At 36.0% G+C, this 72,089-nt stretch overlaps 1 long non-coding RNA gene across 1 annotated transcript; it reads right to left on the reverse strand.

The window, feature by feature from the left end:
• Positions 1-32,824: 32,824 nt before the first annotated feature.
• Positions 32,825-34,621, reverse strand: LOC143676443 (uncharacterized). The gene is made up of 3 exons (XR_013172087.1): positions 34,398-34,621; positions 33,482-33,635; positions 32,825-33,145 (listed from the first exon to the last, which is right to left on the reverse strand). It is a non-coding gene; the product is annotated as an uncharacterized LOC143676443 (long non-coding RNA).
• Between the last annotated feature and the right edge of the window lie 37,468 nt (positions 34,622-72,089).

Consider the following 72,089-nt stretch of genomic DNA (forward strand, 5'->3'; position numbering starts at 1 on the left):
GCTGTTTCTGTGCCCTTTCTGTGCTATGTGTGAGACAAAGGGAAGGAGAGGGGAGAGGACTGGCAGATAAGGTGTGGAGGTCTCTTACCATATATGATCCTCTCTCTTCAATTCAGCATTTGCAGGGTCCTTCTCCAGGATATACCATCTTTCCACAGTTCTGAAAAATTCAGGATTATCTTCTTTTTTTTCCTTGAATATCCAGGAAAGATTTTCAGTAGCTGTTTATTTGCTATGTTGATGACATCATTCTATCAGTGTCATCTTTATTGTTGGAAATAGAATCATTGGTACCTTTGAATCTAATCACATTAAAAAACAATTCCAAAAATGCTAGAATCAATTTAGAGATCTAATTCTTAAAATTCTATTGGAACTGTCATTTGCATTGTATGGTGTTTAGCAGCAAACCTGGTCTCTACACACTAGATACCCATAGCAGCCTTCCAGTTGTGAAAGTCAAAAATATCTCCAGACTGCCAACTATTCTCTGGAGAGCAAAATCACCTGGTTAAGAACCAAACCATTGATCTAGTGGAAGAGGCTTGAAAAGATAAAGCTCATAGGGCAGAATGATAATTGTATATCTTTGGAAAAGATGAGCTCAAGAATTTAATGTGACATAAGAATAGAGAGACAGTGGAAGTCCGAGGCCTTGCAGAGTTGGAAAGGCAACTACTGAAAAAATTCAAACATTGATCTATATGTGCAACATTGCATCCAGAGTTGTTTATGAGACGTATTTGTCATATTCTTTGCATTCCAGTCTTATTGTCCCCAGCCATAGAATTATTACTTTTAGTTTTAAATAGACCTTATTTTTCAGAGCAGTTTAGATTTAAAGAAAAATTGAGATGATATTACAGAATTCTGACATAACTGTACTCAGCTTCCCTATTAATAACATCTTACATTAGTATGGTACATTTGTTACAATTAATGTACCAACAGGCATGCATTATTGTTCAGTAAATGCCATTCCTTATTCAGGTTTTCTTAGTTTTTATCTAAGTCCTTCTTCTGTTCCAGGATCCCATCCAGTATACCACATTATATTTAGTAATCATGTTCTCTTAGGCTCCTCCTACCTGTGACAATTTCTCAGACTTTACTTGTTTTAATGACAATTTTAAGGAATAGTGTCATTAGGTATTTTGTAGAATTCCTCCCTACAGAGATTTATCTGGTATATTTATTATGATTAGACTAGGGTTATCATTTTGGGGGGAGGAAGACCACAGAGGTAAAATGCCCTTTTCATCTCATCTTATCAAGGGTGCATATTATCAACATAACTTATCACAGTTGATGTTGACCTTAATCACTGGAATAAGGTAGTGTTTGGCAAGTTTAACTACCATAAAGTTATTTTCCTTTACTCCCTTTCCATTCTGTACTCTTGGGAATGAACTCAGTTATGCTCCACTTCTTTGAAGACAGAGTATCTACATAAACTATTTGGAATTATTCTCCATAAGAGATTTGGTTTTATTTTCCCCCTACTTACTTATAATTTAATTTATGTATATCAGTATGGACTCATGGGTGGCTATTTTATACTTTTGGCTATAATCCAATGCTATTTTATTTTCTTGCTCAAATTATTTCAGCTTTAGCCACTCAAGCACTCTCATTTGGTTCCTATGTCCCTGTGGCATACACTCATCAGTATAGTTGCTTTCCTTGGTTATATATATATTTTTTATGAACACTTCCTTACTTTCAGGTACTACTATATACTCCAGGCTTATTTTTAAGTTTCCTTTCCCAGTCCTAGGATCAGCTATTTCTCCAAGAAACCTGGTTCACTTTATTGGAGAATGGTATTAGAAACCAAGATCTGAGCTGTACTTATATGAAATCCAGAAAAGCTATGTTCTTTTAATCAAATCTGTGGGGACAGCCCTATTCTTGGGTGGAACCTCTTGATTAATTTTGAACGCACAGAAGAGCAAAAGACCAAAAAAAAAAAAAAAGAAAAAAATTGAATTGGATCTCAGGGAAATGATAGACAAAACAAAGTGCACAAATATAAAAATAATTGGTGTCCCAGAAGGATAAGAGAAGAGTAAAGGACTAGGAAGATTAGTGGAGCATATAATGGGGAAAACTTCACAACCTTTATAGAAAACACAAGTATGCAAGTCAAAGAAGCCCAATGAACTCCAAATAGAATAAATTCAAACAGGCCTACCCTTAAGACACATACTAATCAGACTGTCATATGTTGAAGAGAGAAGCAGAAAATGCTGAAAATGGCAAGAGAACAACAATCTACTACATATGAGAGAAATCACATAAGACTGAGTTCAGACTACTCAAATGGCACTATGGAGGCAAGAAGGCAGTGGAATGATATATGTAAGACCCTGAAAGAGAAAAACTTCCAGCCAAGAATTCTGTATCAAGCCAAATTGTCCTTCAAAACTGAAGGAGAGATTAAAATTTTCACAGACAAATAAAGCCTAAGAGAATATCTTAACAAGAGACCAGCTCTGCAAGAAATAGTAGAGGGAATTCTGCTGGCTGAAAATAGAGACAGGAGAGTGAGGTCTGAATGAGGACACAGAATTGAAGAGTACCTGTAAGGTAACCTAAAGGATAAAAAGAGAAAGAAGGAAAAGAACATATAGAGCTGACAAATAAAATCCAAAGTATGGGATGGTGGAGTCAAAAAAGGACTTTACAGTAATAACTTTGAATGTTAATGGACCAAATTTACCAATTAAAAGATACAGATTGGCAGAATAGATTAAGAAATATAATCCAGTTATATGCTGCTTAGAAGAGATCAATCTTAGGCATAAGGATACAAATAAATTGGAAGTAAAAGGATGGAAAAAGATGTTCTATTCAAGCTATAACCAAAACAAAACAGAAGTAGATATACTAATATCAGATGAAATAGACTTTAAATGTAAAGACATTAAAGAGACAAAGAAGGACATTGTATATTAATAAAAGGGACAATTAAACAAGAAAATAACAATTATAAATGTCTATGCTCCCAGTCAAAGAGCTCCAAAGTACATGAGATAGACATTGGCAAAACTGGAGTGAGTAATAGATATTTTAACAAGATGGATGAGTCCTGAGGATATAATGCTGAGTGAAATAAGGCAGACACAAAAGGATCACACATAAAAGCGTGTGATTCCACTTTTATGACCATGGTAAAGGTAAAATCAGAGACTTATAATACAGAATATAGGGGACCTAGAGATACACAGAAGCTTGAGATGGGTGAATAGTTAACTAACAAGGTTGAACTTAATTGTAAGGAACTAGATGGAAGTGAAGGCAGTTCACTAGTGTGTTGATAAGGAACATTACCATATTGAAGGTGAACATGACTGAAAGGGGTTGTCTAGACTCATGTGTCCCACCAATTAACACTACAAATATAAATAAATTCTTGCATGAACTACTACAAAGATATGAATCTTGTATAAAGAGTGTATAATTTCAGAATATAGGGGAGAAAATGCTATTGCATACTATGGGCTACATCAACAGTACCACTGTAATACCAGGAGTATGTAATGGGGGAAGTGACAATAGTTAGTGGGAGGTTGGATTTTCTATTTGATAAGGGTGTGCTTATTGACTATTATTTTTTTTTAACATGGGCAGGCACTGGGAATTGAACCCAGGTCTCCAGCATGGTAGGTGATAACTCTACCACTGAGCCACCATGGCCCACCCTATTGGCTATCTTTCTCTTAAGAACAATGAAATTATCTAAAATTAAGAGTGTCGATGGACTGTTGACTTTGGACATTATACATGAGACCCAGTAGATGGAGGTAGTTGAAAGATCCCTGACTGAGAAGTAGATTAGCAAATGATGGTGTTAACATATAATTGAACATGGTGCTGCTACAAAAAGGAAGGAACTTGTGAGGCATGCAACATGAGGATGAACCTGTGGGATATTTGGTGAGGCAAAATCAGCCAGAAACAAAAGAGCGAATATTGTATGATCTCATTTAGAAAAAACTTATAAGAAAACTGGGGCCTACATTGTAAGCTCTAGTAGCAGTCGCATTTATGGATTTTGAGGGGCTGTTTTATAGATGCATAACCTGGTATTTAGAGATAAGAATGAAACTGATCAGGTCAGGATTAATGTAATTCATAATACGGGGACAAGGAAGACATTGCCTGCATTTTAGGACTTCACCTACTCCTTGAGACCAAAAGAAGGAAATGTTACGATATCCAGAACCTAAATTATCTGTTGCACATAATCTAACTCAATCTATCTGGACAGATCATTTAAACAATTCAAACACAGGGAACCCAGAATAAGAATGAGAGCCTTTAATCTTGTATAGCTAAATGTAATGCCTGGATGCATCCCAGAATATATTAAGCAGATAATCAAAAAGTATTGGCAAAGTCCCTTGAGGGATGAGAGAAAAATATGAAACTATTAAACTTTACCAGCGGGGAAACCCCAGCTACTGTGCCAAACATTAAGAGCACACAAATCATTAAGGCAAGCCCTTAATATTGAGGCTTGTTTTTTTGTGAATGCAGCGAAGAAGCTTAGTTTACCTTAAGTATGTCTAAGAGTCACCCCCAGAGGACCTCTCTTGTTGCTCAGATGTTGCCTCTTTCTCTCTAAGTCTAACGCTGCAAGTGAAACCATTGCCCTTTCCTCTATATGGGACATGACATCCAAAGATGAGTCTCTCTGGCAGTCTGGGAGATGACCCCCAGGGAGTGAGCCTGGCCCTGGCACTGTGGAATCAACAATGCCATCCTGATCAAAAGGGGGAAAAGAAGTGTAACAAAGTATCAGTGGCTGTGAGAGTTCAAATAGAGTGGAGAGGCTACACTGGAGGTCACACGTATGTATGCTTCAGTTAGACATTGCTACCTATCGTAACTTGCCAAACCCCAACCAAAACCATCCCTTCCAATCCTAAAGAATACCTAGGTCATTATATAAGATTCTACAAAGTTTCCATGCACTAGGGTAACTTTCCAAAACCTACAACCTCCAGATGGGTCTCTGGACGCAGTAAGTCCCAAAATGCAGAGAGGCCAGCCTTTCCAGAACGTCAGCTCATTTCATTCCCCTATCCCCTATTATCAACAGTCCCTTCCAACATGACAAAGTTAGAATGGGCATAGCCAAATACCCCCAAAGAGTGGGAGAAAGATCAAAGGTGATGGTGGGGTTATGCAGAAAAAGTCAGGCTTAACAAATGCTGAATCATTATACTGATATTTATTTTAGCCTCCAGTACCTTGGAGCAGCTAGAAATGAAAACCTAAAATTGTGGAATTATAACCTATACCAAATTCTGAAATCTGTTCTGCAGCTAATTGTCGTGACATACTTTGAAATTTATTGCTTTTATATATGTACGTTATTTAAAGAGAATAAGGAGTATAACAGAGAAAATAAGATTTAAAAAATAAGTATGACTGATGAATCATTATACTGATATTTCTGTTAGTCTCTAGTGTCTTGGAGCAGCTAGAAAAAAAAATGAAAAATCATGGAACTATAACCCATACCAAACTTTAAAATCTTTTCTATAAATCCTTATTAAAATGTACTTGGAAATTTATTGCTTTTTTGTATATATGTTATATTTCACAATTTAAAAAGGTTAAAATAAAAAAAAGATTGTCTAAACACTGTCCTCAGTCACAAGATTGAATATTCTACTTTTTCAATAAACTTAAGTATTGCTCTTCCTATTCAAGGCAATTACAACTTCAGAACATCAGTATTCCCTAGATCACTCCTCTCTAGTTATAGACGAACTCAGTGTAAGGAGATAGTCATTTCCCATTATTATTTCCATGATATATATATCTACTGGTTGAATCTCATGATTTACATGCTTTGGAAAAATACACATTTTACTTCAAAATTCTGTGTCCCACCCTGTATTGTACCTTCCAAAGCTGTCTCCCTGGTCTCAGATTTGTATTTTGCATTGAACCCTGAAAATAAATAAGCACTGCAGAAAATCTGAGCATATGACACAATTGAGTCTTAGGAGAGTTTTTTTATATAAGTTGTTTCCTCCTGAGGTTTATCTTCTGGATAGCTGGCAATCTTGGACTTTCACTCTACTTATAAAGGACTCCAATGATTGGTATTAACACCAGTGCTGGTTTGAGTCTTTACATACCTCAGGAAAGAATATGTTCTTTTAATCGATTCTTGTGGGGGTAGACTTATTGTTGGGTAAGACCTTTTGATTAGGTTGTTTCCATAGAAATGTGACCCAGCCCATTTGAAAATGTTTTTTCAATAAATAAAATGTTATTATAATATGCTACCTTTATTTGACTTCTAGTATTCATTCTTTTTCATATTTGCAATTAAGGAAGAGTCATTGTTGAGTTTTACATATTCTACCTACAACTTCTTTCAATATTTATAGTTCTTTAGAAGTTGAACAAAACACTTCAACATTAAGAAAAGTAAATAAAAAACAAACATCCAGATTCAAGAAATCTAGTTATAAAAAGATTTAGGAGTGTTAGATAAGAATGTAGTTTCTCCTAGTGCTATAGATAGAAATATTAAGTAAAAGTATTATGAAATATGAGAGGAGAATGGAACTAGAAAACCAAGTAGTAATGTGAAATAAACATTTTAATTGTTCTTGGCAGTGTGCAGCAATGTAAGTTTATTCATTTTACGGTGTATCTTAATGTCATTATGCAATAACCTCCAGGCTAAATCAAACTGATACATTACACAAAGAAAAGTATAATGAGTTATCTTCAGGTGATTGTTTACCAAAAGACATTTAAAATACCAATATAATTAAGATAATCTCAGGTATTATAGAGTAAGAATAAATGCTATGAGAAAAAAGGAAATAAAGATTGTATTTCTATTTATGAAACCTATTTTGTGTTAGCTTGGACCTTTTGAAATTTTCTTATTTATATAAATGAAAGAACATCCCAGTAATATCTATGATATGCAGAGAAAAACTAGGTTACAAAGTGCTTGAGTTTCCTATTTTAAAATCTATTTAATACCAAAATGAGGACTCCTTTAAAAAGAACACCTTATCTGTGTGTTCTTTCTTCTGGATAAACTCAGTGCTTTAGAGATACTGTAAACATTTCTATATACCTTGCATTTGAAACACTTTGGAGAAGTTAAAATTATGCATTTAATAATATATATCCATATATCTGTGCCTCTATTTAGTTAACTATCTACCTATCATCTATCTTAACCTGTACCTATCTTCTGACTGAGACTAGAGAAAACACATACGTTATTTAAATGAAATTTGCAATATACAGAAGAATTTATTTAAAATTTTTAATAATAGCATGAGTTGTTTTTGAAGTTAATAGTACATTAACATTACTTGTATTTCAATAACAGGAAGAATTTTTTTTTTCTTTTTTTTTTCTTTGCCACTGGCAGGCACTGGGAATCTAACCCGTGTCTCTGGCATGGCAGGCAAGAACTCTGCCACTGTACCACCACTGCTCACCCAGAATTAGTTTTTAAAGATAATTTCACAGTGGATAATTTAATATTCTTCATAATTTATTTCCCATCATGTGAATTTTTAAAAATCCAGTTTTTATTATCTATGAAACCACATTTATAATTTTATTAATACTTAAAATTTCCTGACTTAAGAAATCCACAGTTAAAATTTAAAATCCTAGGGTGCATGGGTAGTTCACTGGTAGAATGCTCACCTTCCAGGTGGGGGACCAAGGTTTGATTCCCAGACCATGCACCAACTCCAAACAAATTTAAATCCCTTGGTATTTTAAAAAAGACATTTCAAAGCTTATAGTAGTTCAAAGATAATGAAATACTTGCATACACATGCACTAATGTTTTGAATACTTATATTAAATGAGTTTTAGCCCACAAAAGATCAGATTATAATTTATCAATTATTTATATACTTTACACTTCTCTTAATCCTAATTGCCAGAATTTTGAAAGTCAGCATAAAATCTGCCATATGTTATGGAAGTAATGAAAAATAAATATGCACTCAAGGATCTTTATTTAAAATTCTGGATCATAGTTTGAAAGACTCATGAAAACTTTAATATAACTATATCATAGAACTGGGTACCCGAAAATTGCAATCCCTTAATAAATGGAATTGAGTCTTACAGAGGTCTTATGATTGGGCTCAAAATGAATGTTTTCAATACAGAACAGTTTCCATAATGTTCAAGAAGTATTTTCTGGTAATTTTTCCTTTAGGCAAAAACTTAAGGTCACCAATTTATTGGTATATATTAAGACTATTTTACATATGTTCTGACATCTATGCCTTCAAATAGTTCCAAATGTTTTTTATAATGAAAGCACTATTACATTTTGCCATTTATTTGAACCAGCCTCATGATCCACCTGAATGATTTGGGAGGGGCACTAAAGGCCAACTTGTCAAACATAATTTTTCCATCTTTTCTACAATTCCCAAACATTTCAAATTAGAAAATAATTAAATGGAATGTGAGTATGTTTGGAAATGCAACAAATTTAGACACCGTGAGGTCAAGTAGAAGAGAGATAAAGATATTAAAAAAAAACTCAACATTTTTCTTATAATTCTGCCTATTTGTATTAAATGTGTATGCTCAAAATTTTTAGTATTACCTTGAAAGTTGTTTTTAAACTATTCCAATTGTAGCATTGATTACAGAGCTCAGACAAGAAAATAATTATATGTACTTATTGCAAAGAATAATTGATAAATTATATTTAGTTAGATAATTTTTATGCTATGGCTCAATCATGTAGATAGTAACCAATAATTCCTAAGCTGAGCATGAATTTTTTATGCCATATAACACTGATATCGAATCCTGAAAAAGTGTTTAATTAAAGAACAGCATTGACGATCACATTTGTGAGTTAGATTTGTGAAAATATTAATTCCAAGGCAAAAATCAATAAATATTAATATATTTCATTCACTAACATATTAAATATTGGTATACAAAACTGAGTGGGACTCATGTTAGAAATGTAAGGATGCTTTAACAGTAATATATCAATTACTATAAATTACTGTGATATGGGTTATTTCTATACATGTTGAAAAGGAAATTGGCAAAATTCACTATTCTTTCCCTCTCCAAATTGGAATCCATGGGTATTTCATGTTTGTGAGTGTGTCTGCATGTGTATGTGTGTTAGGGGTGGAGTTAGGAATGTGTGACTAAAAACTTGGATGATGTTTTCAAAAAAAACATTGAAATAATTTAAACTAAAATCAGGTATAAGACTGGGGGTGTCCTCAATCACCTCTATAATATGTATGAGGTGCTTACTAATACAGCTAAAATAAAACTAAAAAAAGAGTAATAATTATAGGTAAAGGTAACAAAACTTTTATTATTTACAGATGAATATAAATGAAAAACCCATTTCTATTAAAATAATAAGAAATTTTAACACCTTAGTCACTGCAAATTCTCTGCTTTAAGAAAAGCCTCAGTGCCTTTTATTTCTCTCCCATGCTCAAGGCTGGTGTTTGGTTGTTGGTCTTGCAGATGGATTTCCATATGGTGATTCAGAGCCCAAGGGTCAGCCCATGGCAGTGCTCTACTTTGCTTTGAATTTAGAACACCCATCTGATTGGCAGGGAGATTTTGAAGGTGGTTTTCATGGACAAGACCTGAAAATATATCACATCACTTCTGTAGACATTTGTTTGCCAGAACTTCATCACATTGAAAAACCTAACTCCAAGATGAAATATGTGCATGTGCACATGCCCAGGTGTTGTAAGTGGCAATTGTTTCTTGTGTGCCCAGGAGAAAAACAAAACAAATTGTAAATAAATAGTAGATTGGGCCACATTTTGTTGAGGGGAACTTTTAAAATTAATATAAAAATCAATGATTTCTTATTTAAAATTCCAGCACAATTAGAAAATGTACTAGAAGAGTTCATTCAGTTTACAAAATCAGCAAAAATGGGAAAAATTTTATAAGAAATATATTAGATTTATATGAAAAAATCAAAATAGTACTAAGGAATAATTAAGAAGACCTGAGTAATTATATTCACACTGTGATTTTGAAAAGACTCAATAAGTGAAAAGCACTATCTCTCCCAACTTTAATTTAATAAATTTTAACATATTTCCAATAAAATGTCAAAATTAATTTATAAGGAAACTGATTCTAAATTCACATTGAAATAAATAATTCCCAGGATATTGATAAAGTTTAACAAATTAAAAAACAATGAGGAAATACAATTTCCACGAAGTATTAAGACTAATTTAAACTTTACTGTAATGAAAACAGATTTAATTAGTAGTTTCACTTTTATAAAAATTTATCATATAAATAAGCGCAACATATCAACAAAGACATATGTACAGGATGGAATGGTATATAAAATTTTTATGGTCAGCATGGTATTGGAACTGATCCATCAAATTTCATGCCAGAATAAATGGCCACTGTAACCAACTATTACAAATCTATAATGGGCACTTGATATTAGTTCTGTGAACTGCATTTATTACAATATTGTTTACCATGCCAGAAAGTAAGGGGTAAAAAACAAAATATGAATGAGTTTTGGACTGATTAAATGATTGATTTCCAGGTAGCATAGTATAACCTACAAGACAAATTGATTTAATTTTTTTATCAGATGCAAAAACACGCATACATCATGCTATCATTTTTTTTTTTTTGCTTGGGCAGGCACCAGGAACTGAACCCGGGTTTCTAGCATAGCAGTCGAGAACTCTGCCTGCTGAGCCACTGTGGCCCACCCCTACCATTTTCTTTTAAAAGATATCTTATTTTTAGATAATTATAGATTTACAGGAAGCTGCAAAGGTAGTACAGAGAGGTCCTGTGTACCTTCACCCAGTTTCCTCCAGTGGTTATATCCCACATTATCTTACAATATCAGTACCAGAAATTTGACTTTCACATAATGTGTGTGTATAATACAATATCGATACAAGGAATTTGACTTTGGCACACGTGTGTTTATAGCTCTATGGTTTTCACGCAGGTCAATTCAAACAACCACCACCACGAAAGATATTCAGAACTATTCCATCACTTTTAAGATCCTTCTTGTGGTACACTTTTATACTCACCCCTCCACTCACCATAACTAATCCCTGAAAACTACTACTGTTTTCCCAAACTAAAATTTTATCATTTCAAAGTAGTATACAAATGAAATCATGCAATATGATTTCAAAATCATACAGATTTTCAAAATCATATAGTATGATTGGCTTTTTTTCATTCAGCGTAATGTCCTTGAGATCCATCAAATTGTTGTGTGTTTTAATAGTTTGTTCTTATTATCGTGGAATAGTATTCCACAGTATATATTTTTGTTTAATCATTCATCCATTGGGAGACATATGGGTTGTTTCCAGATCGGGCACCAATTTGCAAAAAGATGCCTCTATAAGCAATCATGTACAGGAATTTATTGTATCATAAGTTTGCATATGTCTGGGACAAATGCCCAGGAATACAATTTCTGGCTTTTGTGATGTGTGTGTTGAATCTTTGTAAGAAATTGCCTAAAAATTTTTTAGACAGGTGCTCCATTTATATCTCAACTATAAACATATGAGTAATACAGATTTCTAGAATCCTTGCCAGATTGGTATTATCACTGTTTTTTATTTTATCTGTCTAATAGCTGTGTGATGGTACCTTATCTTAGCATTAATAGCTAATGCTATTATCTTTTCAAGTGTTTATTTGCCATCCATCTATCCTTTTTGGTGAAATGCCTCTTTATAGCTTTTGCCCATCTTCAAATTGGATTGATTTTTATAGTTAAGCTCTGAGAATCCTTTATGTATTCTATGTATAAGTTATTTGTCATATGTATGCTTTGCAAATATCTTCCCCAAATATATTCATCCTATTAAGAGGGTCAGTATTGGTAGAAAAAATGTTTTTAATATTAATTAAGAGCAATTTATCAATTATTTTTTAAGGATTGTGCTTTGGAGTCATGTCTAAAAACTTTTCACCAAGCTACAAGTCCTGGATATTTTCTTTTATATTACTTGTAAAAGTGCTGTGTTTCAGCATTTTAACCCTATATTTGTTTTGTTAGCTATACACATCAGAATCTCATTTATTATAAGCAATTGTAATCATATTGCACTTTTAATTTTGGTTTCCATAAGTTCATTGCTAGTATGTCAGAATATAATTGAGTTTTGTGTTAATTATTTTGCATTCTTCCACCTTGCTGAATTCATTAGTTCAAGGAAATTTTTTGTAAATTTCTTCGGATTTTCTATGCAAAAACACAATGTCATCTGCAAATAGGAGCAATTTTATTTCTCCCTTTACAAACTGAATTCTGTTTATTTCCTCTCCTTGTCTTATTACTCTGGCTAGAAACACTAGTATTATGTTGAATAGTAGAGGAGAGAGTAGACATCTTTACACTGCTCCTGATCTTAGATTGAATTCATTCGCTCTTTCACCATTAGGTATAATGTTAGCTGAACATTTGTTCTTCTGCTTATTATTATTATTATTATTATTTGCATGGGCAGGCACCGGGAATCGAACCCAGGTCTCTGGCATGGTAAGGCATAGCTGTACATTTTTGTAGATGCTCCTTTTCAAGTTAAAAAAGTCTCCTGTATTCTTAGTTTCCAAGAGTTTTTTAAAAAATCATGTATAGATACTGAACTGTGTCAAATGCTTTTTATGCAACAATTGATATGATCATGCGTCTTTTCTTCTTTAAGCTGTTAACATGGTGGATTATATGATTGATTTTTTTTTTTAGCATTGAGCTAGCCTTGCATGCTTAGATTAAACACTGTTTGATTATAATATATAATTCTTATTACATATTGTTGAATTCTATTTGGTCGTATTTGATAACAATGTTTGCACCTATATTCATGAATTATATTTGTCTGTAGTTTCTTCTTTTGGTCTGGCCACTTACGATGTGTTCGGACGTATTCTCTTTTTTTTTTGTATTTTCTGGAAAATATTTTGTAGAACTGGTATTATATCTTTTTTAAACGTTAGTAGAATTCAGTAGTAAACCCATCTGAGACTGGGGGTTTCTTTTTTGAGAGGACTTTATGAATTCAGTATTCCTAAGATTTATAAAATATTTTAAATTCTTTATTTGGGTGAGTTGAGGTAGTTTTTGTAATTTGAAGAATTGGTCAGTTTCACCTATTTTAAAATTTATTTGTGTAGAGTTGTTCATAATATTCCCCATTATCACTTTGATATCAATAAGGTCTGCAGTGATAACCCCTGTTTATCCCTGATATTAGCAATACGTGTCCACTCTATTTTTTTTTTGCTAATCTTCCTAGAGGTTTTTCAATTATTTTGATCTTTTCAAAGAATCATCTCTTTGTTTAATTTCTCTATTATTTTTTGTTTTCAATTTCATTGATATCTGCTCTTATTTTTATATTTCTTTCTTGTATTGTGTTTATTTTGCTCTTCATTTTCTAGGTTCTTGGGGTGGGAGCTAAGATTATTAGCTTGGGAGTTTTCCTCTTTTTAATGCAAGCATTTAGTGCTATAAGTTGTCCTCTAGCACTGGGTTAGGTATTTCCTACAGAGTTTGATATGTTATATCTTCATTTTCTCTCAATTCAATATATATTTTAAATTTCCATTGAAATTTTTTTTGACCCAAGGATTATTAAGAACTTTGTTGTTTAGTGTCAAAGTGTTTGCATAGTTTCTTGTTATCTTTCTGTTATCAAAGTCTTGTTTGACCCCACCAAAGTCAGACTTCAATAATTTTAAATTTGTTTGGGTTTGTTTACTGGCCCAGAATATCATCTTGGTATATGTCCTGCACTGGAACAAAAGTTTCATTCTGCTGTTTTGGGTGGAATTTTCTATAAATGTCCAATATATCCTGTTAGATAAGAGTTTTGAGTTTTTCTATATCCTTGCTGGTTTTCTGTCCAGTAGTAGCTTTATCAGTTGTTGAGACAGAAGTATTGAAGTCTTCAAGTGTAATTGTGCATTTGTCTTTGCTCCTTTTAGATTCTCCAGTTTTTACTTCACCTTATTTGCAGATCTCTTGTTTGGGGAATGCACATTTATGACTTTTTTTAACTTCTTAGTACAATGTTCATTTTCTTATTATATAATGTTATTTTCTGTCTCTGGTAATTTTCTTTGCTCTGAGGTATACTTTTCCTTGTATTAGTATAGTCACTCCCGCTTTCTGTTTTTCCTTTTTTTTTTTATGCAGTATGGCAGGGATCACATTTCATTCTTTTTCTGATTTTTTTTTTTTATTGCAACACCATTTGTTGAATTTTTGTTTGTTTTCTTTCTTCGTTCACTTGTTTTGTTTTGTTTTGTTTTGGGAAGTGCATGGGCCAGAAATCAAACTCAAGTCTCCAGCATGGCAGGTGAGAATTCTGCCACTGAGCTACCCTTGCACCACCCCCTTCTGCTTCGTTTTGAATAATGTTTGTTTGGTGTGACTTCTTCCATCTATTTACTTTCAATCTGTATATATCATTATATTTGAAGTGAATTTTTATATAATTTGGCAATATATATAGTTTTAAGTACACTCTGCAATCTCTGTCTTTTAAATGAGATATTTAGACTGTTAGAACTTGTTCTATTGATATTCAAGGGTCAGTTTGTATGATCACTGTTTGCTTGTACTCACTGATTTTTGCTTCTGTTTTCCTTTTCCTGTCTTCTTATGGGTTACATAAACATTTTGAAGAATTTAATTTCCATTTATCTATAGCATTCTTGAGTGTATTTCTGTGTATAGAATTTATAGGGGCTGCTCTAGGTATTGCATTATATGTGCAAAAGTTTTCAAAGTTTATGAGTATTGACATTTTACCAGATAGAATGAAGTATAGAAGACTTACCACCCATTGCATCCTTCCCCCATTTATAATATAATTGCCTTAAATATTTTTTTCCATATATTTAGGACCAAATTAATAATAGTATAACTTTTGCTTCAACAATCAATTATAATATAGAAAACTCAGGAAGAGAAGGAAAGTCTATTGTATTTCTCTATACTTTTGCTTTTTCCATTTTCTTACAGTTTTTTTTGTTGTTCAGTTTCCTTCTTTTATTATTCTTTTTTGTATGGAGAACTACCTTTATGCATTCTTTTTGTGAGGGGATTGGTATGCTGGTACCAAATTATCTTAGTTGTCATGCATTTGAAAATGTCTTTATTTCCTCTTCATTTATCAAGAATATTTTCTCTTTATATATAAGTCTAGGTTGACAGCACTTTTCCTTTAGCTCTTTAATTGTTGTGTCACTTGCTTCTATCCTTCTTGGTGTCTGATGAAAAATCCATTGTCATTTGAATTATTTTCCCCTATAGGCAATGTGTCAGTTTCTCTGTTTGCCTTCAAGTTTTTCCTGTCTTTAAATTTCAAAAGTTTGACTACAATATGTGTTGGCATAGATTTCTTTAGATATATCCTGTTTGGGGTTCACTTGCATTCTTGAAACTGTAAGTTTATGTTTTGTTTTGTTTTTTCCCAAATTTGGGGTTTTTTCAGCCATAGTTTCCTCAAATTCTTATCAACCCCGTATTCTTTTTTGTTCCCTTCTTGGACACCCATGGCTCCAGTGTTAAGTTTTTTTGTTATAGATCCACATATCCTTGAGGTTCTGCTCTTTTTTTTTTACAGTTTATTTTTCTCTACTGCTCAAACTGGGCAGAATTTTTTGCTCTATCTTCAAGTACATTATTGTATTTCTCCATCTTCTCCTTCTTGCTTCTGAGCCCATATCTGAGTATTTTATTTTAGTTGTCATATTTTTAGTTCCAAAGTTTCTATTTGGTTCTTCTTTATATCTTCTCTTTCTGTGGTAGTTAGGCTCAGGTGTCAACTTGGCCAAGTGAAGATGTCTAGTTCTGTGGCTGTGGACATGAGCCAATGGCATGTGAAGCTTATCTGTCACTGATTACATCTGCAGTCAGCTAGGAGGCATGCCTGCTGCAATGAATGATGTTTGATTTAACTGGCTGGTGCTTAAATGAGAGAGCTCAATGCACAGCCCAAGCAGCTAAGCATACCTCATCTCAGCCCTCACAGCTCAGCCCAGGACTTTGGAGATGCAGAAAGGAATCAACCCGGGGAAAGTTGTTGTAACCCAGAGTCCTGGAGAGAAGTCCAACAGAGATCACCCTCTGCCTTCCCGTTGAAGAAAGAGCCTCAGTTGAAAGTTAGCTGCCTTTCCTTTGAAGAACTATGCATTTTTAACTAAATAAATCCGCTTTTATTAAAAGCCAATCCCATCTCTGGTGTGTTGCATTATGGCAGCTTTGGCAGACTAGAATAGTTTCTTTGCAGATTTTTTTTGTTTCTTTGGTGAGTCTTTCTATTTTTTCACTTGTTTTGATCATTTTGAAAATTGCTCTTTGATGCATTTTTATGATGGCTCTTTCATAATCCTTGTTGAATAATTCTAATATTTATTTTATTTCAATATCAGTATCCTTTGATTGTCTCTTTTCATTTTTTTATCTTCTTAGTTCTTGGTATGATAAGCAGTTTTCCAATGAATCCTGTACATTTTGTGTATTATGTTATAAGACTTTTGGTCTTATTTGAATCTTGTGTTTTATCAAATGTCTTTTGATAAAACACTCTGGCTGAAAGAAATGATGCCTTGTTAATATCTGCAGGGTTGAAAGTCCAGGCTCCCAATCAGTCTTCTCTGACACCACCCCAGGGAAGAGTTTGAGGTGTCTCCTTGCAACCTGGTATGGTGGGTGTCTAGTCTCTCCATTCAGCTTTGCTGATGGTGGGGGATTGAGAATGTGGTCACAGTTATTTTTCGTGTGTGTGTGTGGTATTTGTCTGGAGTACAGTGGTTATCTAAATGTTTTCTGTCTTACCAAATTATTCTTCTCCTGGTCTGACTAGATAAAGCAGACTCTTCTTGGGGATATTTTTGTCTTGTCTATTGGCATTTCTGGGTCACTGGCTTCTCTAGTATTTGGTCTGGGATTTATGAGGCAGAAAGAAACCTCAGGGAAATACTCACCATGTTATTCCTTCGGTCCCAAGTTCCCTACTTGGTCTGCTTTCTTTGCTCTAATTTCCCAGAACTTATGTTTGTTTTATATATAATACCCATGACTTTTTAGTTATGCATAGTAGGAAGACAGGAAAAAGCATGTCTCCACTTTTCTGGAAGCACTAATCTTACCATTTGCTTTGTAAAAAATTATTTTCTCTACACAGGAGCACCTATACATACAAATAAATAAAAATGTGTCATAACTTTATGTTTGCATAGGTTATTTCTGGAAAGTTGCATAAGCTTACAGCAAAAATTACTGCTGAAGAAATGAGTTTGAAAGAATAGTAAGGAATATTTAAAACATACTTCAAATTTAAATACAGTTTTATATTAACATGTTTAAATATGTACTTTTAGCAAAAGACTTGAAAAACACTTTACGAAGGAAATATCCAGATGGACAATAAACATATGAATAGGTGCTAGCTTCATTATTCATCAGGAAAATGAAAATTAAAATAACATTGTGATGGGGCAAGATGGTGGTGCAGAAAGATATGGGATTTAATTCATCCTCTAGGGCAGCTAGTAAATAGCCAGGAACTGTCTAAAACAATTGTTTGGGGGACTTCTGTGACCAGGCACTGTTGTATAGCAGCCTGGAATAGGTGGAGAGGTCAGGCTCCCTGTGCCTTCCCCAAGAGGGAAACAGAAACCCTCTGTTTCTGCTTAAGAACAAGGGAAGGAGAGCTCAACCGAGCTCCAGTTGCAGAATTAATAAACAAAATTTGGATTGCTGAATACAAGGTCTGAGCACAGATAAAACTACAAGGCAAATATAAAAGAAACCAGAAGGTCTCTCTCCAGCAGTGAACAGATGGGGCTTTTGGAATTGGCTGAGCTCAGAATACTGGAAAAGGACTGTGTCTGAAGAAAGGGACATATAGAAAATGGGGTTGGAAACCAGATCTGAAAAGGATATATTTTTTTCTTTCCATTTATTTTTTACTTTTCAGCAGCCCATTAAAGAGAGCAGCAGGCCTTCTCAGTTTTCTGCACTGCCCCAGGCAAGGGCAGAATTAAGTAGTGACTGATAGACAAAGAAACTAATCAGGGGAAGGAGATAGTTCCTTGGAGTGTATCTTCCCCCAAGAAAGGGAGGGGGCAGGGCAAGGCCCAGCACAAGTGGCAACTCTTATTCAGAGAATTTAGACTTCTAAGTCTGGAATACCAGCAGAAGTTTTAACCTACAAAAAGTAGACCTCAACATAACTCAAACACATTCCTGGAAGAAGGCAAAAGGGTGACTGCTGGAGACACCAGTAACTTTCCAGCTTGCAGGGATTGGGAGACTTAAGAGTGGCTCCCCTCCACAAAACAAGGAGATTGAGAAAGGCCCAACATTGGTGGAGACTTATTTAGAGAATTCAGTCCACAGGAGCTGGAAAATAGAAAAGTTTAAGTCCTTCAGCCTCAGCCTGTCTTAACCATGTCCCTGGCAGTATCAGGGACTGATGAGAATTAGAGGATTAGAGGCATAGTACCAGTTTAGGCCTGTGGGAGTGGGCTGAGAAGCACCATGTTCTTGGCAGGACAGGTAAAGCACAGAATTAAGATGCTTCACAGGAAAGATTGGCACCATACCAGGTCTCACCCCCAAAACCTTGATATTGATTACACCCTCTTCATGAGTCCTGTGCCTGTCTTGTATGGGAAAACCTGATAGAGGTCAATTCTATCTGGGGAGACTTTTCACTCAGAGCCAGACCTCTGGGTAAAAGTTGCTGGAGGTAATGAAAGGAGTGTTAAAAATATGTAGAGATAAACAAAACAAAACAAACAGCAGATCAACATTCCCTAAGGAGGAAAAGGTGAAATAACTGTACACACGCACACACACACACCACACACAAAAGGGTAATCTCAAAAAAACTTGCATGTAGGAAGGGAAAGAACCAGAAAAACAAGAGAGGCAAAATTCTGATCATTGAACAGAAGTCATGCTAGAGGTCTAGAATAAGGTGAACTGAATGTCAAAGAAAAGATAGAGCTCAAAGTTAACCTGCAGAAAAGTCCTAGGTAAAAGAGAGGAAATGACCTCCAGAAAAAACTGAGCAAGAAAATCACATGCATAGATACAAGCAAAAATCACAAGTCATCATAGGAAGCTTGAAGATATGGTCCAGGCAAAGGAACAAACTAACATTTCAAGTGAGATAGAGAAGTTGAAAAAAAAACCGAAGAAAACTGATGCAAACAAATTTTCTAAATCAGTTCAATGAGTTGAAGGGAAATGTGGCAAAAAGATAGAGGATATAAAGAAGGCACTGGGTGACAATGCAGAAGAACTCAAGAATTTGCAAACAAATGACAGAATTTATGGGAAGAAAAGACACAATAGAAGTGATGAGAAACACATGGAGACATATAACAGCAAATTTGAAGAGACAGAAGAAAGGAATGGTGAAATAGAGGAGAGGGCATCTGAAATCCTATACACAAAAGAACAGATAGAGAAAAGAATGGAAAAACTTCAACCTTGTTTCAGGGAATTGAATGACAACATGAAGCACATGAATATATGAGTTATGGGTTTCCAAGAACAACATGAAGAGGGAAAAGAGGCAAAAAGACTAAAGGAGGAAATAATCTCTGAACATTTTCTAACATATATGAAAAACAAAATAGCAGGTCTAAGAAATGAGCATACTCAAAACAGAATAGATCCAAACATACCTACTCTAAGACACTTAATCAGATTGACAAATACTAAAGACAGATATAGAATCCTGAAAGCAGCAAGAGAAAAGAGTTCCATCACATAAAAGGGAATCTCTATAAGATTTTGTGCATATTTCTCTGCAGAAATCATGGCAGCAAGAAGGCAGTGAAGTAATATATTAAAGAGACTGAAAGGGAAAAACTGTCAACCAAGAATTCTATATCTAGCAAAGCTGTCCAAAAAAGAGAGTGAGTTTAAAATATTAATGAATAAACAGATACTGGGAGAGTTTGTGAACAAGAGACTTGCTGTACTAGAAATACTAAAGGGAGCAGGCAAATAAGAAACAACAGGAAAAAGAGTTTCAGAGAAGAGTAGAAATGAATATGATCAGTAAGGGTAACTAAAAGTGAAAAAGAAGGAAAAAAATAAGATATGATGTATAAAACCCAAAAGATAAAATGGATGAAGAAAATACTGCCTTTACAGTAATAACACTAAATGTTAATGTAATAATTCCCCAATCAAAAGACATAGATAGACTGGCAGAATGGATAGAAAAACAGGATTGATCTATATGCTATCTACAAAAGACTCACTTTAGACCCAAGGACAAAACTACATTGAAAGTGAATGGCTCAAAAAAGATATTTCATGCAAACAACAACCAGAATAAAGCAGGGGATAGGATACTAATATCAAAAAAAAAGACTTTAAATGTAAAACAATTAGAAGAGATAAAGAAGGACATTATGTATTATCAAGAAGAAATGATAATCATAAATATTTATGCACCAAGCCAGAATGTCCCAAAATACATGAGGCAAACACTGACAACACTGAAAGTAGAAGTAGATGCTTATACAATAATAGTTGGGGACTTCAGAACACCGCTCTCATCAGTGGATAGAACATCTAGAAAGAGGATAAATAAGAGATCTTGAATAATGTGATAAATTAAATAGGATTAATAGATATTTAAAGAACATGGCACTTAAAAAATAGCAGCCATATATTTTTTTCAAGTGCTAATGGAACGTTCTCCAGGATAGACCACATGTTGGGTCACTAAGCATCTCCCAATAAATTTAAAAAGATTAAAATTATACAAAACATTTTTTTGGTCATGGTGGAATGAAGCTGGAAATCAATAACAGGCAGAAGGCTGGAAAATCCACAAATAAGTGGAAGCTAAACAATACACAGTTAAACAACCAGTGGATCAAGGAAGAAATTATAAGAGAAATCAAAGTAAATGCAAATGAGAATACAACATATCAAAATGTATGGGGTGCAACAAAGGTAGTGGTGAAAGAGAAATTTATTGCCCTAAATGCCTATGTTAAAAAAAAAGAAAGAGCAAATACAGAGAACTTGACTTCTCAAATATAACTAGAGAAAATAACTACAAAGCAAACAGAAGAAAATAAATAAATACGATTAGAGCAGGAAAAAAATTAAATTGATAACATGATAACAATAGAAAGAATCAACAAAACCAGAAGTTGATTCTCTGGGAAAATCAATAAAATTGATGGACCTTAGGTAGGCTGACCAAGAAAAAGGAGTGACTGGAAATAAATAAAATTACAAATGGGAGGAGGGAAATAACTACTGACCCCACAGAAATAAAGGAGATAATATGAGTATAGTATAAGCAACTATATGCTAACAAAATAGTAACTTAGATGAAATGGACAACTTCCTAGAAAAGCAAGAATACCAACATTAGTTCAAGAAGAAATAAAAGACCTCACAAGCCAACCACAAGTAAAGAGATTGAATCAGTCAAAAAAACCTCCCAGAAAACTAAAGTCCAAGAATAGATGGTTGCATATGTGAATTCTACCAAGCATTCAGGAATGAATTGTACCAATCCTGCTCGAACTCTTCAAAAAAACTGTAGAGGAGGGAAAGCTACCTAGTTCATTCTATGAAACCAACATCATCCTAATACAAAGCCAGACAAATATACTACAAGAAAACAAAAGTACAAACCAATCTCATGAGATGCAAAAATCCTCAACAAAAAACTTGAAAATTGAATCCAGCAAATATTAAAAGAATTAACTCCAAGACATTTCAAAGGATAGGAATGGAAGGGAACTTCCTCTAAATGATAAAGAGAATATAGGAAAAACCCACATCCAACATCATACTCAATGGGGAAAGACTGAAAAATTTCCCCTAAGAACTGGAACAAGACAAGGATGCTCACTATCATCATGGTTCTACAACACTGCTAGAAGTTCTGACCAGAACAATTAGATAAGAAAAAGAAATAAAAAGCATCAAAATTGGAAAAGAATAAGTAAAATTCTCACTGTTTATAGATAACATGATACTATAAGTCAAGGATCCCAAGAAATTTATAGCAAAGCTACTAGAGCTAATAAATGAGTATTGCAATGTGGCAGGATAGGGGATTAGCACCCCAAAATCAGTAGTGTTTCTGTACACTAGTAATGAGCAATCTGAGGAGGAAAACAATAAGAAAATTCCATTTACAATAGCAGAAAAACAATAAAATATTTAGGAATAAATTTAGCCAAGGAAATAAAGACTTGTACACATAAAACTACCAAATAGTGCTAAAAGAAACCAAAGAAGACCTAAATCAATAGAAAGACATACTATGTTCAAGAGTTGGAAGACAAAATATAGATAAGATGCAATTGCATCCCAATTTATTTATAAATTTAAGGTTATACCAGTTAAATTCCCAACAACTTACTATAAAGAAGTAGAAAAAACAATAATCTAATTTATTTCAAAGGGTAGTGTACCCCAAATAGTTAAAAAAAATATCTTGCAAAAGAAAAATGAAGCAGGACGCCTCAAGTTTCCCGCTTTGAAATCTACAGTGATCAAAATAGCCTGGCATTGTCATGAAGGTACATATACTGACCAATCAAATGAGTTTTCTTAAATAGATGCTCTCATCCATGGACAATTGAATTTTGATAAAGTAGTCAACTTGACTCAACTGGGACAGACATGTCTTCAGCAAATGTTGCTCAGAGAACTGAATATCCATATCCAAAAGAATGAAAAAGTTCCCTTATCTCATACCTTATACAAAAGTTAACTCAAAATGGATTGAAGACCTAAACGTTAGAACTAAGATCATAAAACTTTTAGAATAAAATGTAAGGAAATATCTTAAAGAACTTGTGGTAGATGGTGGTTTCCTAGACCTTTCACCTAAAGCATGAGCAATGAAAGAAAAAATAGATAAGTGGGATCTCCTCAAAATTGAATAATTTTGCACATCAAAGGACTTTGCCAGGGAAATAAAAAGGCTTCCTATGCAATGTAGGATAATATTTGGAAAACACATATCTGTAAAGTGTTTGATATCCAGAATATATAAAGAGATCCTACAACTCAACAACAAAACGACAAAAAAAAAAAAAATTAAAATGTGGGCAAAAGACATAGATAAGCACTTTTCCAAAGAGGAAATACAAATGGCTCAAAAGCATATGAAAAGAAGCTCAACTTCACTAGCTATTAGTGAAAGACAAATTAAAACCTCAATAAGATATCATCTCTCACACCTACTAAAATTGCCATTATGCAAAAACTAAAGACAAAGGGCTGAAGAGGATGTGGTGAAACAGGCACACTTATTAACTGTCAATGTAAATGTAGAATGGTGCAGCTGCTGTGGAAGGCAGTTTAGCAGCTCCTCAGGAAGCTAAGTTTAGAATTACCATATGATCCAGCAATCCCATTACTAGGTATATACTCAGAAGAACTGAAAGCAGAGACATGAATGGATATTTTCAAACTAATGTTCATGATGGTATTATTCATGATTGCCAAGGGATAGAAACAGTCCAAACATCCAAAAACAAACTAATGGATAAACTCTAGTACATACATAACAATGGAATATTACACAGCTGTAAGAGAGAATAAAGCCATGACATGCAACAATATGGATGAACCTTGAGGACATTATGTTGGATGAAATAAGCCAGAAACAAAAGGACAAATACTCAATGGTCTCACTAATATGAAGTGACTATAATGAACAAATTCAGAGTTAAAGCTGAGAATATAGGTCGTCAGGAATTAAAAAGAGGGTAGATATTGGGCATTTGATGCTGAAGGAGTACAGAATGTTCAACAGTATTGAGTGCAAAGAAATAGAAATGGATAGCACAATACTATCTGGTTGTAGCATAATATTGTAAGTATAATGAACAAAGCTGGGTATATTTTTGAAAGTTAGGGACATAAATGACACAGTAAAGAATGATAGAAAATAAAAATAGGACTGTATAACTTAGCAAAACCTTGAATGGACAATGATGATGATTAAATGTACAAATATAAAAAAAGGTTTTACATGAGGGAGAATGAATGAATGTCACCATTTCAAGGTGTTAAAAATGGGATGGTATATGGAAAAATATAATTAATGCAAACTAGGGACCATAGTTAATGGTAACATTGTAATATTCTTTCATTAATTATAATAAAGACAATATACCAAAACTAAATGTCAATAAGGGGGGGATACAGGAAAGGAGTATGGAATTCTTCTTATTGGTTCTCCTTTTCTTTTTACCCTCCTCTTTCTTTGTGGAAGGAATGGAAATATTCTCATATAGATTGTGGTGGTCAACGCAAATATATGTGATTATAACAGGAGCCATTGATGGTACATTTAGAATGGGTTGTATGGTATGTGAATAAAACTTGTTTTTATAAAAAGAAAGATACAAGTCCTGGAGAAGAATAGAAAGACAGATATATCTATTCAGTGCTGGCAGTGAAATAGAACTGTGCAGCCCCTTTGGAGACCGGTGTATGGTTGTTCCAGAAGAAGTTAAGTATAGGGTTGCCAGAGAATCCTGCAACCCCATTATTATGTATATATTTGGAAGAACTTAAGGCAAGGACATGAATAGATATTTGCATGCTGGTGATTATGGTGGCATTATTCCTGATTTTCAATGAATGGAGTTGGCCCAAGGGTGTATCAGCTGAAGAACAGAAGATGACCTGTGGTGTATACATATGACAGAATATTAAGTTGCTGTAGGAAGAAAGGACATTGTGAGACATGCAATTAAGTGAATGAAACTTGAGGGCATTATGTTGAGTGAAATAAGCCAAAAACAAAAGGGTAAATATTGTATAATCTCATTAATATAAACTAATTATGCTATGAGCAAGCTCTGAGACTTGAATTCAAAAGTATAGGTTGCCAGGGTATAGAAAGTGGGCAGAGATTGAGCAATCAATGATTAAGGAGTATAGAATATTCGATAAGGTTTATTGTAAATGGTCCTAGATTGTAAGCTTTTACACAGTCATGTGTACTCCTGAGTTTTAACCATTATATCTAAATTCTGAGATGCGGTACTCTTTGTGTATAACTAGGTCATTCCCTGGAACTTTGGATATCTGTGTAACCCCTGAGACTCAGAATTAGAGTTCTGCAGCCCTCAAAGTCAGCATTATTTCACACCACAACTGTTAATGAAGCTGAAAAAGAGATCAGACTTCAATTAGAGATACGAATGAAATAGATTAGTTTAGGATTAAGGTAAATCTGAATACAGGGTAAAAGATGATATTGTCTTTATTTTAAAACTTCAACTTCTGGAGGAGACCAAAGTAAGAGATGTTTACTTGGTCCAAAATTTAAATTTTCTGTAGCGCAATATCTAATTTAACCTGCCTGGTAAATTTATTTAAACAATATAATCACATGGAACCTAGTACAGGAAATGAGATCTGGTTATCCAGAGCAGGTTAATGTAATATTCTAATACATTCCAGAGTATTTGGGTCAGAATTTCCAAATTCCCTGAAGAACTGGGAAAAATGTGGAACTGTTAAACTTCCCTGCCTGGGGAATTCCTGATATTCTCTCAAGCACTAGGAATTCCCAATTCAATAAGCCAAGCCCTGAATCTTGAGGCTTGCCTTTATGAAACTTATGTCTGCAATGGCAAAAGATAAGCCTACTTATAATTATGCCTAAGCAACAATCTTCTTTTGTTTCTCAGATGTGGACTCTCTCCAAGCCAATTCTGCAAATAAAATCACTACCTTCCCTACTATGTGGGACATGATTTTCCATGATGTAAGTCTCCTGGGAACCATAGGACATGACTCCCAGGGATGAGCTTGACCCTGGCATTGTGAATTGAGAGTAGCTAATTGACCAAAAGAGGAAAGAGAAATGAAACAAAATAGTGTTTCAGTTGCTAAGAGATTTCAATAGAGTCAAGAGGCCATTCTGGAGGTCACTCTTAAACAAGCTTATTCAGGTATTGCACATTGCCACAGTATGCCATGCTCCAAACAAAAGTATTCCTGAAAACCCTAAAGAATATCCTGAGCTCTATCTAAAACCTTATAAATGTTTTACTAACCATAAGTTTGTTTTCTTCAGAAACTTATGGTGTCCAGATTGTTCCTATGCCAGATAAGCCCTGAAACACAAAGGTACCAGTCCCTCGGAGAACATCAACCACTTTCATTCTTCTACCCCACAAGGTCAATCCTCCTTTGCAACACAAAGTAGTTAAAATGTTCATTGCCCAGATATCCCTGAAGACTGAGAGAATGATCAAATGAGAGGGAGGATGTGTAATGGAGAAATTAGGATTTAACAAATGATTATGACTACTGACTCATGATGTAGATATTTCTTTTAGTTTCTGGTATATTAGAATAACTAGAAGGAAATACCTGAAATTGTTGAACTGTAAGTCAGTAGTCTTGATCTTTGATCATGACTGTATAACTACATAGCATTTATAGTGTAACCATGTGATTGTAAAACCTTGTGACTGACACTCTATCCAGTGTATGGATGATGAATAATAAAATAAAGACACAAATAATAATGGGGGCTTAATGTGTTATTTTGGGTTTTTTTATTTTTATTCCTTTTTGTTGGGAGTATATACAGTGAGCTGCTGATTGTCACACTTCAAATGGATTATATGTGGGTATGCAAAGATATCTCAATAAAGTTCCATTAAAAATCATATTGCAATTCTGCTAAACACCACCATAATTGTTAAAACGGAAAAAAAAGAAAAATTGGCAGTGAAATAGAGAAATTGGAAATTCATATATTGCTGGTTTATGGTCATTTGTCCTATGATTTAGGAAAACTATTTTGCAGTACCTACTATAGATGAACACATCCATAATGAATGATGCAGCAATTCTATTTCTGGGTATATACCAAACAAAGAAAATGCATAAATATGTTCATGAAACACATATGAGAATATGAAGTTCTAGTCATAATGGCAGAAAATTGATAAATACCAAAGTTAGAATTTATGAATAAATTGCAGTCTGTTTATTGAGTAAAATTCTTAAGTGTAATGAGGATGAATAAACTACAACCACATACAACATTATGAATTAAACACACAAATATAAGTTCGAATGAAGAAAATCCAAAGTTTGTGTGTATCATTCTGATGATAATTTTTTTTAAATAAGCCAATCTAATATATGATGTTAAAAGTTCTGCCCTTTGAGGCAGTAGTGAGTGGAAAGGCACAAGTAAGGGGTTTCTAGAGGGCTATAAATGCTATGTTTCTTGATCTTGGTGCTGCTTGCATGGGTGAATTCAATCAGCAAAAAGTCATAAACCATACACATTTTATTGGGCAACTCTTCTATATAAATTATTGTTTTAGTTTGCTAATGTTGCTGTAATATAATATACCATAAATGGGGTGGCTTTTATAAAGGGGATTTATTACATTACAAGTTTAAAGTTCTAATGCCAAAAAAAATGTCCAAAGTAAGGCATTCCAAGAAAGATAACTTGACTCAAGAAAGGCTGATGGCATCTGGAACACCTCTGTCAGCTGGAAAGGCACAGCTCTGGCATCTGTTGATCCTTTGGCTTCTGGTTTCAGTTCCCCTGGGGGCATTTTCTTTCTGCATCTCCAAATGTCTCTCTGTGTCAGCTCTGAGCTTTTTTCAAAATAGCTCCCTCTTAAAAGACTCCAGTAAATGGATTAAGACCCACCTTCAATGACAGAGCTACATCTCCATGGAAACCACCTTATCAAAAGATCCCACTCCCAATTGGTCTGCCTTCACAGGTTGGATTAGGAAAAAAGACAAGGCTTTTCTGTTGTACATTACAGTCTCAAACCAGCAGAGTTATATTTCAAAAATTTCAGAAAGAAATATAAATTGGTTTATTGTAGTAAAAATGTGAAAAATGTATTATAGTAGTAGAAAATTGCTTATTTTTACTCTCTCATTTCTAAGGGCAGATAACTGGACAGGCACATTGAAAATCTTCACAACCAATTACTTTTCTTTCTTGCTTTGTTTTATTTTGGTTTTGGTCACCCTCAGAGTTTTCTATATTACAGTTCATCTGACTTACTAGTGTAGATTTACTTCTGGTCTCTTTTGGTATTGCTTTGAGTTCTCTTCTTTGGTATATTACTTAAGTATTTGAGGGAAAATTGTGAGATTATGCACCCAAGATTGCTAAATAATACTATTTTAAATGTATATAAAAGTATCTCAGTATTAATTTTTTTTTTAATTTTTTTATTAATCAAAAAAAAGAAAAGAAATTAACACAACATTTAGAAATCATTCCATTCTACAAATGCACTCAGTAATTCTTAGTATCATCACATAGATGTATGATCATCATTTCTTAGTACATTTGCATCGATTTAGGAAAAGAACTAGCAACACAGCAGAAAAAAATATAGAATGTTAATATAGAGAAGAGAATTAAAATAATAATACTAATAATATATATATATATATATATATAAAGGAAAAAGAAAAAAACAAAAACAAAAGATACAAACACACAAACAAACAAACAAAAAACCATATTTCAGGTGCAGCTTCATTCAGTGTTCCAACATAGTTACATTACACTTAGGTATTATTGTGCTGTCCATTTTTTAGTTTTTGTATCTAGTCCTGTTGCACAGTCTGTATCCCTTCAGCTCCAATTACCCATTATCTTACCCTGTTTCTAACTCCTGCTGGTCTCTGTTACCAATGATATATTCCAAGCTGATTCTCAAATGTCGGTTCACATCAGTGGGACCTTACAGTATTTGTCCTTTAGTTTTGGGCTAGACTCACTCAGCATAATGTTCTCTAGGTCCATCCATGTTATTACATGCTTCATAAGTTTAGTCTGTCTTAAAGCTGCATAATATTCCATCGTAGGTATACGCCACAGTTTGTTTAGCCACTCGTCTGTTGATGAACATTTTGGCTGTTTCCATCTCTTTGCAATTGTAGATAATGCTGCTATAAACACTGGTGTGCAAATGTCCGTCTGTGTCTTTGCCCTTAAGTCCCTTGAGTAGATACTTAGCAGTGGTATTGCTGGGTCGTAATCCATTCTGCCATTCTATGTCTTTTGATTGGGAAATTCAGTTCATTAACTTTTAGTATTATTACTGTTTGGATAATATTTTCCTCTACCATTTTGGCTTTTGTATTATATATATCATATCTGATTTTCCTTCTTTCTACACTTTACTCCATACCTCTCTCTTCTGTCTTTTCGTATCTGACTCTAGTGCTCCCTTTAGTATTTCTTGCAGAGCTGGTCTCTTGGTCACAAATTCTCTCAGTGACTTTTTGTCTATAAATGTTTTAATTTCTCCTTCATTTTTGAAGGACAATTTTGCTGGATATAGGAGTCTTGGTTGGCAGTTTTTCTCTTTTAGTAATTTAAATATATCATCCCACTGTCTTCTAGCTTCCATGGTTTCTGCTGAGAAATCTACACATAGTCTTATTGGGTTTCCCTTGTATGTGACAGATTGTTTTTCTCTTGCTGCTTTCAAGATCCTCTCTTTCTCTTTGACCTCTGACATTCTAACTAGTAAGTGTCTTGGAGAACACCTATTTGGGTCTATTCTCTTTGGGGTGCGCTGCACTTCTTGGATCTGTAAATTTAGGTCTTTCATAAGAGTTGGGAAATTTTCAGTGATAATTTCTTCCATTAGTTTTTCTCCTCCTTTTCCCTTCTCTTCTCCTTCTGGGACACCCACAACACGTATATTTGTGCGCTTCATATTGTCATTCAGTTCCCTGATCTCCTGCTCAAGTTTTTCCATTCTTTTCCCTATAGTTTCTGTTTCTTTTTGGAATTCAGATGTTCCATCCTCCAGTTCACTAATTGTAGCTTCTGCCTCTTTAGATCTACCATTGTAGGTATCCATTGTTTTTTCCATTTTTTCTTCTTTGTCCTTCACTCCCATAAGTTCTGTGATTTGTTTTTTCAGATTTTCTATTTCTTCTTTTTGTTCAGCCCATGTCTTCTTCATGTCCTCCCTCAATTTATTGATTTGGTTTTTGAAGAATTTTTCCATTTCTGTTCGTATATTCAGCATTAGTTGTCTCAGCTCCTGTATCTCATTTGAACTATTGGTTTGTTCCTTTGACTGGGCCATATCTTCAATTTTCCGAGCGTCATCCATTATTTTCTGCTGGTGTCTGGGCATTTGATCAGATTTCCCTGGGTGTGTTACGCAGCTGGTTGAAAGCTTTTTCTGTGAAATCTCTGGGCTCTGTTTTTCTTTTCCTGCCCAGTAGGTGGCGCTCGTGGCGCTCGTCTGTCTGCACCACAGTTGGCCCGGGAAACCGCACGTGGAGGTGGGGGTCGCTGGCCGCCGCGGCTTGGGAGAGTGCCGGTCCTAATTGCCCAGCTGGCCCGAAATGCCAAGCGTGACGGGAGGGCCCCGCTATCCAACGTTCCCAGTCAGGCCGGTGAGCCACGTGCGTGGAGGGGACCCCAGTCACCAGCCGCCCCGGCCGGGAAAACGCGCGCCCCTCGGGTAGCTCACTGCAGCAGATTCTCCCTGCCCGTTCAGCTGTTCCAGAATGGGGTACGCTGTCTTTTTGGTCTCTGTCGTGACTCTGGGAGCTGTTTCGTATTGTTTCTGTTTCTTTAGTTGCTTTTCTGGAGGAGGAACTAAGACCCGCGCGTCTTACTAAGCCGCCATCTTCTCCGGAAGTCAGTATTAATTTTTGATGATAGAAATCCAAAGTTATTAATTTAATGAATAATATGGCCATAGATTTCTGGCATTATTTTAAAGAAATTATTTGTCACCATACATTTATTTTTGACATAGGAAGTATGCATTTAACTGAGATTTTCACCTATAAACCTCATTCAATGGACACATACATAAATGAAACACTTTTTTTTAATTCTTCAATGTTATTTTGTTGTTGATGATGGTAGATGGTAGCACTTTCTTGGTCCCAGTATTTCCTTTTAATTACTAAACACCAAAAGATTAGCCTTCAGCTAATGGAACATAGGTAAGTTTTAAATAATTTGTTTCCTTTTCTGTTAGGTAACAAAAGTAAATAGTAGGAGCTTGCCATCATTTCTATTTCTTGTCAGTTCACCTCAGAGAGAAAAACAAAATTACTTTATGTTATAGACACAAGAAATTGTATTACTAAAAATTAAAACAAGAACAAGGGTTACACAATGATTATCAAACTGTTAAAATTATGTATCATCACTAACAGAGCCGTTCTTCATAGAAGTAATTTATTTTTCTTAAAAATAGTATGTATTGTTCTAATTCTGTTTGCTTAATTGCACTTAAATCATGTTGTCTTTAAGCCAAGAAAAGTTATTTCTAGAGATAGATATGTTTACATGTCAAAGTATAAATCTTGATACATCCTGCATGTTGTTTTCATTATTATAAGCAATTGTATACTCAATGTAGACTGATAACATTCAAATCTGATATGACAGGAAATGTTATTTCTAGAGAAAATGTTAAATATATGTTTTCCAGTGTTCATTCCTTTTTTAATAATAAAACTAATGAATGCTTATTCTTCTCATTTAAATTGTTATCTAACATAACACCCACAGCCTTCTGAAGGTTAGCTACAACATCCAGTATAGTACCTAGAAATAAAATACTCTGCTTTACACATATCTTCAGCCATAATCAACATATGTAAGAAATTCCACATCATTTTCTGAATAGGCAGAGTTAATGTTATGTAAAGATTTGTATTTGAGGCACTATCAGAAAAATTAGTGCTTATTCTGTCGGTTTATTACTTTTGAAAATTACATATTGAATCCTTTTTATATTTGAAGTTAGTTTTAAAGTAGACTCCTTTGAACAGATTAGCCACTCCATGTTATGATTTCCATGTCAGGAATGGTTTTTCTGCCTATGTATTTCATATGCTGACTCCCAGATAGAGCCATGCTTTCTCAAATATTTAGCTACACAGCCAGAATATCTAGATGTACTATATATTTTATGTTTTCATATGTATGCTTTACTTCATATAAAGAAACCATTAAAATCTGAAAATATATGGTAAGTAGTGTTCCAGACTTTCATTCAAGGAGAAAAGAATAAAAGTGTAACATGATTAAGTTTAATATTCAAAAGTATATTACCCAAAAACAGATTATATACAATCTAGTCATCAGGGTAAGATGAATAGGAAGGGTCAAAGAAAACAGAAATGACAAAACAAAATTTGGAAGGAGGGACAATAAGTAAAAAACTAAAATATCAAAATATCACCACAGAAGTAAAATAAATATATCTGTTTTAATAACACATCAGAAGAAGACACATTCAAATGAAAAGCAAACGATGACTATGACATTTATTTGGATTTCCATAACCATTAATTATCATCACCATCACTGTGATAATTATTGAAAAAATCTGAGAACTCATGACCTGAAGTTTTTTTTTTTTTAAATATCAGATAACTTAATCACTTTTCTACATTTTGTAGATTGACTTGCTTGTGATTGGTTTCAATCCCCCTTTCTAAATGAAAGCTATGGGTGGAAAAGTTGAAGACTGCATCCTCATCCCTCACTGTCATGTATACTTGATTATTAAGCAATTTTGGTGTAGCCCACTTAATAGTCATGTTTTTTGACTGATTACTAAATGCTAGGTACTTTTGTCAGAACTTTATTGTATACTCATAACAAACCTATGAGTTCCTATTAATTTTTTTTCTATTTTTTGGGATAAGAAAAGGGGAATAGAGCAGGTAAGCAAAAATGGACTGGCTTTTAACAATAGGATTTATTAGCTTAAAGTTTATAGTTCTAAGTTTGTGAAAATGTCCAAATTAAGACATCAACAGGACAATCCTTTCTCTTCAGGGAAACTCAGCTGTGTGAGCGTGGTCTTCTCTGTTACATAGCAAGGCACATGGTGATGTCTGCCGGTCCTTCTCTCCAAAGTTTCATTGCTCCCAGTTTCTGGTTTCAGTGACTTCCTCTCTGACCTTTGCATGTTTTCTCTTTTAGCTTCTGTCTCTCTTAGCATCTGTGGCTTTTCTCTCTGAACCGCTCTGGGTGTTTTTCTGTCTTTTATCCTCTTATGAAAGGCTCTAATAAAAGGATTAAGACCCACCTTGAATGAGGTGTGTCATATTTCAATTAAAATAACCTAATCAAATGTCCCACCTTCAATAGGTCTACACCCACAGGAATGGAGTATAAGGACATGATCTTCTCTGGAGCACACAGCAGCTTCAAACCATCACAGTATGCTACTAGCAATTGTGCTAAGATATAAGGCATAAGTAGGGACTATAACCAGGAGGTATGTTCATGCTGAGTAAATTTTTAGTAAAAGAGCTATTGCATAAGTATGTAAGAGTGAATGCATAGTTTTTCTCCCTTCCCCTACTAGATATAATGAAAGTAAGAGTTTAAGAACTCACAATTGTTTCTGCATGCTGAGATGACATGGCTGGCTGAAACAAAATGAAGCTAAGGCAGATGGATTAGTTACAGAAAAAGTACAGGACATCCATTCCCAAGGTTAGCAAGTTAAGCAGAGAGCTGGCATTTTGCAGTTCACATTAAAAGTAGACTCTGCAATCAAAATCAACAGTTAAATATTCAGTATTTAAAATGTACTTGCAGCATTGAACACACAAAGGCTAATAACTTTATGGTGAGGGCATCGAAAAAATAATGGAATTCTAATACTGATGAGATGAAGAAATAGTTGGACCCACAAAAGACAATCAGTAAAATGAGAGACCACACCAGGACAGATAATCTTTCCCATGGAAAGGCTAAGCTTGATTTTCAGTTGCTTTGTAACAAAACCTGAAATACTACTATCAGAACTACAGTTTGTATCTTTTGAAATTCTTCTTATTCATTTTTAAACTTTTTTTATTGTATAGCAGAACATATATACAAAGCAAAGAAATAAAAAAAGCAATAGTTTTCAAAAACTCTTCAAAAAGTGGTTACAGGACAGATCCCAGAATTTGTCATAGTCTACCATATGATCCTCTCATATTTTTCCTTCTAGCTGTTCCAGAATATAGGAGGCTAGTGAGCTTAAATACTTATCATCACAATTGACTTTTTTCCCTTCTTTTTTGTGAAAATAACATATATACAAAAAAGCTATAAATTTCCAAGCACAGCATCACAATTAGTTGTAGAACATATTTCAGACTTTGACATGGTTACAATTTCACAATTTTATTTTTTACTTCTACCTGCTCTAAAATACTGGAGACTAAAAGAGATGTCAATTTAATGATTCAGCACTCATATTCATTTGTTAAGTCCTATCTTCTATGGATAATTCCACCATCACCTTTGATCTTTCCATACCTCTCTTTGGGTCCATACCTCTCTTGGATCTTTCCATACCTCTCTTTCCATACCCTCTGTTTGGGCTACAGCAATTCTAAATTTTTTATTTTGGAAGGGTCTGTCACTAATATGGGGTAGGGAGATGGAATTATCTGATGTTCTAGAGAGGCTGGGCTAGGTTTCAGGACTTATCTGGACCAGGGACCCATCTGGAGGTTGTAGGTTTCTGGAAAGTTACTCTAGTGCCTGGAACCCTTTTAGAATCTTGTGAATTGTCCTAGGTGTTCTTTAGAATTGGCTGGAATGGTTCTGATTGGGAGTTGGCAGGTTATGATAGATAGCAAGGTCTATCTGAAGTTTGTGTAAGAGCAACCTCCAGAGTAGCCACTCAGCTCTATCTGAACTCTCTCTGCCTCTCATAGTTTATTAATTATACTTCTTTCCCCCCATTTGGTCAGGATGGAATTGTTGATCCCACAGTGCCAGGCCTGGATTCATCCCTGGGAGTCTTCTCCCATGTCACCAGGGAGACTTTCACCCCTGGATGTCATGTCCCATGTAGGGGGGAGGGCAATGGTTTCACTTGCAGAGCTGAACTTAGACTGAAGCTACATCTGAGTAACAACAGAGGTCCTCCAGAAGTAACTCGTAGGCATACCTATAGGTAGTCTAAGCTTCTGTGCTACCTACATGAGCTTCACAAGAGTAAACCTCAGGATTGAGGGCATGGCCTATTGATTTGGGTGACCCTAAAATTTGACACAGTATCCGGGGATTCCCTGATGGTAAGGTTTAATATTTACATAGTCTTTGTCCCTTACCTCAGGGGACTTTGCCAATACTTTTTGATTATCTGGTTAATATACTCTAGGATGTGTCCAGGCATCACAATAATCTATACAGGATTAAAGAACCTCTTCCTCATTCTGTGCTCTCTGTGTTTCAGTTGTTCAAATGAGCTATACAGATTGGTTGAATTGGATTATGCACTACAGAAACTTTCAGTTCCAGATTAAATAAACCTTTCTTCCATTGGTCTCAAAGAATACGTGTTGTTCTAAAATATAGACACCATTTTTCCTACCCCTATGTCCTGAATTACTTTAACCCCAACCTGTTTGTCTTTGTTCTTATCTCTAAATATCAGGTTATATATCTATAACAGCCTCTCAAAATCCAGAAATAATAGTCACCACTCTGGATTTAATGCATCTGTTCTAAAAGCTTACGATCTCAGCCCCTATTTTCTTATAAGAATTTTCTGAAGGTAACCATACCATTATTGTTTTTTTTTTTGTTTCTGGCTCTTTTTTTGTTTCACCAAATGTTCCACATGTTCATTCACACCATTGCTTGCCTCATAACAATGTTCTTTTTTGCAGCAGCACAGCCTTCGTTCATAAGTATACACCATCGTTTGCCATTCTGCTTCTCCGTCAGTGCATCCGTCAGCCACCTGCATTCATTGGGCATTATGTAGAGGGCCCAAAGTCCACAGCCCATCAACGTTCTCAGTTTTAGATAATTTCCTTGTTACTAAGAGACAGAAAACTAATATGCACACCCTCACCAATAGGAAATCTAAACCTCCTGTTAACTCTTGTCCCTCACCCCATTATTTATCTCTGCTATTGCTGTGCTAGTGCTGATGGCTTCCTTTTGAACATAGCTCATAGCATTCAATAGCAGTTTTCCCCCTGTACCCTGGACTTAAACACTCTTTATACAAGAATCATACCTTTGAAGTAATTTTATAAGAAATAATTCACATTTCCAATGTGAGTCAATGGGACATGTAGGTCTATACAAATCCTTTCAATCTTGTTGATCTTCAATATGGTTATAGTACTTCTTGGCCCACTAGTGAATCATCTTTGCTCCTATCTATTCCCTTACATTGGAGTTCAACCACATTAGCTAATGGTTTAACCATCTCTACCTTCTATGTATCTCTAAGTACCCTGTATCTTATAAGTCTGTATTATAAGTCTATACCTTTATGTTGGTCGTAAAAGTGGAATCAGACAGTATCTGTCCATTTGTGTCTGTCTAATTTCACTCAGCATTAGGTCCTCAAGGCACATCCATTTTGTCATGTGTTTCAGGATGTCATTTTGTCTTACCACTGCATAATATTCCATCATACGTATATACCACATTTTGCTGATCCACTCATCTGTTGGTGGACATTTGGTTTGTTTCCGTCTTTTGGCAATTGTGAATAATGCTGCTATGAACGTTGGTGTGCAAATGTCTGCTTGTGTCGTTGCTTTCAACTCTTCTGGGTATATACCAAGTCGTGCTATTGCTGAGTCATAGGGTAGCTTGATATTTAGTTTATTAAGAAACTGCCAAACAGTCTTCCATAGTGGCTGCAGAATTGTACACTCCCACTAGCAGTGCATAAGCATCACAGTTTCTCCACATCCACTCCAACATTTATAGTTTCCTGATTGTTTAATAGCAACCATTCTAATGAGGTGACATCTCATTGTAGTCTTGATCCACATTTCACTTAGAGCCAATGAAAATGAACATCTCTTCATGTGCTTTTGAGCCAACTGTATTTGCTCTTCAGAAAAATGCCTATTCATATCTTTAGTCCATTTTATAATTGGACTTTTTCTTCTTTTATTGTTGAGTTGTATGATTTCTTTTTATATACAGGAAATCAAACCTTTGTCTGATTTGTGATTTCCAAATATTTTCTGTCATTGAGTTGGCTGCCTCTTCATCTTTTTGACAAAGTCTTTTGCAATGCAGAAGCATTTGATTTTGAGGAGTTCCCACTTATCTACTTTATCTTTTGTTGCTCGTGCTTTGGGTGTAAAGTTGAGGAAGCTCCCTCCTATTACTAGGTCTTGAAGATGTTTCCCTACATTTTCTTCTAGAAGCTTTATGGTGCTAGTTCTTATATTTAGGTGTTTGACCCACTTAGAGTTAATTTTTGTTTAGGGTATAAGATAGGGATCCTCTTTCATTCTCTTGGCTATTGATATCCAGTTTTTCCATGCCCAGTTATTGAAAAGATTATTTTGTCACAGTTCAGAAGATTTGGGGCCTTATCAAAAATCAGTTGACCATAGATTTGGTGGTTTATTTCTGCACTCTCAATTTGATTTCATCAGCCATTGCTTCTGTCTTTGTGCCAGTGCCATGCTGTTTTGACCACTGTGGCTTTATAATAGATTTTAAAGTCAGAGAGTGTTAATCCTCCCACTTCATTCTTCTTTTTTAGGATGCTTTTAGCAATTCAGGGTCTCTTTCCCTTCCCCAAGAATTTGATAGTTAGTTTTTCCAAATCTTCAAAGTACATTGTTGGAATTTTGATTGGTACTATATTGAATCTGTAGATCAACTTGGGGAGAATTGACATCTTAACTATATTTAGCCTTCCTATCCATGAGCAGGAAATGTCTTTCCACCTATTTAGATCTCCTTTGATTTCTTTTAGCAATGTTATGCAGTTTTCTGTGTACATGTCCTTTACATCCCTAGTTAAGTTCATTCCTAAGTATTTGATTCTTTTAGTTGCTATTTTTAATGGATTTTTTTTCCTTAACTGACTCTTCAGCTAGGTCATTGCTTGTGCATAGAAATGTTACTGATTTTTGCACATTAATTTTATATCCCACCACCTTGCTGAATTTGTTTATTACCTCAGGCAACTTGCTGAGCCCCTGTAGCCAGCCCAATTTCAATATTTTTTAATTTATAAACACCTGTTTTGTCCTCCAGCATGTGATCTATCCTGGAGAATGTTCTATGAGCACTCAAGAAGAATGTGTAACCTTGTGCTTTGGGGTGCAATGACTTATATATGTCCGTTAGGTCTAATTCATTTATCAAGGTATTTAACTTCTCTATTTCCTTGTTGATCTTCTGTCTGGTTGTTCATCTATAGAGGAGATTGGTGTATTGAAGTCTCCTACTATTATTGTTGAAACCTCTATTGCTCCCTTCAGTTTTGCCAATGTCTGTCTCATGTACTTTGGAGCTCCTTGATTGGGAGCATAAACATTTATGATTGTTTTATCTTCTTGGTGAAATGATCCTTTAATTAGTATATAGTGTCCTTCTTTGTCTCTTATGATGTCTTTACATTTAAAGTTCATTTTGTTTGATATTAATATAGTTACTCCTGCTTTCTTTTGGTTACAACTTGCATGGAAGATCTTTTCCCATCCTTTCACTTTCAACCTATTTGTTTCCTTGGGCCTAAAATGAGTCTTTGTAAGTAGCGATTAGCTGTATTAGGTTTCTTCATCTATTTTGCCAATCTGTATCTTTTATTTGGTAAATTTAGTCCATTAACATTCAAAGTTATTACTGAAAAGGAGTTTCTTGACTCCACCAACTTATCTTTTTTAGTTTGTTTGTCACATCTATATATTCTTTTCCTTCTTTCTCTTTGTATTCTTTAAATTACCCTTAGCGTTACTCTTCAATTCTGTTCCCTCCTCCAGACCTTCCTCTCCTGTCTTTTTTTTTCAGCAGGCAGAACTCCTTTTAGTATTTCTTGCAAGGTTGGTCTCTTGTTGACAAATTCTTTCAGGACTTTGTTGTCTGTGAAATCTTTAATCTTTCCTTCAATTTTAAAGAACAATTTGTCTGGGTATAGAATTCTTGGCTGGAAGTCCTTCTCTTTCAGGATCTTGAATATATCATACCACTGCCTTCTCGCTCCAGGGTGCTAATTGAGTAGTCTGAACTCAGTCTTATTTGATTTCCCTTGTATGTAGTAGATTTTTTTTTTCTCTTTCTGCTTTCAGGATTTTTTGCTTCTCTTCAACATTTGACAGCCTGATTAGTATGTGTCATGAGGAAGGCCTATTTGGATTTATTCTGTTTGGAGTTCTTTAAGTTTCTTTGACTTGTATACTTATGTCCTTTATGAGCATTGGGAAGTTTTCCTCTATTATATCCTCAACTACTCTTCCTAGCCCTTTACTCCACACTTCTCCTCTTGGAACACTAATGATTCTTATATTTGTGTGCTTTGGTTTGTCTATTATTTCCCTGAGTTTCAATTCAAATTTTTCCAACCTTTTTTGCCATTTGCTATTTTGAATCCTCAAAGTCAATTATCCTGTCCTCTATATCACTTATTCTTTCTTCTGTCTCTTCAAATCTGCTGTGTGCCTCTAGTATGTTTTTTATTTGGTCAACAGTCTTTAATCTCTATGATTTCCACTATTTTTCTATTTATTCTTTCAAATTCTTCTTTTTGTTCTTCTACTGTCTTCCTGGTCTCTTTTATGTGATTTTCTATCCCACTTATTTTATTAAGTAGAGTTGTACAAACATTTTTGATTAGTTGTCCCAACGTCTGTGTTTCCTCAGGTGTTTTAATTTGGTCATTAGCAGGGCTATATTCATCTGCAGTGTGATATGCTTAGTGATCTTCTGTTGTCTTTGTTGCATGTAGATATCTTGATTGATCAATGTGAGGGTTGATTTCTTTCAGTAGTCTAAGGTTTTGTGTTTGCCAGATGGTTGTACAGCAGGGAGCAGGGCACAGGGTGGAACATTCAGTATGGTGATTTTTTTCAGTGCAGGTATGGGCACAGGTTGGGGATGTTAAGCTGGTGCTTGCATCTAAGGCATGGGGCTCTTTGTGTGCATATGTAGAGTTGTGGCAACAGGTTGGCATCATGCCTTCATTCATTGGGGGTAGATGTGACCCAGCTGTGCATGTCAGCACTTTCTCAGATCCAGGAAGTGAGGCTGAGGGCTGTGTACATGCGTGGTTCTAGACTGCTGTAATGTGCAGTTCCCAGAGCTGAATGATGTGATTGGGTCCTATGCACATGCATGGTGGACCTTGGAGTGCCATAAACGGATGTGCTGAGCTCAGGGAGGGCAGTGTGAGGCTGTGCAACACTATGGGTCAGGGTAGCATAGGTATAGAGGCTAATGCTCACCACCTTTATGCACTGGTAACAGCCTGCAGGGAACAGGGAGGTGAGATAGTGCTTGGGATGGGTGTAGGAGAGGTGGGTTGGGCTGTACTTGGGGTGGGGATGGGGGCAGGTACATGCACTGGGGACTGGTGGGTTTGGGGGTGCTTGGAGCACAGGGAATGGGAGCAGGTGAAGGGGTTCAGGCGCATGGGGTGTGGAGTGATTTGCCGGTCATGGGGCTGTACCGCTGAGGGTAACACACCCAAGGAACATGGCCTGGCTTATTTCCTAGTCCCATGCACCCATCTGTGCACTTTCACGGGCTCTGCTCCTCTGTGCTTCCATGCTAGGCTCCAGCCCTGTGTCTCTCAGTTCCTCTCCCTCTGCACCCAGGGCTGCCACATGTGGTGCAGAAGGCTCTCCCAGTCAGCCGCACTCCCAAATTGCTCCCTTAGTCACCCTCCTGTCCCTTCTCTAGCTTTTCCATAGAGCAGGGATAATCTCAAGCTGCTCTAGTTGGCCATCTTCCTAGAAGTCCACCCTGCTTATTCATTTATGTTATGCTACAAATTATCTGCAAATTTATTAGCTTAAAATTATAAACATTTATTATCCCACAGTTACTGTGGATCAGGAATTTTGGAGTGGCTTAGATGGGTGGTTCTAACTCAAGATGTCTCATGAGGTTCTAGCTCAGGGTCCCTAGGTGATCCAGGCATGCAATCTCATTTGAAGGCTTGACTAGGGGAAGATCCACTTACAAGCTCATTCATGTTTTTCTGAAGGCTTCAGTTCCTTGAAAACTTGGGAGCTGTTGGACAGAGAGCTATAAACCATTGCTAGCTCTTGGCCTTTCTATGTGAGCATTTCATTTCTAGAGGACACTTTACAACATGACAGCTGTCTTACACCAGAGCAATCAATGTAAAATATAGAGAGGAAAAACACATCCCAAAATTCCATGACCCAATCTCAGAAGTGATATATTATTAATTCTGCTGTAACCTATTCATTAGAAGTGAGTCACTAAGTCCAGTCCATGCTCAAGGAGGGGGTATTATATCAGGTGGCAGGGTTTATTGGCTTCCAAAGTCCTCCTTCTGGTCCAATGATTCATGTTTCTCTTACACACAAAATATACCCCATCTGCCCCAAGACCACCTTAAATCTTATCCCATTGTAGTATCAACTCAAAATTCAGCATCTCTTCTGCAAAATTAGGTCCAGTTTTAGTTGAAGCTCCTCAGGTATTATTCCTTAAGGATACTCCTCAAGTGTAGTTCTTCTTTATCTGTGAAACTAGAGAGACAAATTATCTGTTTCCACACATCTAACATATACTGGTGGGGTAGACATAGCATAAACCCTATGACATTCCTGTTCAAAATCTGGGAAATGGGAGGCTCAAGGAAGTCACTGGCCCATGGAATTTCTGAAATCAATTCAGGCAAATACTAGAAGTTTCTTGAATGGGTCTCAGGTTTGCAAATAATTTTTCATGACTCTGATCACTATTCTCTTTTAAGTCATTTTTCCTTTTTCCAAGAAATGAAGCATATTTTTGTGACTGAGCAGCTCACTCAGCCTGTACACTGGAATCTGCCCATTTTTTTTACTATTCAATCATTTTGATATCATTCCTTCTAAGTCAGTGTCCTAACTTTAATGAAGGAGACCTGTATCAGTCAGAGTTCTCCAGAGAAACAGAACCAATGGTGTATATATGTGTGCGTCTGTGTGTGTGTTTGTGTGTGTATCTAAATAAATTTAAAGGGCATGGACTCACACATTTATGGGGACTATGAAGTATGAAATCTGTAGGGCAGGCTAGCAGCCTGAAAACTCAGACAGAATTTTGTGTTGCTGTCTTGTGGCATAATTTCTTCTTCTTCACAAACCTCAGTTTTACTTTTAAAGCCTACAAGTAATTAGATGCAGTCAGCCCACATTTCCATGGGTCATCTCCTTTACTTAAAGTTACCTGATTGTAGATGCTAACCATATCTACAAAATACCTTCATGGCAATACCTAGATTAGTGTTTGATTAAATAAATAGTGTACTAGACCCTGCCAAGTTGTCACATAAGATTAAATTATAAGACCTAGAAATTTCGGAGTACAATTTACTGTAGTTCTGCCACCAAAATATTAGACCTTAAGTTTAGTTTTCAAAAATTGTGGTCCTGTGAATACAGGAATACGACTTTCTTCAGGGCTTTCATAGAAGCTTTTATGTCCTTTATGTGGGAACTTGAATTGGAAATTTAAAGCTGTGAACTCATCATTTTCTTTCCTCAAGCTCTCCAGTTCAGTTAAAAATAAGCAAGAAATCAACCACATTATTTTCCTCATTTCCTTATTTTCACTAAAAGATTCTAAGAGAATATATACCTAGAGCCCTGCCCTTTATAGATAGTTAATTGCAAGTGTCTCAGCATCATAACCTGAGTAATTTTTTATCAATGCATGTTATGGTTTATCAATGCCTCCTTTCCCATTAGAAATAGGGTGATTAATGCCTTTAAATTTTATCAGACAAGAGAAACCATTCCAGAAATCCCAGAACCAAATGAGAGAACTCATCCTTAAGAGTCTGTTTCTTTTGAACTCTCAGTGCCAAATTCTATACTAGTCAGGATTCAATCAGAGAAGCCAAACTAATAGAAGGTGTTCTAGTTTGCTAGCTGCCAGAATGTAATATACCTGAAATAGAATGGCTTTTAAAAGGGGGAATTTATTAAGTTGCAATTTACAGTTCTAAGGCCTGTGAAAACATCCCAACTAAAACAAAGCTATAGAAATATCCAATCTAAGGCACCCAGGGAAAGATACCTTGGTTCAAGAAGGCTATGACATTCAGGATTTCTCTTTCAACTGGAAAGGCACATAGGGAACATGGCAGCATCTGCTAGCTTTCTCTCCCAGCTTCTTGTTTCATGAAGTTCCTCAGAGGGCGTTTTCCTTCTTCATCTCCAAAGGTCACTAGCTGCATCGGCTCTTGTAGTTCTCATGGTTCTCTAAAAAAGAGACTCTCTCCAAAATGTTTCCTCTTCTAATGGATTCCAGTAAGCTCATCAAGACCCATCTTATGGATGTAGTCACATCTCCCTCTATTCAAAAGTTAATTGAGGGGCGGGCCGCGGTGGCTCAGCGGGCAAAGTGCTTGCCTGCTATGCCGGAGGACCTCGGTTCGATTCCCGGCCCCAGCCCATGTAACAAAAACGGAGAAACAGAATACAATAAAACAAGAAAATGTTTAAAGATGTTTCCCTTTCTTCCTTCCTTCCTTCCTTCTATCCTTCCTTCCTTCTCTCTGTCTTTCCTTTAAAAAAAAAAAAAGTTAATTGGGCAAGGCACATCTCTGTGGAGATAATCTAATTACGTTTCCAACATACAGTGCTGTACAGGGTTTAATAATAAGGCTGCCTCCACAAGATTAAATTAGGATTAAGGCACAGCTTTTCTAGGGTACATAAATCCTTTCAAGCCAGCACATTCCACCATCTGGATCCTAAAAGACACGTTTTTCCCATATATAAAATACATTTATTCTATCACAATATCAGAGAACCTTAAAGCATTCCAGTAACAATGAAAGTGCAATACAAAGTTGAAATAGTACAGTTAGTTATAGGCATGGTCTGTCCTAAGATAAAATTCTCCTCTGGCTCTGGACCTGTAAAACTCAGAACAAGTTATTTCCTGCCAATATACTAAGGAGGAATAGACATAGGATAAATACTCCCATTTCCATAGGGAGAAATTGGAAGGAACAAAGGGGTCGCTGGACCCAAGCAGTCTCAAAAACCTGCAGGGCAAAGTCTATTAGATTTCAAAGTCTGAGAGTCATTTATCTTTGGGGCTTTAGAAAGCAGCAGTCTCACCTTTCCAAGGGCCTACATGGTGGCCTATCTGTCTCTGAATGCAACTTGGGGGACATTGAGGAGATCATCTTTTCTTGGCTTTACCCTCTCCAAACATCAGGGCCACACCCAGGCTCTCTGCCATCTCCAGAACACATGTTCAACCCCTCCATGTGATAGCAGCCAGGCTCTCCCCAATCCCCAAGGAATGTGCTCCACCCTCTCCAAGTCCTGAGGTGGCACAAGTCTGCCACCACAATGAGGTGGAAGGCCCACCTTCTGCCTTTGGATCAAACAAACACTTTCCAAGTGCTTGGGTGTGTCCCCTCTCCTGGCCTAAGGTTTCTTGACTTTAGACTTTAGTTTCCATAGTTCTGCCTCTGAAGTTATTTTTCCTCCAGTGGGTCCCTTTCTGTCCCTCTCAGTCCAGATTGGCAGTGTTTATACGTATCCTGCAACACACTTGAAGGCTTTCTATGTAGTAAGTTTAGATTGTGCCCATCAAATATTAGGAGTTTCCACAAATCCATCCTGGATAACTCCATCTCCAATCCCAGCTTTCTCTGAAACATCTATTTCCACATTTGGCCAAATCCTCACATGGTGCACCATTCTCTGGGGTCCCTTCCTGGAAGCCCAGAATTTTCAAGACCATCAATTTCTGATTCCTTTATACCCAAGAGTTCAGTTATCAGCTGCCGCATTTCACTATAAGCTGTGAGGAGAACCCAGGCTGCACTTTCCACATTTAATTTGGAAATCTCTTCTGCTAAATATCCAAGTTCATGGCTTTTAAAAATCTGCCTTCCAGCCAAAGCCATTAGTCAATTTTGTCAGATTATCTGCCATTTTAGATCAAGGATCACCTTCCTTCCAGTTTGCAATAGCACAAACCTCATTTCTGTCTAGTTTCTCACCAGCGGCATCCCTAGAGTCCATGTTTCTACCAACAATCTCTTCAAAGCATGTTAGGCCTTCTCTATCAAGCTCTTCACAACTCTTCCAGAATCTTCCCCTTATCCATTTAAAAAGTCGATTTCTCTCTCACCTTGAAAGGTAAATGCAAGCATGGTAGCATCTGCTAACTTTCTTGCACAGCTTCTTGTTTCATGAAGTTCCCCCCAGAGCATTTTCCTTCTTCACCTCCAAAGGTCTCTGGCTGCATGGGCTCTTGTAGTTCTCATGGTTCTCTAAGAAAGGGACTCTCTCCAAAATGTTTCCTCTTTAGAAGGATTCTAGTAAACTAATCAAGACCCCCCTAGAATGAGTAGAATCACATCTCTCACTATTCAAAAGTGAATACCCACAATTGGGTGAATCACATCTCTGTGCAGATAATCTAATCAAGTTTCCAATATACAGTGCTGAATAGGGTTTAAAAGAAACCACTGCCTCCATAAAATTGGATTAGGATTAAAGCATGGCTTTTTAAGAGCCATATATCAGAAGTTGTTGTATCCTGACAAGTTGTCCAGGGGGTGTGGAAAAGAGAAGTACACAATAAACAACTGCCATTATCTTTGTTACACAGCATAAATGAAGGACTTCCTATTATTAGTTAAAATGTGAGGCTGGAAAAATCAGGCCCTTGAATGCCAGTTCAGACTCGGCAAAGAGGGGAGAGGGAATGAGGGGTCAAATGATAAATTCAGCATTCAGTCAGGTTCCCTCCCACTAAGATGACATGAATCAGTTGGACAAATATATTTTCTTTCCAAATTACCACTAGGCAAACCTGTAGAAAAGAGATTTAGGGTGAGGGGAAGAAATAATTAGTCTAGCAAGGTGGTGATGCAATCATTTCCAATAGAGGACACTTTTCTCAGCCTATTTGTGGAAACTTACCATTTTTCTCTAAGGCCACCAAATCTCTGTCCCTTGAGCTATGACCCCATCTCCTTTCTATTGATGTAAGTGCCTTATTCAAATCTTCCAACCTGCTCCCACTCCTTCTTGATAGATGGGAGTTGTCAGAACTCCTCCAAGGTATCCCATGACTGCTCCCAAGGGGACTGGTAACCCAACAAGGAGTAGGCATTGTCAGGTCCCATATTCCGTACCCACTAGATTGTCGCCCCATGTATGTTAGCACTTCTAAGCCCACTTCCATTATTCCACCTCTCCACATGGTGGCCTTAACTTCCCACCATCCTGGAAATTATGTTGAGGGCATAGAGGGTAGAAAGTGGGATGATTCTCTAACAGTGGTTGAAAAGAAGAATCTCAAGTGGTGTGTATCAATTATCCTCACTTTTGGGGCCAATCATCATCTTGATAGGTATAAGCATGGATGCACAGCAAAGTCTGAGTCCATCCCTCACTCTTGTTCACTCTCTGTGCAAGGAAGTATGAATAGACAAATTTCCTTTCTGGGGAACTGATAAGTGGGACCAAGTAAGGTGGACAGCTCATCCAGTAAGATTGTTGTCAGGGTATAAATAGTAAAGCTCTTCTTTCAGGCAACCATTAAAGTTCTCCACAAAGCTGGGCACCTACAAGTGGTGAGTGAGATGGATGGTCAATCTAATTCTATAAAGTCTGGGCCTATCGTTGAGTGAATTGTGCAGTAAAATAGGATCTTTGGTCAGAGTAGAGGTCATCTGGATATGTAGGGGGATGCTAGAGCTTCTTTTCCCAGGTTTACCATGTATGTTCCATATCTGCATGATGAACTAGAAAGGCAAGTACTATGACCAAGTTATAGGATGTATCTTAAGAAGGTGAGAGAGGGCTGATGACCTTGTAAGAGCAGCTTTGTGAGGCCCCTCTGGGAATAGACCCTAAGTGCTCTTTTCATGCGTTGACTTGTAGTTGACTTCTCTCACATTGTTAATGGCAGATTGGTGCTCCTTCAACAAAATAGGTACTACGTTTTCCTGGGCCCATAATTTTGTGGTGTTGGAATTTCTATGTTCAGATTGGTGTTATGGAATTTCCATGTTCAGATACAGCTATGGGAAGTTCAGCTATTTCACTGATGTCATTGAGAGTAAGTTCATTGTCCTCATCGTTCAAGTGGGGTTCATCCTCTGACTCTCTCCAAGAGGGTCTCTGTCTCATCAAGGGGAACAATCAACTTGGTGTATCCTTTATTAGGTAGGTTATTTCAGTAGTGTTCATTGATACAGGCCCTTGTCATGCTCATAAACATGGACAACGTTGAGGATGCCTTTCCACACTTCCAATTGCCCCAGAGATCCATTCCCTACACTGGGGAAACTTTGATTCTCCAATCATATCACCCTCCTGAACCTGACCAGACTGTTAAGTCATTGGCAACAGCTCATGAGTCAATAAACAGGTATATAAGGGTGCTTGACTCCAAGTGTCCCAGGGCTAAGAAGACTGCTGACAGTTAGGCCCACTGGGCACTTTTTCCAATATCAGAGGTGATATATAGTCTGACCAAGGCAACGAAACAGCAGTTGCTGCCCAAAGTACACTGGATGGCTTCGCAGCTTGGCTAATCCATAAGGAAGCCAGTACAAAAGTATTTGGTAGAAGAACCATGAGTGAATGTCTCCAGGTTGCCAATGCAGGGAGTAAAGGGTCCTCATTTGGTGTTGCAACATTGTTGAGGGGTCCTCCACTCTCTGCTCATGCAAACATGTCACTACATGGAGACTCAGGAAAGTAGAATCCTGAATGTACCACTTCCATTTGGTAATTTTGATACTTACAGAGAGGGATATTGGGTTTGACCTGTTTTCTTTCTCACTCAACACCCCCAACAAAGTCCTCTAGTTTCCTTATAAAAATAGGTCTTCCTCCTCCAGACCACTGAATAGTAATAGCAAGGCCAGTAATACAGTTATGCTAGTCTGGGAATTTTGTTTATTTCTTTGCAGAAAGTGTTTGCACTTTAATTTAATTTTCTTTAAATTTCTTTAGATTTATAGAAATTAAATTTCTGTAAACTAAGAGCTATGCACTGTCTCTAAAGCACAAAGAATATAGCTCCAAGTTGATGTTTTCTTTCTGCTTAAATACAGAAGTAGGTGGGAGTTTCTCCAAATCAAAAAAAAAAAAAACCCAAAGGACTTTGTTACATTTAGTGCAGAAAATGAGGAAAAAATTCTTGTTTCCATGGTTATATAATCATCAAAGCTTCCCCGATTTTCTTAACAGTTTTTATAAAATAAATTTTGTTGTTAATGTATTAGGAGCTGATATCAGAAACATAATCTATATAATTTATTATTCTGGATATTCACTTAAACTTTGTAATAACATGGATGGACCTAGAGAACATTGTGCTGAGTGAGTCTGGCCAAAAACTAAAGGACAGGTACTGTATGGTCCCACTGATGTGAACCGACATTCGAGAATAAACTTGGAATATGTCATTGGTAACAGAGTCCAGCAGGAGTTAGAAACAGGGTAAGATAATGGGTAATTGGAGCTGAAGGGATACAGACTGTGCAACAGGACTAGATACAAAAACTCAAAAATGGACAGCACAATAATACCTAATTGTAAAGTAATCATGTTAAAACACTGAATGAAGCTGCATCTGAGCTATAGGTTTTTTTTTTTTATCTGTCTGTTTGTCTTTTTTTTTCTTTTTCCTTTTCTTTTTTTTTACTATTATTATTATTTTTATTTTTTTCTCTATATTAACATTCTATATCTTTTTCTGTTGTTTTGCTAGTTCTTTTCCTAAATCGATGCGAATGTACTAAGAAATGATGATCATGCATCTATGTGATGATGTTAAGAATTACTGATTGCATATGTAGAATGGAATGATTTCTAAATGTTGGGTTAATTTCTTTTTTTCTTTAATTAATAAAATAATATTCTGTGAAAAAAAGTATCTGCCAATTATGTAAAATTTGAATAAAAATCTACTTCAGATAATCTGAATTGGAATAGATGAAACCAAATACAGAGATCTGCTTGCAGAAAGATTTCTTTTATAGTTAAAAAAAAAAAACTGTAGAAGCCATTGAGAGTCCCTGTGATTGTTAATGATTTACTTATATATATATATATAAAACATAAGAATCTAAAAATATATTTTATAAATATGATAATATATAAAAGTATATTTATAAAGTGTCCTTGGGAAAGTTTGTACACACTTTTCTTCATTTTCTATGAAGTATCTGTGAGCTCAAAAATTATGAAAGCCTGCAGCTTTGGATAATTCTGTAATTCTCTATTGGCTGGATTTGTGTTACAATCACAAATAGCATACATTTTTGGATATTAACAGATGACATAAAGGCTAAATTATATATGGGTGGTATGGCAATTTAGAGTATTCAAAGGCAACTGGGTAACAGCAGGGATTCTGGATCTAGCATGATAGGGAACATGAAGGAGAGGCAGAACTCACAGAAATTTTGCCTAGTGCATAACCCTCTGGGAGACAAACTAAGACTCACCAATTTATATTTGGATTGATTTGGGTGTCTATCCCTAAAATGTGAATATAATCTAAAATTAGGAGAAAAAGGGAAACAATTTCATCAGTTTGAAGGGGAATTCCTGGTGTTTGAACATGTTTTCAAAACTACCAAATAAAATGGAAAAAAAAAAATAGTGCAGGGGTCTCAGAGAGGAATTAGACATTATCTGCCCAGTGAGCTTTATGTCACCAGGAGTTTTAAAAAAATTAAACAATTGATGAATTGACCTGAGCTCCAGTTTAGCCTTTAGCTATTATTATGGGTAAAATTCACTCTCAAGTCGTGAAGGGATAGATGTGGGCCACTGAGCTGTATGATCAGATCTTGGTATTTAAGACAATGGTTGCCTTTTTGAAGCTAAATGAGAAAATCAAGTGAGTACTGAGTATTGTTATTTTGCTTTCTTTTTGAGATAGCAAACCAATTTGGTAAATCAATATTCAATTAGGAAAGAGAGTTTCTGTCTTATTTATCTATTTCCATACAAAATTAAAATCACACATATTCTTTAACTAAAAGAGTGTTTATTTTTCCACCCTCCTCAATTTTAATTTATTGTTGGATAATTTGAATTTCATGCTGAAAGTCAGTAAAATACTAGTTTAGAACTATCAACAACATAGTTTGAACTTTTTATATTTTTATTTCATTTATTTCTTTCATTATTCCTTACCATAGGCATTTAATACTATCTAAAATATCAGAACATATTTAAAAAGTGAAACTAGAGTGTGGTAGTTAGGTTCAGGTGTCAACTTGGCCAGGTGATGGTCCTAGTTCTGTTGCTGTGGACATGAGCCAATGGCATGTGAAGCTCATCTGTCACTGATTATATCTGAAGTCAGCTATGGGTGAGCGTGCTGCAATGAATGATGTTTGATTTAATTGGCTAGAAACTTAAATGAGAGAGCTCAACATAGCACAGCCCAAGTAGCTCAGCAGACCTCATCTCAGCACTCACAGCTCAGCCCAGGCCTTTTGAGATACAGAAAGGAATAACCCCAGGGAAAGTTTTTGCAACTCAGAGGCCTGGAGAGAAGGCCAGCAGAGATTGTCCTGTGCCTTTCTATATAAGAAAGAACCTCAGATGAGAGTAGCTGCCTTTCCTCTGAAGAACTATGTTCTAACTAAATAAATTCCCTTTATTGAAAGCCAATCCATCTCTGATATGTTGCATTCTGGCAGCTTTGGCAGACTAAAACAAATAGTTAAAAAAAAGAGACAATTTTTTCAAAGTCTACAGACTTACTTGCCTGTCCTTCTTTATTACTGAATGATAACCAACATACATGAAAATCAAATCTTAATTGGGCATTCCATGACCATTGTCAAATCAAGATAAGGAACATTCTTATTACCCCCCCAAATTTATGTTGTTCATCTTTCCATTCAATCCCACACACCATTCCAAAATAGTAACTTTTGTAATTTCTAGCACATTACCTTATGTTAAATAAAATAAATTGGCTATCTGCTTTGGGAAAGTCCCTTTCTGAGAAGTCATAGCAATTTTTGTCAAAAGTTAAAAATAAATGTGGACTACACATATAAACAATTCCTTGCATGAACCACTTCAAAGGTATAAATCTTGTACAAAGAGTAAATAATAGAGGGGTATAGGGACAAACTACCATTGCAGGATAGGGTCTATATTTAACAGGAAGACATCAATACCACAAAGTACCACAGTAATACCAGGGGTAATATTTGGGACAAGAGTTAAGGGGAGGTTTGGATTTTCTATTTCATGAGGGTGTGTTTATAAGTTATTTTTCTCTGTTGAGCAATGAAAATTGTCTAAAATTGAAAGTGTTGATGATTGTACAACTAAGCAAGGATAACATGAGACATGGATGGTTGACTGTGCACATTATACATGATATCCAATGGAAGGAGGTGGCTGAAGGATATGTTGACTGAAAAGTAGAATGACAAACTGTGATGCATATGTATGATGGAATATTGCATGGCTACAGAAGGGGATGAAGTCGTGAGGCATGCAATTAGGCGAATGTACCTTGGTGACATTATGTGGTACAAAATAAGCTAGAAACAAAAGAACAAATATTTTATGGTCTCTTTTAGAAAATACTTATGAGAAAATTGGGGCCTAGATTGTAAGCTTTTATAGCAGTCACATTTAGTCTGGAGCTGTAAATGTTATTTCTAGGTTTTGAGATGCTGTGCTGTGTACATACAACCTGGTATCTCCCTGGGACTTTGGCCATCTGTGTGACAACTAAGACTCAGAGTTGGAGCTTTGTAGCTCTGAAAGTCAGCATTGCTACATGCGACAACTGTTAAAGAAACTGAAAAAGCAGGTTTCAATTAGAGGTAAGAACAAAGCCGATCAAATCAAGACTAAGTAAATCAGAACACGGGGGGTAAGGATGACATTGTAGGTATTTTACGGCTTCACCTTCTGTATGAGACAAAGAAAGAGAGGTTTAGATTGTAGAAAATCAAAATTTTCTGTAGCATGTAATCTAACTCAACCCATTCAGATATTTCATTCAAAGAACACAAACACATGGAACTCAGAATGGGAATGAGAGCTTGTAATTCTGTATATCTTAAGTCTATACCTGGGTATATCCCAGAGTATGTTGAGCAAATAATTAAAATGTATTGGCAAAGTCCCTTGAGGGACTGGAGAAAAAATATGGAATTATTGAATTTTACCACTGGGGAAACTCCTGATACTGTCTCAAACATTAGGGACTCCCAAACCAATTGGCCAAGCTCTTGAGCTTGAAGCTTGCTCTTTTAAAGCCTATTTCTGTGGCAGAGAAGCTATAGTTATGCCTAAGATTATCTCCCAAAAACCTCTTTTGTTGCTCATATGTGGCCTTTCTCTCTGAGCCCAACTCAGCAAGTAAAATCATTCCCCTCCCCACTGCATGGGACATGACATCCAGGGGCAAAAGTTTCCCTGGTAATGTGAGACATGACTACCAGGGATGAGCTTGGCCTTGGCACCATGGGATGGACAACACCTTCCTGATCAAAAGGGTGAAAAGAAATGTTACAAAATAAGAAATCAACAGCTGAGGGAGTTCAAATGGAATTGAGAGACTATTCTGGAGGTTACTCTTATTGTTAGCTTCAGCTAAATATTGCTAATTACTAGGGTTTGCCAAAGCCAAACCAAAACCATTCCTGTCAACTCTAAAGAACATCTAGGGCTTTATCTGAGATTCTACAAAAGTTTTGTGCACTAAGGTTACTTTGTAGAAGGCTACAATCTCCAGATGGGTTCCTAGGCAAACTAAGTCCTGAAATCCAGAGTGGCCAGCCTCTTCAAGAACATCAACTAGTCCCATGCCCCTATGCCGTATTATTGACACACCTTTCCAACATGAAAAGTTAGAATAGGCATAGCCCCCAAACCCTAAAGATTGGGAGAAGGATCAAAGGAGAAAGAGGAGTAATAACAGAGAAGATACGATTTAACAAACAGTAAGACTGCTGAATCATTATATTGATATTTTTTCAGTCTCCAGTACTTGGAGCATCTAAAAGGAAAAACTAAAATTGTGGAACTGTAAACCATATAAAATTCTGAAATCTGTACTATAACTACTTGTTACAATGTACTTAGAAAATTATTGCTCTTTTGTATGTATGTTATATTTCACAATAAAAAATGTTAAAAAAGAAAAAAGAAAAAGAAATGTGGAACTTTCTAAAAATTAAATAAAACAAAACCAAATGGACCATGTCCGGCAGAAATTGCAGTTTAAGCAAAAATTGAAAATGGGCTGGTTTTGGTAAAAAAAAAAAAAAAGTATGCTATAACAACAACTCTGTGATCATTCCCCACATTATAAAACCCTCCTTTATAATATTGAACTTAAATTTCAGCAACTTATGGTGAGTTCCTCTTTGCAAATTGCCTTATTGTCTTAAAAGCCAATGTAATTTTCTAACTATTTTGAGACTCTTACTCAGGTTTAAGGTCTCCCTGTTGGAATACTTTCTCTTTCAATAAACCCATTATGTTGATCTTTTGACTCTTGGTCTTGCCATATTTAGAAATTCATATAAATGCAATTATACAGTATGTACTCTATTTTATCAGGCTTTTTATACCTCACACAATGTTTTTCAGATTTATACATTTTGTTGCATGTGATTAGTATTTCATTCCCTTTAATATCTGAGAAGCATTTCATTATAAGATAATGCTTCAAATTTTCTAACCATTCATCTATTGATTGACATTTGGGTTTTAAGATTTTTAAATCAGTTTTACTGACGTACAGTTTACATAAATTAAAATAAAAGAATTTTAAGAATAAAATTTGATGAATTTTGAATAGATTCATACACCTGTGAAACCACACCTCAATCAAGTTAGAAATTACTTCTATGACCACTGGAAGTGTCTAATGATCATTTGTCTTTAATGCCCTGGTCTGAGGGTAACCAGTGATCTGATTTCTATCACCATAGCTTAGATATTCCAATTCTGTAACTACATCTAAATTGAATCACAAAATCCTTTTGTCTTCTTTCATGCAACTTTTTTTTTTATTCAACCATGATACAGGTAAACCTACCACCCTTCCCCCTACGTGGACATGACTCCCAGGAGTGTAAACGTCTCTGGCAACATGGAATATGATGCCCAGTGATGAGCCTGGACACAGAATTGTGGGATTGAAAAAAACTTTTTTATCAAAAAGGGGAAAAGAAAGGAAACAAAGTTTCAGTGGCTGAGAGAATTGAAATAGAGTTGAAAGGTCATTCTGGAGGTTATTTTTATGCATTATATAGATGCTCCTTTTTAGTTTTTAGTGGATTTGAGTAGCTAGAAAAAAATAACAGAAACTGTTGAACTGTACTCCAGTAGCCTTGATTCTTGAAGATGGTTGTATAACTGTATAGCTTTTACCTGTACTGTTTGATTTTGGGACTGATACTCCATGATACAGTGCATGGACAGATGAACAAAAAAAATAAAGACAAAAAATAATTAAATAGTAGGGAGGAATAAGGTGGATGGAATGTTTTGATTATTCTTTTTTACTTTTATTATTATTATTATTTTTATTGTTTTTGGAACAGTGAAAATGTTCAAAAATTGATTGAGATGATGGATGATATGACACTGTGAACCACTGATTGTGTACTTTAGATGATTATATGGTATGTGAATATATCTCAATAAAATTACATTAAAAAATTCAGCCATGGTAATGTTATTCTGTTTCATCCATACTGGAGCATGAATCAGTAGTTTTTACTATTTTTATTGTTGATATACCATGCATGAATGTATCTGAATTTTCATACTCATTCTCTTGTTATAAATAAAACTGCTATGAATATTATTTTACAAGTCTTTTTTAGAGTATATGTATTCACTGCTCTTTGGTAAATCCCTATTCACTGCTATTGGTATATAGCTATTAGTGATGAATGACACTTAGTGAACACTTATAAAGTGCCAGACATTGTTCTAAGCATTTTTCTCATCTTTTATACTGAAAATAACTGTATAAATATAAGCATAGATACTGAAAGACCTGCTTAAGATAGCTACATCAGGGCGGGCCACGGTGGCTCAGCAGGCAGTGTTCTCACCTGCCATGCCAGAGACCCAGGTTCATTTCCCGGTGCCTGCCCAGACAAAAAAAAAAAAAAAGATTGCTACATCATTTAAAAAAAGATATCTATAAGATTGTGCAATGGTTGAAATCCTACCCACACTCCCATCACAAGTAAGCTTCCGGTCTTTTTCAAGGCAAAGTGCCATATTAATTGTAATATTTATGTATTTCTTAATCATTAAAATGTGTGAAATTGTGCTGCTGTTTTGATTAAATTTCAGTCTTATTTTACTAATGTGTTATTAAACAAGGTTTTGAAATGTTTTGCCCATAATACCATTTTCCTCATGAGCCCAATATTTTTTATTGAGCAATTTTCCATAGGGCAGCAACTTATACTAACACATATGTCCTATTGCAGCAAAAGTGACATATTTTTTCTCTTGCTGCTTTTAAAATGTGTTCCTTTGTTTTTGCTTTCAGCCATTTTACCATGATGACCTGTGTGTGGTTTTCGTGTTTATCCTGCTCAATGTTCCTAGTGTTTATATAACATGTAGTTGAACATCTTTTATTAGTATTTAAAATTCTAAACCATTATCTCTTCACATATTTCTGCTGCCTCATTATTTTCTCCTCTATGTTTAGCACTTAAATTACATTTTATGTTATACTTTTTCACTGTATCTTATATATTTATTATACTTTTCTCTGTATTTGTCCCTTTTCTGACTATGCTTCAATCAGTATACTTATTTATGACCTCTATACTTATTCGCTAAAATCTCTTTAGCAATGTATAGCTTGTTCTTAAACCATCCAGTATTTTCTAAATTTTAGTAATTTACTAACTTTTCTAAAATTTACTATTTTTCTGTGGCAGTCCATTTCCTGGCTACAATTTTTTATGACCCACATGCATATATTTGCCTCCATTACAATATATGCTCACTCACGATTAATTTTGCATTTTAAGTCGTGGTATATAGAAATTTGTTTTAGCCAGATTTCTTTTTTTAATATATATAAATTGATTTTTGCTTTGTAGCTAAAATATTTTATTTTTAAGATTTAAACATTTCTCTAAGATTTATCTTGATGTTCAACATTCTGAGTTAATTTTCTCTGGAGCAAAATGTGTCCTTTTAACAACAGATTGTATTCTATTATTTGAAGAAATCTTAATGAATTATATTATCAAACATTTTTCCACCCCTTGTTTTCATCTTTTTGTTTGGGAACTGCAATTATGTATGTTTTGACTATCTGCCAACCAACTATTGTTTAAAGTAGTTTTTAATCTTCATTTATCTGTTTTTATCACAATTTTCTTATTTCTATCTTTTATATCCTTACTTTACTTTTTGCCTGGCCTATAATCTCCTCTGCTCTTTAAAATTTTATCTTTGTTTTCGTAAAGGAAATTTTCCTTTTCTTTTCTGAATTTTGACACTTTCTTCCTCTTATTTAACAGTTTTCTTGTTTCTGTTACATGCTTATCTCTTTCTTAAATTTTTGCAATTCTGCTTTATGGCCTCACTCAATAGCCATAATTGTTTCACAATTTTATAATTTGCAGTGGTATGTATATGTATAATTTATATCAGCTTTATAGAACAATTTGTTCAGGTTGATGTTTTTACTCATTGGACATTTATACAGCTCTTTCTCAAATTGTTCTTAGAGTATCTTTAGATAGATGTTGTGTCTATCCTCTTTTGTAATTCTTATTTGTCTGTACCAAATTTTTGCAGGGAAGGAAGAAGGCAAGTATGCCCACAGCCTACCCAGCCACACCCCAAAAGCTTTGCAGAAGCAACTATTTCATTTGAATAATGTACCTCTAGGCAGCCAAGGTTCCTCTGACTTTTGAGCCCACTCATGTTTAGGAGAACTTCCTGAGTCCTCTAGTTACTTCAAAACCAATTATCACCAAAGTTCCTAGATTCTGTCTTGTAAGGGCTATTAGCCTCTCTTTAGGAAGACATTTATTCCTGATACTATATGAGATCTTCCACCTTTGCATCACTGGGCTGTTTCCTTCTATCTACATCTCCATATTACCGATATTCTGTGCAAATGTCACGTAAGATGGAGCCCCACTTTTGCTTGTAAATTTGAAGATCTACCACTTAATGTTTCATATTCTTTCCTTATTCTCCTCTGTCACTCCCATTGTTATTTGCTACATGGCTCCAAAGATCTCTGTTGTGCCATTGACACTTAAAATTTTAAGATTTCTCTTAACATGTACTAGGTTTTAGAGTTTGAGTATTTTCTTTCCTTCTCTTTTTTTTCAAAGAAAGGAGTTTATTATTTATGCTTATGTATTCATGTGTACTCATGTGTCTGTTGTTAACTATTTTGTTCTGTGTGCTAATATGGAACATCAATTTTTTAATGGGAATTTTTAAAACTAAACTGCTACCTTATTTGTATTACTGACAAACTTTTAAAACTGTCTAATTTCAATACTCATGAGGGTTATTTTTATATCTCTTATAGCATGCTAACACAGCATTGAGGGTTGTTTTTTTACTTTTTTAGACATTGAAAATTATGCACTGAGTTTTCTTCTATGCTATACTAGAACTGTAGCTCAATTTTATTCTCACTTCCATTGGCTCTCTTTCCTCTGTAGTTATGTCACTATGTGAGTTTTTAGTTCACGACTTTATTTTACGGCCAGCGCGGGACAACTTGGAGGGGGGCCGCGGGGAATCAGAGCTTCCGCGGCGGCCAAGGTCATGGGCGAGGGGGCTGGAGGGGGCGTCTTTTTAAAATAGAAAATCAGAAAGCAAAGGGAAAGGGCAGGAGGGAGCAGGACGCCAAGGCTGGCTTCAGGGCGGCGAAACAATAGCCTGCAGCCCAACGCAGCCCAGCGCACGGCCTCCCTTTGTTATTTTTTAGTGTGCATTCCCATTCTTCAGTCTACAGTCCAGGGGGAAAAACAAGTTGAACCAGGAAATAAAAACTTTTCCTTGTCAGTGTTTACTGCGTGCTTGGGGCAGGGGGTGATGTCCCGGAAAGTCTGGGGGCTCTCCCTCCCCCTACCCCGCCCCCCACCCCACCCCCAGAAAAAAAGGAAAAAAAAAAAGAAGAATCTTTGCTCTTGCAATTACTTTAATCTGAAAGCTGTTCTTGGAGCATCTGTTGGAAAACATTAGGATAAAAAAAAAACTTTCCAATCTTTTCTGCTCTTATAGTAGAATACATACATGCACGCACAATATCAGAATTTTTGTTTTAAAAAGTTGAAAATCTTTTCAAAATCTAAGAAAATAAAAAAATATGATTGTTTACCTTTGTTCACATATTTATTTCCAGTACTTTTCATTCCTTCCTGTGAATCCAAATATTTCCAACTGTGGTGATTTCCTTTCTACCTGAAGACATTCTTTTAGCATTTCTTAGAATGTGGGTGCCCTGGCTATGAATTTTAGTAAGTTTAACTGAATTAATTTTCCATTCATTAAAAAAAAATTCCACTGGATTCGTTTGTTTGTTTAGTACTTTAAAGATGTTGTGCTTATGCCACTTTCTCTCTGCCTCCGTTTCTTATGAAAAATCTGCCATCATTTGTATCAGTATTTCTCAATATGTAATGTGTAATCCTTTGATAAGACTAGGTATAGTCTCCTATATAACTTCAGCCTTAGATTCACTGTCTATTTTGGATCAATGTTGGAGTTTTTAATCAAATCTGGAAATTTTGTGACATCATTTTTTGTCCTTATTATTTCAGTTCATGCTTCAACTTGGCCAGGTGATGGTGCCCAGTTGTCTGGTCAGGTAAGCACTTGTCTAACTGCAAGGACATTCCATGGTTAGTTAATAAAAGAGAAGGATGGTTTATTAAGTCATCAGCATGTTGATTGCAGCCATGGCTGATTACATCTGCTGTAATTATTTGTAATTGCCCACAATTAGTGACGTTTAATTTGATCAGCTGAAGGTTTAAAGGAGAAGTCGGAAGAAAGAAACTCTCTCTTCACTTCAGCCAATGAGCCTTTTCCAGGGGATTCATTAATACTTTTATCAGAGCTGTCATCTTGTGGTCTAACCTACAGAATTTGGACTTGTTCATCCTCACAGCTGCATGATGGGGTCTGACCTACAGAATTTGGAATTGTTCATGCTCACAGTTGCATGAGACATCTTTATAAAATCTCATTTTTGTAGATCTCTCCTGCTGGTTCTGTTTCCCAAGAGAACCGTGGTAATGAGAGTGCTTTTTGAGAAACAAAATCTTGAAAATAGGTTTTTGCAATTGGCTTTCTATTCTGATTAGACTCAAATACACCAATAACTCTATTTCCAACAATCAAGATGACACTGACAGTCCATAGTGTGAGTTGGCAATAGAGATATGCAAAATATCACCATCTGATTCTGCTAATTGGACACTTATTGAGGCAAGTCTCTGGATGATGGTATTTTTGACACCTTTAACATAGTCTGTAGTTAAAAGGTATGATGATGTTGGCTTGTTTTTCTTAGATACACTGAATATAGTTATGAGAGAAAGGGATGAGCTGACATCTTCAAATTTGCAACTTCAATGCTGTATGAAAGATGTGAAAGTTTCTCTGTGTGCCCTGTAAGAAAACCTTATTTCCTGTGGTCACAGATTTGAGACCTCTGAGAACCAGATCCAGAGCCTCATTGTACAAGTAGCAGATTTATAACACAAACTAAAATCTCCACCTTGCAGGATGTCTGCTGTTAAAGTAAAGGCATTGATTGGAAAGGAATCAAATCCTGAAAATTGAGATGGGGACATATGGGTGGATAATGATGGCATTGGGTATATTAAAACCTTGGAGTCTATTGAATTTTTGCTAGATAAACTTCTCATTGTCTGCCTTAAGGAAAGAGCCTTCCCACATCCAACCTACCCTAAGGAAACAATCACTAAATATCCAGACTGCCCTGAGGAGACAACTACCAGATTTCTGACTGTCTTGAGGAAACAGCATCCTAACCTCCATTCTACCCTGTGGAATCTGCCATCCAACTCTCCCTAAAGAGATTAACCTTTCAATGCCTGCTTAGCCTGTAACCATCTACCCTGACAAAGTAGCCCTCACTAATCTGTCTGGAGAGATTAATCCTGATTCACCAGATGAAAATGCAATGGAATGCCCTAAGGTAAAAGGGTTGAAGAACAGTTCAAATTCTTGTTATGACCTGCCCCCACCACCCTTCTTTTCTTCAAGACAAGTAACTAGACTAAAGTCCCAACAGGCCCTGTAAGGTGAGGTTCAAAGTGTGACCTAGGAGGAAGTACCATATACTTCAAAAGAACTGCATGAGTTTTCCAATTTATATAGATAGGAATCAGGAGAATATGTTTAGGAATGGATATTAATGGTGTGGGATGATGGTGGGAGGAATATAAATTTGGATCAAGCTGGATTTTTTTTTTTTATATGGACCCACTAAGCAGAGATTCTGCATTCAAAGTTGTAGCTCCAGGAGTCAGAAAGAGCATTAACAGTTTTGGTGGTTGATTGAAACATGGATCAAAAGGAGGCCAACATTACCTGAGGTCAAATTGCCAGAACTTCCCTAGTATAATGTAGATGAGGAGATCCAAAGGCTTAGGTAGACTGGAATGTTTGAATGAATTTATCATGGAAGACCAGCTCACACATCCCAGGAATGTCCAGAGGACACACCTTTATCAGGACTATGAGGAATAAATTTGTGAGACTAGGTCCATCATCCCTGAAGAGCTCTATAGTTGTCCTTCTCTGTAGGTCAAATATTACTGTGGGAACTGCTGTCACTGAGCTGGAATCCTTGAACACAATGGGGAAGATTGGATCCTGAGATGGCAGAAGCCACACAGCAACACTTAACTGCCAAAGGAAAGATATGCATGGCTACCATAATGACAGCAGACTCAAAGCAACAGTCAAAATAATCTGACACACAAATACCTATGGCATTGGCTAGTTGATCATGAGGTACCTAGATGTAAAATAGATGGGTAGCCTACTAAATTGATATTTGATCTGTATAAACAGAAGAGTTCTAGGTCAAGTGAACGAAAATCTAACTTAAATTACAAAACCAAAGTTCATAGCCCCTTAATCAATTTCACATGCACAGGGCCCCTTGAATTAGGTGAAGACCAAAAAGCCTTAGGGAAGGATCCTGTTACAATGCCAAATATATATATATATTCCGTATATATATATTCCGTATATATATATATACAGTTGATCTTCCTCCTAGCCCTTCCCAAGGAAACCTACAGCATTTTACTGTGCACTGGGGAAAAGAAAATGATTAGATATTTGGGGAATTATTAGCATAGGATCAGAAATGACATTAATTATAGGGGACCAAAAATATCACTCTGGTCTACCAATCAGAGTAGGAGCTTATGGAGTTTAGGTGATTGATGGAGTTTTAGCTTGGGATCCTCTCTTAGTAGGTCCAGTGGGTCCCCAGACCCATTCTCTAACTATTTCCCTAGACCAGAATGAAAAATTGGAATAGACATACTCAGCTACTAGCCAAATTCCCAGACTGGTACCCTGACTCATGGAGTGAGGGCTATTATGGTAGGAAATGCCAACTGGAAGCCATTAGAACTCCCTCTACCTGGCAAAATAGTAGATCAGATGCAATACAAGAGCCTGGAGGGATTGCAGAGATTAGTGCCACTCTTAAGGACTTTAGGAATACAGGGGTGGTGGCTCCTGTCACATATCCATTTAACTCTCCTATTTGGCCTGTGAAGAAAACAGATGGATCTTGGTGGATGACAGCAGATTATTGGTAACTTAACCAGGTAGTGACTCCAATTGCAGCCACTCTTCCAGATGCAATATCATTGCTTAAGAAAATCAACACATCCCTTGGTACCTGATATGTAGCTATTGATCCAGCAAATGCTTTTTTCTCCATAACCATTAGTAAGGACCAATAGAAACAGTTTGCTTTCAGCTAGCAAGGCCAGCAGTATACCTTCACTGCCCTACCTCAGGGGTATAAAACTCTCCAACTCCATGTTATAATCTTATCCACAGGGACCTTGATAATTTCTCCTTCCAACAAGACATCACACTGCTATATTGATGATATCATGTTGATTGGGCCTAGTGAGCAAGAAGTAGCAACTACTGTAAACTTATTGGTATGGCACTTGTGTGTCAGAGATTGGGAGAAAAATCCAACAAGAGTATACAGGCCTTCCATGTCAGTAAAATTTCTAGGTGCCCAGTGATGTGGGGCATGTGGAGATACACCTTCTAAGGTGAAGGATAAGCTTTTTCATCTGGCTCCTCCTGTGACCAAAAAGTGGCACAATGCTTTGTTGGCTTCTTTAGATTTTGGAGATAGCATATTCTTTTGTGTATGCTACTCCAGCTCATTCACTGAAGGACTAGAAAGCTGCTAGTTTTTAGTGGGGAGTGGAACAAAAGAAGGCTCTGCAACATGTCCAGGCTGCTGTACATGCTTTCTGCCACTTGGGCCATCTGAACCAGCAGATTGAATTGTGCTGGAAGTGTCAGTGGCAAATAGGGATGCCATCTGGAGCCTTTGGCAGGCCCCTTAGGAGAATCACAATGCAGACCCTTAGGATTTTGAAGCAAAGCCCTACCATCTGCAGCAAGAACTACTCTCCTTTTGAAAAACAGGTTTTAGCCTTGTGTTAGTTTGCTAGCTGCCAGAATGCCATATACCAGAACTGGAATGGCTTTTATAAGGGGAAATTTAATAGGTTACAAGTTTAAAGTTTCAAGGAAGTGGTAGTGTCCATATTATGGCATCAAAAAGCAGTTACCTTCACTCAAGAAAGTTTGATACTGTTCAGAACAGCTATGCCAGCTGGGACATCACATGGCTGGCATCTGCTGGTCCCTTGTTCCTGGGATCCATTGCTTTCAGTCTCTGTCTGTGAGGGGGTTCCTCACTTTTCTTCTCTGGGGATGGCTTTCATCTTTTGGCTTCCCTTGGCTCTCTCCAGGTTATGGCTTGCTTTAAATCTCATGGAAATGTCTGCTGGGCTCCAAGAATCCCCAAACTCCATGTCTCTGTTCTCTACATATCTACATCTCTATCAGCTCTGCTGTGAAGTGTCTGTTGGCACTGAGGCTTCCGTCATTTCTGACTCTTTCCAAAATGTTTCTTTTTAAAAGATTCCAGTTAAATAATCAAGACCCACCTGGAATGGGTAGAGTCGCATCTCCATCTAATCAAAAGGTTACACCCACAATTGGGCACATCACACCTCCGTGGAGAAAATCTAATCAAAAATTCCCACCAACAGTGTTGGATTAGGATTAAAAGAAATGGCTGTCTCCACAAGATTTAATCATGATTAAAACATGACTTTTCTGGAGTACATGATACTTTTAAACCAGCAGAAGCCTGCTACTGGGCCTTAGTAGAGACTGAAGGCTTAACCAGGGGCCACCACATTATCATGAGACCTGAGTTCCTTATCATGAGTTGGGAGCTGTCTGATCCACCAAGCAATAAAGTTGGACATCCACAGCTGCACTCCATCATAAAATGGAAATGGCATATTAAAGATAGCGTTTGAGCAGGTTCTGAAGGCACAAGTATGTTACATGAGGAAGTAACCCAAATTCCCATGGTCCCCTCCCCTGTCACATTACCTTCTCTTTCCCAGACCAGAGGTATGGTCTCTTGGGGAGTTCCTTGCAGTTGATAGACTGAGGAAGAGAAATATTTGGCCTGGTTTACAGATTGTTTTGCACTATATGCAAGGATCATCCTGGAGTATGACAGCTCCATTCTGGAATGTCCTTAAAGGACAGTGGTGAGAGGAAACCCTCCCAGTGGATGGAACTTCAAGTAGTGCACCTGATTACTCATTTTGTTTGGAAGGAGAACTGGCCAGAGGTGTATTTGTATATTGAGTCATAGGCTGTTGTTAATAGTTTGGCTGGATAGTCAGGGAGTTGGAAGGAGCGTAATTGAAAAATTGGTGACAAAGAGGTCTAGGGAAAAGGTATTGGATAGACCTTTCTGAGTGGACAAAGAACATAAAGATATTTGTGTCCCATGTGAATGCTCACCAAAGGGTTGCTTTAGCAAAGGAAAGTTTTAATAATCAAGCAGATAAGAAACCTATCCTGTGGATACTAGGCAGCCTCATTCTCCAGCCATTCCTTCATTGCCCAATGGGCTCATGAACAAAGTGGGCACGGTGGTAGGGATGGAGGGTATGCATGGGTTCAGCAATATGGACTTCCACTTACCAAGGCTGACCTGGCTACAGCCACTGCTAAGTGTCCAATATGTCAGCACCAGAGACCCATGCTCAGTCCTCATTATGGCACCATTCCCCAAGGTGATCAGCCTGCTACCTGTTCTCAAGTTGATTACATTAGAGCTCTTCCATCATGGAAGGAGCAGTGATTTCTTCTAACTGAAATAGACACATACTCTGAATATGGGCTTGCCTTCTCTGCCCACAATGTTTCTGCTAAAACTACCATCCATGGACTTATAGAATGCCTTATCCATGCGGCATCATAGTATTCCACATAGCATTCCTTCTGATCAATGAAACCATTTCACAACAAATGAAGTACAGGGATGGGCACATGCTCATGGAATTCTTTGATCTTACCATGTTCCCCATCATCCAGAGGCAGCTGGGTTGATAGAACAGTGGAATGGCCTTTTGAAGACTCAGTTACAGCACCAACTAGGTGGTAATACCTTGCAAACCTGGGGAAATGTTCTTCAGGGGGCTGTGTATGCTGTGCATCAGTTTTCACTCTATGGTGCTGTTTTCCCATAGGCAGGATTCAGCAACCAGGAATCAGGGGTTAACTTGGGAGTGGCAACACTTGTTATCACCCCCGGTGACCCACTAAAAAATTTTTGCTTCCTGTCTCTGAAACCTTAAGTTATGCTGGTCTACAGGTCTTAGTTACAAAATGGGGAGTGTTCCTACCAGGTGACACAATAATAATTCCATTGTATTGGAAGCCAAGGCTGACACCTAGCCACTTTGGGCTTCTCATGTATCTGAATCAACAGCAAGGAAGGGGTTGCTGTACTGGCTGGGATGATTGATCCTGACTATCAAGGGGAAATAGGAGCAACTACACAATGGAGGTGAGGAAGAGTTTTCCTGGAATATAAGAGATCCCCTTGGATGTCTCTTAATACTACCATGTCCTGTGATTAAAGTCAATGTAAAACTGCAACAACCCAATCCAGTCATGACTACCGATGCCTAGAAATTTCAAGAATGAAGGTTTTGGTCAACCCACCAGGCTAAAAACCATGGTCAGCTCAAGTGCTTGCTGAAGGTAAAGGGAAAATGAAATGGGTAGTGGAAGAAGGTGGTGATAAATATGAACTATGACCATGTGATCAGTTACAGAAATGAGATCTGTTATAGTATTACTATTTCCTCCTTGTTTTGCTTTGAGTATGTTTATATTTGTACATAAAGCAAATATCTTTGTTTTCTTCTCCATCTTATCCCCTTATTATATGACATAAGTTGTGTTTTTCATGTTGTAGTATTTAAGTCAAAGAATATCAAGTTTAAGAGATTAAGTACCCAAGGACTTGCCCCCTATTCTGAGAGCTTTAGTGTGTTTTGGCTGTGTGCAGGAGAATTGAGTATGGTTAGGCAAAAAATATGCCTGGTATTGTTTTCTATTTAGAGATGGTATAAGATGATGTGTATAGCTGCCAAATTGATGGGGTAGACTTTATGGCAAGGATTCATGTATCAAATTGGCCAGATGATGCCCAGTTGTCTGGTCAAGCAAGCAGTGGCCTAACCATTACTGCGAGGGTATTGCATGCCTGGTTAATAAACCAGAAATCTGGTTTATTAAATCATCAGCATATTGATTACGTCCATGGCTGATTACATCTGCAGTTAGCCAAGGGAAGTGTCTCATGAAATTAGTGATGTTTAATCTAATCAGGTGAAGGCTTTAAAGGAGAAGTCAGATGGGAAAGAACTGTCTTTCCATTTCAGCTGACAGCCTCTCCTGGGGCATTAATTAAGACCTTCATTACAGTTGTCATCTTGTGGCCTGCCCTATGGAATTTAGACTTGTGTATTCTCACATTTGCATGAAACACCTTTCTATAATCTCATATTTACATATATCTCCCATTTGTTCTGTTTGTCTAGAGAACCCTAACACAGCTCTATTCTATTTTTCCTCCTTGCAGGAATTCATTTACATGTATATGCTTTAGCATGATACTTTCCCACAGATTATTGAAGCTCTGTTGATTAAAAAAAAAATGTGTTTCAATTTCAATAGTTTCCTTTGCACTATCTTCAAGATCATTGATATTTCCTTCTGTGTTGCCCAATGAATTTCAAACTTCATGTATCATATCCTTTTGCTTCAAGATTTCCAGTTATTTCTTTTCTAGAACATTCTCATGTCTCCCATAAATCCCCACCTCTTTGTATATTGACAAAGCTTTTTAAAAAATATTTGAGTAATATCCATACAAATACAGTCCAACCATGTTATACGATCAATGGCTCACAATATCATCACATAGTTATGTATTCTTTACCATGGTCATTTTTTAGAAAAATTGCATCAATCCAGAAAAGGAAATAAAAAGAATTCATATATCCCATACCCCTTACCACTGCCTCTCATTGACCCACAGTATTTCAATCTATCCAATTTTTGCCATTTATCACCCCCTATTATTTATTTTTATTCTTTTTTTTTTCACTCATCTGTCCATACCCTGGATAAAAGGAGCATCAGACCCAAGGTTTTCACAATCATACAGTCACATTGTAAAAACTATACATTATAAAGTCTCCTTCAGGAATCAAAGCTACTGGAACAAGATCAACAGTTTCAGGCACTTCTCTCTAGCCACTCCAGTACATCATAAACTTGAAAAGGGATATCTATGTAATCTATAAGAATAACTTCCAGGATAACCTCTCAACTCTGTTTGAAATCTCTCAGCCACTGAGACTTTATTTTTTCTCATTTCTCTCTTCCCACTTTTGGTCAAGAAGGTTTTCTCATTCCCATGATTCCAGGTCCTGGCTCATCCCCAGGGATCAAGTCCCACGTTGTCAGGGAGATTTACACCCCTGGGAGTCATGTCTCACATAAGGAGGAGGGCAGTGTGTTCACATGCCAAGTTGGCTTAGAGAGAGAGTCCACATCTGACCAACAAAAGAGAGACTCTGGGGATGACTCTTAGGCATAATTGTCAGTAGGATTAGCTTCTCCTTTCCAGGAATTAGCTTCATACAGTTGAGCCCCAAGATTGAGGGCTCAGCCTATTGAATTGGTTGCCTCCACTGTTTGTGAGAATATCAGGAATTTCCCAGATGGGAAAGTTGAATATTTCCTCCTTTCTCCCAAAATCCCCAAAGGGACTTTGCAAATACATTTTTATATCTCTGCCTTAATTACTCTGGGATATATCTAGACATCACACTAACCTGTACAATCCAAAAAGATCTCACGCCCTATTCAATAGTCCATGTTATTATTATATAACAAGTTATATTTGATAATATGCTACCCAAAATATAAATTTTGCACCAAATCAACATCTATCCCTTTAGTTTTGCACAGAGGTTGAAGTTTGAAAATATGTTCCATATCATCCTTTATCCAGTATTCTGATTTGTCTTAGTCCTATCTAGATGAGTTTCATTCATATCTCTAGATGAAGTCTGATCACTTTTTCAGCTTTTTAAACAGTTGCTGAATGGGGTAACGCTGACTTTCATAGCTTCAACGCTTTTGACTCTGAGTCTTAGGCACTGACATAGTCTTTTCTTGTAGATTTCAACATAACATAATCATCATAGTTAAAATCTTTCTTTGTCAATTCCAACATGCAAGTCACATAAGCTTAATTACTATTGATTAATTTTTTGACTATGGAACACATTTTCTTCTCTGCATGTCTAAAACTTTTTAAATATATAGTGAACATTCTGAAAGAAACATTGTTCAGAGTTTGGATTCTTAGTTTTTCTATAAAAATTACTGGATTTTGTTGGAGAGGATGGTTACATTGCTGGTGGATAGTCTTGATTCTTCTGAGTGTTGAATTTTACCTTGATATGGTGTGTCTATTTTTATCTTACTCTTAGTCTTGACCCTAGTCTTTTGTTCTGAAATATATGCTTAATTTTAAAACAGAGTCCTTCTTAAATTTTAATGCTCATTCTGAGATGTTTTCCAAGGCCCTCAAACTTGGAGAATAGAACTCTAAATGCTGTTTCATGATAACCAGGCAGCTACTGAAATCTCTGCTCAACACATTCATCCTAAAATATATCATTTTCTGGGGTTGTGTTTTTTGTCATATTCATGTACAACACAGGACTCATCTGAAAATTGTATGGGAGGTTGTACACAGACTTTTAGGCTTTCCTCTCAATAACTCCCTGTTTCTTAAATTTTTACCCTCAATTTCAGCCACCATGGCTGGTCCAAACTCTGTCTATTCTCGGCAGATGAAGATTTATTCTTTCTGCTTATGCTTTAATTTATTTGTGTTACACAGATGAAGGAATTCCCTTAGCAGAAAAACCTGATAAATATGAAGCTCACTCAGGAGTTCTAATCCCTCCATTTTCTTTCAGGGGTTCTAATCCCTCCAGTTTCTTAAATTTTTCAGTTGCTCTCTGGTGTTTTCAAATAGTAAGTTTTACAGTTTTAATCTGAAATCTAAAATGGTTATTGGCAGATGGAATAATTTTATGTAAGATCTTCATTGTTACTGAATCCTTAAATTTGGCACATTCACTATTTTTATTTGAAATAATAAAATTAAATATTTCTTATTTCTTTTAAAAAGTGACAGAATCTCTTGACACTCTCCTTTATTAGCATCTATTAATGCTTTCCCCTTTTCCTTCATTTCTTAAATCCTATCGGCTCTACTTTAAGTTTTGTAATATCAGTGTTACTAATATTATTCTTCTTTTCTGAATACTTAATTTACTATTTCATTCTTTGTGTTCTGTTTTTACATAAAAGGGTGAAATTGATAAAAACTTTTTTGCTACTAAGCTAATCACTCAAAATTAATTATTTTGAAGACATTGGACATATGCAGATTAAAATTTTCTTTATTTCAGAAAGTTTTTCTTTTCTATTGTAGAGTAATTTTGTATTCATTTGTACACTTTGATTTTCCAGGATTATTATTGTTTTCATGTTGGATTTTGTTTTGTTGTACATTTACATCACCTTTTCTCTAATAAGTATATTTTCTTTGTTCTGTTCCATTTAATTTTGTATGATTTACTTAAACTTGTCTACCAAGCCTGAAATCATTCTGTTAACATTTTTACTACTTTTTATAACTTCTAATGTGGTTTTCATGTGTGAAATTTTTAACCTTGTGCATATCCTTGTATTTCCTGTTATCATACTCTTTTTTTTTTTTGGCATTTATCCTTTCAGCCTTATTCAGAATTTATGTTCCTTGAGATTATGACGCATTTGTTAGAAATCAGTTGCACTCAGTTTTTTGGTTCTTTGATATATTTTTGGCTTATATTATCATTCTCCCTCCTCTGACACATATAGACTTTATTTTTCTTTTGGTTAGTATCTATGCATAGATTCTATGACCAAATATTTTACTAATTCTTTGAAACGGATAAGCCTTATCTGGGCAAGTTATTTGGTCAAAAAGTTTTTGGAAAAAGTTCTTGGAGAATATATAAATCATCTGAAAATTCTAATAAGGTTGTACTATATAAAGAATATTTTCTCACCTTATCTATTAGGTTCTCTCCCTTGATGATATGTCTGTCCACAGGTATTCCCGTTTCTGAGTAAGCAGGAGTATTTGTTGTTCCCACATCTTTTGAATAGAAATTTATTTAGACACAGGTGAGTTGAGTCAGTACCTATATAGCTGCTTCCTGCTTAACCTCTTTTCTCCACCCTGTTACAATTCCACCCAAGATCTCTAGTTTATACAACCGAGTCCCAGAAAATTAAGAAGCAAATATCCTACTTACTGGTTAATATGCAGTATGTAATGAGAAACCTATCAGGATGCTTCAGGTCTCTCTTTCTGTAGCCCTATAATCTTAGAAATTGTATTTCTTATAAAAATTTGTTATTTGCATGTTTTAGGGCCATACCAGCTTATTTTAGACAATGCTATACTCTGCATGAGAACTGTAAATGCATTTATGAATCCAGTTCTGGTACTCTTCTACAATTAAAAATATTCTCTATTCAGTAGTTAGTCATTTATTAACTCTCTCACTGGACATCAGTGAGGAGGATTAGAATAAAATATGATTACCTACCTATTTATAACTTTGAGTCCATTTAATATTTATTAAATAAATATGCATTAATTATGGACTATAAAAATTACTACAAAAAAGACTTGTCAAATTTTTAGAATCATCACATGATTTTTGAATAAGGATTGTGATAACCAAAATAAGTGTGCTGGTTAAAATGTTGAAATGTTTAATACAAAATAAAAGAGAATATATGAATAGGTGCTTTTTTCACATATATTTTTTACTTCTTGGTACAGTTCTTTAAAGCCTAATAAATTAACTTATTTTATGATGATCAGTTTTAAGCATTTATCTTTTTATTGGAGAAAAAAGTGACTAAAAGGACCAGGATAACAGAAACAAACAAATGACAGTTTTATTTTAAAAAGCCACAAAAGGCAGATACAATGCACAATAGAGAAATTGAACTGAGAAAGAATTTCAAAAGTTTATCAAAACATCCATCATGCTCTCCCTCTTTCTGCCAACCATACAAATTTTTTCATTCCCTTGGATGTGTCATACTTTTGTTGCCAGAAGGCCTTTGTCTACATCATTTGCTCTACCTAAAGCATTTTACCATTCTGTTCATCTTCTTTTTCAAAACTCAATTCTAATATCATATCTTTAAGGGGGCCTCCTTTGGAGGTATTTCTATTTTATGCTCTAATTTCTCCTAATACTAATATTTTGTGACAATTATCATGTGTGTGTATGTTTTTAAAAATGTTTTTGCATAATTGGTTAATGTCTATTGACCACAGACTTTAAAATCCATGAATAAATGAACCAAGTGTTATTTTGCTCAGCATTATAGTTTGAGTACCTTACACAGCATGTTGTACCATAAAAAGTATTGAATTGACAAATAAGAAAAATAAGCATCCCTAAAACGATCCTAGTAACCACATAACTGCATAATCTTGAGGGATTTTCAAGGCTTCTACTGAGATGTTAGCTATAAAGATGAAGGAATGTCAAAACTCGGAAATATTTTCCTCTAAATTGTGGCAGGTGTCAAGAAATGCTTCAGAAGAAATTACTCATTTCTATTACCAAATAAACTTCCTCTAAATATTATTCACGCTTCTCTGAGGCTCAGATACCACAGGGATGCTTGGGGAAGGGAGGAGATATTAGTTCGGATTAAAAATGATCTAGATTTCTGAGAAACTCATGTCTCAGTGGCTGAGTAAGGAAGAGAACTTGAGGGCATCAGCAACAGGCTTACCTTTGATTTGTCTGAGCTGAAAGCATTTTAAGTTGCTCTCAAGTATTTTCTTATCCCTGGGAGAAAAGAACTATTCTCAAGAATGGTCTAGGCATTTGAGACACATTGGAGGGAACTTATTTTTGGCATTTGAGACACATTGGAGGGAACTTATTTTACAAGAGTGGGACATTATCTCTGATAAAGTAGTATATTAAAGTAGTATATTAAACTATAAAGTCAGAAGGCAAACTTTTTGAAAATAAGTGGGTCTAAGAGATCTTTGTCAGGCATCCGAGACACACTATATCTTACTGCAGTCTGGGGTTCACTTCAGAGGGATGTCACACACTGGATTTTTCCTCTTGCAAAAAACAGATCTGTGGCAACAAGAAAAAGAAATAGCCTGTGCTTCTCCTCCTCACCAGACTTAGATGAATTATAATTGAAATGGAAAAGCAAAATTTTACAGTTAGGA

Source organism: Tamandua tetradactyla, chromosome 3 (assembly GCF_023851605.1).
Source record: "Tamandua tetradactyla isolate mTamTet1 chromosome 3, mTamTet1.pri, whole genome shotgun sequence".
NCBI lineage: Eukaryota > Metazoa > Chordata > Mammalia > Pilosa > Myrmecophagidae > Tamandua > Tamandua tetradactyla.